The following is a 72089-nucleotide window of genomic DNA, read 5'->3' as shown; positions in this document are numbered from 1 at the left end:
TCTGGAGGAACAGAACACATAGTCATCACACGCACACATGTGTGTACACTGGACAAGTGTTTTTTGACAGTAAATATTTTATTTAAATTCCTACCTACTTATTGCATTTTTTTTAATTGACCCACAAGTTGTTGCAATTCTGACAGAAAATAAAATGTCTGACAAGTGACAACCCTACTCGTGCAAATACTTTGTTGTCGCCGCATTCTTCCTGTTAGCGATACATATCGCATTTCCACCACGCTGACACTAAACCTGATGCACTATTGCATAGAAAACCATAGATTAGTCTTCATGCATGCCTTCAAAAGGAGAAAAATATGATTGTGTATATAGTTTATGCTTTCATAAAGAAATAGTTGAAATAATGTCGAATACTCGAATGTGAAATTATTGTGTAGGTAAACAAACTCTTTATTTACATGAACATATTTACATAATTATATAAGAAACTAAGACTAATCACTAAACTTAAAAGCTAGCTAATGTCTAAAATAGGCCCTTGAGGCATTGTACCAAGGATACTGGCGACATTTCCTCGCTGTATCGCAATGCTGATACGTTGTGCGAGGAAGTCGCCAAATTCATAGTTTTACCTTTCATCACATCATTTCAATGACATCATTTTTCAAACCACAAGTTTGTAAGGCTCCACCATTAAATAAGGATCCCCAGCCAGGGGATACAAATAAAAATTGGGGATCAGAATCTTATGGATGTGTGATTACCTACTGATTACCTTTTAATATTGCAACAATTAATATAAACGAAACTACTAACTTATATGTACCTATACGAACGTTTAGTGTTTTGTATTTGGATTTATTTTTTATTTACTCTGTGTTTTAGTTACTCAGCGAGAAATGATGCAACGCTCATAAAACCTGAGATGCGGAAGACAGCAGAATGTCAACATCGTCAACAAAGTATGTATCATACTTTTGAGTGAGATGTACAGTGAGCTGCAAAAGTGCATGGCGAATTATCAATGAATTCATTCATTATTTCATGCATAAATAATAAATAAAATAATAATAATACGGTTACGTAACTTTTAAGATTCTTCGCAGGTTTTATTAAGTGCATCAATATTAATGTACTTACCTAGGTAGTAGTTAATGTTATAAGCACACACTTTGAGATATCAACACTGAGCCCTTTTTCTCTGATGATATCCACAGACTCATTTTCAATATTAGTGATCGCATTTGTCACAACGTTGTGTCATTTTGTAAGTCTTGTGCTTTTCTTTCACTGTTCCATATTATTCCGATAGACGGTTGTTTTCCTTCGCCACGCAGCGTCAAGCGATTATGCGACTTGAGATAAGTTTAAAATGCAATGAAATCAAATTTTATTGAAGTAAATGAAAAGTAAGTCTACTTATTTAGTCTTTTTTTTAATTAGTTTAATGAGTTAGTTTATTTTAAGATAGTTCATAATAATCAATGTATTTTTTCCTGTGGTAATAAATTTATATATAGTGAAACCCGTTCAATTTAAATATACATTCAAATTTAAATATTATTTTTGTTGATTACAATGTACACGTCTTTGTAAAGTTCAATTTAGTTGTCAGCTGTGTGCCGTCGATGGCGATAACCTTTTTCAATGAGCCCGCGAGTTGGGAGGTTTTTGCAATTTGTTCAAACAACTCCAGACCGAAACTAATTACTTTTGTAATTAAGCGAATGTCGTTGCGTTAATTGGAGTTCGCGGTGAAAAATTGAGTGTTAGCATGATGATAAATTAAACGCAAATAATATTAAATGCTGCTTGAGCCCGAACTACGGTGAATTTATGATGTCTGGGCCTTATTAACCTTGCTATTTATCAATATGGTGTTCAATTCAATTTTATTTATTTATCTGTTAATGTATAAAAAACTTCAGGAAATATAGGATGGTACCTGATAATTTCTTGCACAATACAGTGATCAATACGTTTTGGGACTTTTAGGTAAATAAAATTCGTGTTTTGAATCATGCGTACCTACCTACTTTCCATTCTGATATTTAATGCCCTAACTGCCAATGCTTTAATGAAGTATTTTTTTTTATAATTAGTCATGTTTTCTTTTCAGATGAATGGCAATGGGCACTTTACGTACTATTAATAAAAAGTTACGTACTATTAATAATTAAAGATCAACACTAACTTAAAAAACAAACTGCACGTTATTAAACCCCAAGAATCAAATCAAGTGGTTACCAAATTCATATTGAACCAAGGCGAGTTTAATTTCCAATTCGGTTTATAATATAGTCGTTATTCCACAGAGGGGGCAACAGATGGCGCCAAATTCGTCGTGAACCCTTCCCTCAATCGATATGAACTTTGCTAGATTATTTATAACTTCATCGTGAGGTTGAGGTTGGAACGGTTAATTGAAAATATGAGTGGATTTGGTGAAGATGTGACTTCTAACGAGAATTTAGGTACTGTAGACAATATTATGAGAAAAGTAGCAGTCCCTAATTTGCTATGCAGTTGAAAAGTAGACTAGTCTGTCAAACGTATAATAAATAATGTCAAATATTTTTCATCACACCAACTGGTAAAGTTGGTAAGTTAAAACTGGTAAGTTAAACAACAACTTTGCCCCCTTATAAAACAAATAACTATCAACTAGCCAAGCCTAAAGTTTCCCAATATTTTTAAATAAAATCATCGTTTCTTAACACTTAAAGTAAACATTAGGCGCTACAAGCTACGTCGTAGATGTAAAAAGTAGATTCGCAGTAAATATGTAGGTACACATTATTTACATTTTTCCAACTTGGCGTTAAAATATTTGACACTGATACAATCTCAACCTAAAATGTAATTTAGAACAGCATCGCTTACTCAACAATAGTAAAGTTCCGCGCCTGAATCAGCTCTGTTTGCGGTGATTCCTACTACAAATAGTTGCCATCTGAAACACTACACTATATCACCGCTAGTAAAGTCTGTTGCCGAAAATCCCACCATCCACTAAAATCAGAGGGTCTCGAGTGATTAGGGTATCATAAACGTGTAGTGTATTTTGAAATAGCGACACTGATGTACTTTATTGTACTCGCGTAGAACATCAAGGGTGATCTGCGCGTGTGTGCGTAGAGCTTTTTTCAAAAAGTGTCACACTCATGTTTTCAAAATATTGACTTTTTGGGCTCATTTTACTCAAAATCGTTTGTACTACTTTTACTCCATAGACATGCATGAACATGAATATATAATATGTGTCCAAAAATGAAGTACTAAAAAGGAACTTGACGCACGCTTAACAAGCTTAACAAGTAAATAAAAACTTCCGTACAAAAAGTAACGATTTGGAAGAAATAATCTGGACATTTTATGTATAAGGCCTGAAAGTTGAAACCAAACGATCCTGAGTCAAATGAGCTCAAAAAATCTATATCTTGAAGACATGATTGTAATGACAATTTTAAAAAAGTCTCAAGTGTTAACATACACATGTATGGTTGGGTGTGTGAGCTAAATCTCTCCGGAACAAGTAACAAGTGTAATTGTCGGTGTGGGTGCTTTTAATTGATTTATTCGGTCCCATAACTTGTCTCTATTGCCCGCCCTGTGATTATGCCAAGTTTGGGGGACGTAGGATGATTGTTAACGATTGATTTTTATTGCTTTCTAGGATTTTCTCTTGGTCTGGGTGATGTAATGGATTGGTAGTTATTGGCTTAAATTATTAATATTGGCTGTTATCATGCAAGCAGCTGAAAAAGGAGGGCCGGTCTTAGCTTGAATGTAGTGCTAGCAATAAAACTCGGGAGTGAAAGACAATAGTTATTTGTTATACAAGGGAGCAAAGTTGTATTTTAACCGAGTGTGGAATTGCAACACGAACTAGCGAATGGATTCTAGGGTTGAACTACGAGCTAGCGAATGGATTCTATGGTTGAACCATGAGCGAAGTGAGTGGTTGGAAAATAGAATCCTGAGCGAAGCGAGTAGTTCAAAAATAGAATTCTGAGCGTAGAGAGTGTTGCAATATACACAAGGTAAAATAACTTTGCATCCCGTGTGCAACACATAACTTTTCACCTCACTAAAGCGAGGAAACACGCAATAAAAACAACTGGAACATAATTGCACAGAAATAAGTCAATTTGCGTTTATTACAATTTCCACGATGCAGCGACCACGCAGCGACCGACACCACAAAAGTTTCAAATTAAGAATCAAGTCGAAAATTCTATTTGGGTGCGTTCCGTTTCACGCGTTTTGAGATTGCAATGTTACTTAAGGTGCGTTCTGAATAAGTACAAAAGAGTCAAAAATACAATTTCTTGTACGATTTCAAGTGTTTAAAATCATGTTATAAAATTGTTTGAATTTTATGTTTTTAGTCGGATACAATTCGATATTAAATTATTTTTACGTTCGCATCACATGATTTGTTAAGACAATTTAAGCACAGGGAGAAAATTGTCCTGTCTGGGACATACCTTTACAAGAAATCATATTTAAAAAATTAACTAATGACACGTTCGGATTTCAAATATTCTTTGCACTCTTGTGGATAAAATGTGATTTTGCTATCTGTTTTTAAAGAATAAAAAAGTCCTTTCCGAGCTAGTGAGGTTGTAATGGCATATTAGCCACTTTCCGTGTTTAGCAGTAACACAATGGTTTACTGCGACATAACGCATATTGCTTGGTCAGCGACAACCCAAACATGTATACATAGGCACACCTTTATACAATAAATGAAATTGATTGGATTCATTACGCTTTACCTACTACTCGTGTGTATCCTCCTCCGTAACGTGAAGCTGCCCCTCCTCATCTATCACAACATACCTTGTTATTTATTACAAGGTGAAAAATTATTAACATCCTTAAAACACGGTCCGATGTCATTCCCCTTATAAGAATGTATAAGTACCTATGTGACTTTGTTTATAATATCGATGACCGTAGGCTCAAAGGGCGTAAGGGACAAAACACGATTTTTCAGGAGAGCCAAAAAACTATTAATTTTTAAGAAAAAAAATCATAACTCTTTTATTTCTTTATGAATTTTGGTGCTTGTTTTTGATTTTTTCATGTATCTTTAAGTTCTTTTTTACTTAATAATAAGTATTGCGCTAAGTGGATTAATAACAGAGATAGATGTACGTTACGCCAAAAAAAATTTGAGTTTTTGAAAAGATTTGTACGTTACGCCAAAAACAGCTATATTCAGTTCATGAATATTTAGGCGTATCGGACACAAATACTTGTTTTATGAGGACAATTTGGCGTAAGTCGTACACTATTCTTAACAATAATTTTGTAAAATCTGCGATAAATTTCATGTAAATTGCTATTTTACTGCGTATTTTTTTTATTATTATGTAATTAAGAGGGAATCATAAGTTTATTTTGGAATTAATCAAATGAAAACTTCGCAATTAAATTACATTGTGCGCTAAAATTGTCGTATATAGCAATGAGTACTGTAGGCGGATCCATCAATGTATAAAAATACTTTTTTCGAGGTTTTCGTAAACGATCGGTGCGATTTAGATGCCTCTTGTGGAGGCCGTTCTTAAAAAATAATGAAAAAGTATCAATTATTGGTAAGTGCCTCCACAAAGCTATTTAAAGTAATAAAAAACACATTTAAAAAAGTGTTTTGGAACTTACTTATTTAGTACTATATTGGTCATAACTCATAATGGTCATGATGTATTTAATTGTTTACTCTTTTTCTTAGTTTTTCACTATGTTCAGCGGCAGTTTAATTCCTGTAGCGTTACTATAAATATCGACGAGGGTACATAGCAAAACATACAACGATAGATTTGTGGAGGCACTACCCATTATTATTATTATTTATATTTTTTACGTCATTTGCACCCTATAGAGCACTAAATTTGCACCCATCGTTAAAAGATTTCTTAAATTAGAAAAATGATCCGCCCTGTAACGTACATGAGATTAGGGAGTTACGCCAAAACGCCCCAAAAAATTTTTTTAGCTTGGTGGATACGACAAAATGCTCTTTCAAACTTGGTAGAAATGACGACTTTTTTTAGGGCGTATCGGACATTTTTTCAAAGGTATCGAGACGTTGAATATACCATTCGATAGAGAAAAAAAATCTGAGTATAACTGCATTCATAACTCATTTTCGCCATTTTGTCCCTTACGCCCTTTGAGCCTACGGTCATCGATATGTTCATGTCTTTGGAACGATTGGCCGAGCACCGCTGAAACTACATATTTGTTAATGTTCTATTGTCATATAGGATATAGGTAGGTAAGTTATATCCGTCTAATGAAATTTTTAGTACTTATTTGCCTCCGTCACCATAACTTCTGGAACATACGGTAACGTTTTACTTTCTTTCAGTAAACGCGTTTAGCACGTCCACCTTAGCAATAAAACGGGCGGGCGATGAAGCTAAAACGTAAAAACTTAGATATTCTCTCATCCAGGTCTATCGGAGGCGTTCGCCGATAACACTCGCAATATAAAGATCATAAATATTTAATAGTCATTTTCCCACAATGGGGTGGCTATTCACACCCGCTAACCCTCAGGAGCGCCGTAAAAGTGCGACCGATCGGTATCGAATAAATACCACCCTCGGCTTAGTAAGCTAAATTATTTGCTTGTTCATTGCTTGTCCCACTTATTGTGGGTTGCCAAATTGTTTCATCCCATTTGGATGACAGGTTCATCGTTGGTAAGTGGCGGTCGTGTGAATGATATGATCTATGTCGATGTAAAGATGATAGAAAACAAGTTACAAAAATTGTTACTACTTAATAAATAAGTACAGTGATTTTATAAAGTGCCCTAATCCAATACATCTTTCCAAATATCTGTTTGGGATGATCATGGGATGATCGAATCGTAGTTATGACTTATGTTATGACACAAAAGGCACTCTTCTTCATTAATCAAATATTAGTAGATGTATGTATAGTCTAATTAATAGGTATACCTACCTACATAATTGCATAATCTAGGCACAAATAAACGCCTATTTATGTCATAACTAGCTTTTGCCCGCGGTTTTGCTCGCGTTAGAAAGAGACAAAAAGTAGCCTATGTCACTCTCCTCTCCATCCCTTCAACTATCTCCACCTAAAAAATCACATCAATTCGTCGCTTAGTTTTGCCGCGAAAGACGAACAAACAAACAGACACATACACTTTCCCATTTATAATATTAGTATGGATTAGAAAAAATAAGAACAGTGATGCCTTATACTTGCCTTATTCTTATGACTCGATGTGTTTTACATTAGTCGCAAAATGCTTTTAGCTACAAAGGTATTTCATGTCCACTAACATACTTAGAGATCCGATACGCATAGTCCGCCTCTCAAGCATACTTAGAGATCCGATACGCATAGTCCGCCTCTCAAGCAGCTTCGAAATAGCAGCCATGTACGGCATGACCTCAATACAAATAGAAAACATTTATTTTTACATTTGTTCCATATGTCCGGAACTCCTGTCCGAGAGCTGACTAGCCAACGTCACAATCGCATACGCTTCATTAGCATACCTCTCCCTATCGTCACACCTCAGACAATGGCGATCAAATTACCTATGAAAGAGGTTCCTTTACCGTTCCTACTCGTAACACACACAGGCTAAGCTCGTGTAGGTAAACGCGTACCTTGCTTCAATAAAGCCTCCGCCACACATAAAGCGTTTTGATAGCGTAGCGTTAGCGGAGCGCAATGATTGCGGTGCGCCGGACGAACTCTGGCATTCCGCTCGCAATCCGCGCGCATTCCGCTCGCAATCCGCGCTCGTTAGTTCCTGCCGGCGTCCGCTGGGGCGCAACGCCAGCGTTCGTCCGGCGCACCGCTATCATTGCGCTCCGCTGACGCTCCGCTAACGCTCCGCCTATGCTCTCAAAACGCGCATGTGTGGCCGAGCTTTAAGTGAGATATGCCAGTCGACTGGTCGCGTTTTTGACAGGCGGTAACTGTGAGGTAACCAAGAGCAGGTGGGCAACACTTTTAACGGGAAGTGTGAGTGGCCATACTGTACGATAGTACTCTTTATTATACTGTGCTATCGTTCTCCTGTAGTGGCGTGACAGAGTCAGACTGCGTTTCGTTCGCCACGTGTCGTCAACGATTGTCACTTCGGCTAGGCCGACTGATCCGCCTCTAGCTTGTCGATGGCCGCCCACTCACCGAACTATTGGCTCTCTGTAATCTTTCACCTCCACAAAAGCCCCACCAACCAAGCAAAAATAACTCCTATCATAACCACTTTAAGTCCTTGACGAAGATCTTTTTATATTTTATGAGTTCCGGTCTCACTCACTACTGTCTTGTCAGTCGCAAATTCGCGGCAGACAGATCGACAGATCGACAGCTTCTACTTCGAAACCTGCTAATGCTGATCTGCCCACACACCTAGTGGTTTTGCGACACACTTACAAATGCATATAGGAATGTGAAAAGTGAAGTACATAGGTACGGATACGGATATTTAAATTTTAAATATGATATGTTTCAATTAAGCTTATGAACCACACGTGTGTTATACTTGCTTGCATGTTTGCCTTTGTAAAAGCGGTTAGATTAGAGTCGTTGGGTAGGAAAGAAAACGACGTTATTTCATGATTTTAATGTTCCTAATTTTATTTATGAAAAGCTAAATAAGGCAAAAGTACTAGTGTTCGACACGCTAATGCTTAATAGATGACACCATTGACACCTTTATGTCATATTTATTGAAAACGACTTAAAATTCAAAGTGGCATCTACTGGTAGGTACACTGTCGATTACTGGTACTTTTACCTTATTAACCGCCTTCCAAATCTCAAAGGAAGGGGTTCTCAATTCGTCTGTATTTTTTTTATTTTTTTTAATGTTTGTTCCTCGATATCTCCGTCGTTACTGGACCGATTTTGAAAATTTTTTTTTATTGAATGTATATGCATACAGATTGGTCCCATTTTTCTCAGAACTCAGTTCTGGTGATGGGATCCTGGAGAAATCGAGGGAACTCCTCAAATCTGAAAGGCATACATATGGTGATTTTTGTGTTTTTAAAGGAACAGCATGCATTTACGTACGGAACAGTGACATTTGGTGCAGTGGAACTCCTGATGATGGTCAGAATGGAACTCCTCAAATCTGAACGGCACACTTATAGTGACTTTGGTATTTTTATAAGAACAGCTTACACTTACGTCCAGAACAGTGACATTTGGTGCAGTGGAACTGCTGATGATGGTCAGAACGGAACTCCTCAAATCTGAACGGCACACTTATAGTGACTTTGGTATTTTTATAAGAACAGCATGCACTTACGTCCAGAACAGTGACATTTGGTGCAGTGGAACTGCTGATGAAGAGTGAGCCGCCCCTGGTTAGAGTTCCATTTTGATAATCATTATCATCTGTAAGTACTTCAGAATCATCCAAATTTCAAAATTGGTTCAGAAATGACGGAGATATCGAATAACAAACATTAAAAAATATACAGACGAATTGATAACATAATCTAACATTTGAAAGTATTTATCACCGAAACCCCAAAGGAAGGCGGTTTTTTTTTCTTAAAAATTATAGAACTGTCGTCTTCACTTTTAACTAGTTAACACTTCCAATCATATAAAGTAGGTAAATTTAAGCCATCGCTTTTGTCCAAATAGACATCAGTATTTTTACGTAACGTACTTGCATGTTATTTCGATTAGACACTATTTACGCCTTCGACTACCAATGGTACAATCGTAACATTAGACCCCCTTCCACAAGACAAAATATATCTTCTACGCCAGCAATACTGTAAGAATTCGTTCAAGATTTGTTCTTTTCAATTTTCCGCCAATCGAATTTGGCTGTAACATCAATCGAGTTCCCACATTTTCCGTGCGCACTTACACAATATCAATCAAGTTTTATTGGTGTTGTCGGGGTGGGGGGATGCGTGAGGGGGGACTATTTGTATCAATAACTTGTCAATGGACTCGCCCCGCAGGGACGGTGGGTCATGGACCGCAGAGATTTGATTAGAAAACTATTCAAACGAATTACGATAGTCGTGCGAAATTTGCAATATCATTACACCAGGGATTGAGTTATTGGTTCTGTGCGTAGTGTATAAAATATGGTGCACTGGGAGGTTTATATGTACACTAATAGTTTATTACACTAATTAAAATGGATTCGGTAGTTTATTATTTTGATTTTATGTTAAAACATAAGACGTGCAAAAGTAACTTTAGCGAGAGATCTGGATTTTCAGGGCTCCATTACAGTTACCATTTTCGTTCGGTTCGCCTTCTGATTTGATGATTGTTTACTTTATATGTACATGTACATAACGTCACATTTTCATATTTCATTCCAAGTAGCATACAGTTACACTGTAACTGCCAACAACATGTTGCTGTTACGTGATCTACCCAATTATGTACAACAGAAACTCTGAACGTAGTCCGTATTTATATTATAGATATACATATAGCCTACCTACCCACATTATCGTTCCCCATAACGCTACATTATGTGCTGTAAGCGACGGCCGACAAAAGTAAAATTGGGGACACCTTATTTCCCTGGCTGGCTTGCAAAACACGTTCACGCTTGCCACCTATCCCCACATCTCAACGCTTATAGATAGTATCTGTTACACCTATTAGATGCTAAGCCAGGAGTCGCTTTGCAAAGTAGCGCGCAGTACATTGAAGAGCTGAGTCGGTGCGCGATTCATGTTAACTATTAGAAAGCAGCAATGTGTCGGTAGCTAACTGGCGCAGTCGCTGTTTCAGGTGTCGTTAGGCGCTGTGATGTGAGGTCAGGTGAGGCGTCTTCACGCCGCCGCCGCCGATAACACGCTAATGCCCTCAACTTTGCACCGCAAGGGGGTGTTGGGAGTCAGGGAGACAGGGAGGCCATTCGTGGAGGAAAAACGAGAAAAGTCAGATCATTCGCGTTATTGAACGCAAATAACTGAGCTGAGTTGCCTCGACTGTATTAACCTTCCAAGGGGCTGATAAATACCTACTTACTGCTCTTTAGAATATTTATGTACTTTAACAGCAGGTAAAGTTAGTTAAGTACTTCCTTTATAAACTTTCTCAATACGAACGATGATAAAAGACAATACTTGGGTTTTCCTAGAGTTACCTACACCTAAGCTATATACTTTTAAAATCAGAGGTAGGTACCTACACGCTACAAGGATCGAACACCCTCATAAAATCTCTTCCTACATTGATTAACTTAATAAAATTTTGACATTTTATGAAATCTAACGTTGAATCACATCGGCTTAAAAAAAGAGTCGTATCATCTGCATTTTAAACGTGTCGTCAGGTTTACCATCAGGTTTATATTATTGTATTGTATTACGCTTATTTTATTGTATTATCAAAAAAAGTACAAAAGATAATCGCGCACAATACACGTGAATATTAAATAATTACGCGATCGAATATAAACCTATTGTTTTATGCATTGTTCCCGAAACGCCCGTAACGTTAATATTTCATAACACACGTTCGACAAGTTCCGCGTAAACGGCGGACCCCCGATTTGTTCCGGCGGCGGCTGCCAAGCCAAGGAGTACTTATATTTGCCGCAATAAACGTGAATTTATTACCCAGTTACGTTTGCTATAAGGGGTGTAGCACACTGTCGGAGCTTGCCGCTGCGAAGTGTGAAGCAACGAATTCGCCTGCAGCAACGATGCGCGACGGTACGATGTGGATTTCTCCGTCCGAAACTGAAACGGGTCTACGTCAAAATCCCCATCGGTTTTTCGTCTTTGTAGAGCGTTGTCTCTTTCTTACTTATGTGACGTTAATTGTCTCTTTCCAAAGACCGATGTGCGATGTGCATTCTTTGTCGCTGTTTACTGTACTTGGCATGGCATATCCTTCGGTTTGCGCGAATCGTCGTACGATAGTATATTCGCATGGAGAGACGGAATGTGAACACATGCGAGTTTTGCATACAAATCGAGATTCTACAATAATTTTACCGTATTACCAGTACCAGTGCTCGATTGGTTACCACCAGTATACCTATACCACTTTCAATCTTACGTCATTGTCAATAAATGTGACAGAAGGGTGGCATCTAATGGGAATTATCGTAGACAGCACCAGTACTTTTACCCAGTACCTTACAAAGTAAAATCGCAGCATCGGACGGCGTTCTTCAGTTCCGACTAGTATGTTAAGGCCCTTACTGAAATGTGGAGATGTGAGCGGAACGGTGCGTTAGCGCCAGCTGCCTCCCCGCGAGATACCTATCTGTAACTACCTATTATTGCTCATGTTTATTGTGACCTCATAATTTATCAACGTAATTAACGTGACGCGAAACCATTATCTTTGATTAGAAATTTCAGTTGTCTATCTACGCATGTCTGTAGCTCTAGAGGTAACATTTGAAAGGTACGTTACAACGTCGGTATTAAGCATTTATATTTACATGGGTAGGTATTAATTTGATGTTTTGCTTTTAGAAACAGTAAGCTTAAGTTTATTATGATTTAGAATAGTTTCCTAAACTTGAATTTGATAATATGGTAGGAAGATAAGAACCTACCTAATGTTACTCTCCTAATGAAAGCGCATCCTACTCCAATCAGCCTTCGTTAATCCGTTGAAAAACAAACTTCTGCATTTGCTTTATTATGTCATCTTGCGGAGCGGAGAGTTGGGCGCTCGGTTTAAAATCGCTTTTAACAGATCGAAAGTATTAAGTTGCTTAATGAATTCCCAGTTTATATCATGAATATATGCAAGTCGCTTTCAAAGCTACTCTTATTTCTATCTTCACTATTAATATCTTCGTTATTCTATCTTCATTAGCCGCATGATGGAATTGATGGGTAAAGAGACGTTATATGTAGGTAGTATTTAATCTTGTGAGTTGGTAAGTCTCATTGGTCGCTATCTTACAAATCAAATATTCCACAGTAGGTTGATGAATAAATAGGTACCTATGCATTGAATAGGTATATATACGACTTGTATGTTAGTTGCAAGTGGCACGCACGAATGGATCAAACGAATATGGTTGCAAAAAAACGGTTTTTTTCTGACTTGAAAAAAAAACATGAAAACGGTTTTTAGACTTAATGTTAACTATTGAACGAATTTAATCAAATAACTTTAATTTCTAGTCTTATAAAAAGTAACGTTTACGAAATCTGTAGTTGGTAGTTATCACTATTTAAAACTCTCCACGCTCCACGCCGCATCGGGGACCCAATAAACGTTTGTATACTGAATGTTAATCGAATCAAAATGTACGTTATTGTTATTGAAACACGTTACAACTCACGAAAAACCGTTATTGTCGAATTATTTGTTCATCTGAAAAAAAAACATATTTAGATTTTGAAAAAATAAAACATTTGTTTTTTTTTCTGTTTGCAACCCTAAACGATACACATTACACACATACCTAAAGCTATCTTCTGTCTTCAAACAAGGGCTTATGTAGTAAAGTCATCTTGCGGCGGCGCGTGTGATGGGCACCGCGCTCATAATCCCCTTTTAAAAAATCAATTGTTTTGTACACGACTGATAACATGAACTAACTTTCAAGTCACTCAGAACTAGAACTATTCCACTGACACCTACATCTACAATACCCATATATGTACCGCTATCTTCTGTCTTCAAACAAGGGCTCATGTAGTAAAGTCATCTTGCGGTGGCGCGTGTGATGGGCACCGCGCTCATAAACCCCTTTTAAAAAATCAATTGTTTTGTACACGACTGATAACATGAACTAACTTTCAAGTCACTCAGACCAGAACTAGAACTATTCCACTGACACCTACATCTACAATACCCATATATGTACCGCTATCTTCTGTCTTCAAACAAGGGCTCATGTAGTAAAGTCATCTTGCGGTGCCGCGTGTGATGGGCACCGCGCTCATAATCCCCTTTTAAAAAATCAATTGTTTTGTACACGACTGATAACATGAACTAACTTTCAAGTCACTCAGAACTAGAACTATTCCACTGACACCTACATCTACAATACCCATATATGTACCGCTATCTTCTGTCTTCAAACAAGGGCTCATGTAGTAAAGTCATCTTGCGGTGGCGCGTGTGATGGGCACCGCGCTCATAATCCCCTTTTAAAAAATCAATTGTTTTGTACACGACTGATAACATGAACTAACTTTCAAGTCACTCAGATCAGAACTAGAACTATTCCACTGACACCTACATCTACAATACCCATATATGTACCGCTATCTTCTGTCTTCAAACAAGGGCTCATGTAGTAAAGTCATCTTGCGGCGGCGCGTGTGATGGGCACCGCGCTCATAATCCCCTTTTAACAAATCAATTGTTTTGTACGCGACTGATAACATGAACCAACTTTCAAGTCACAGAACTAAAACTATTCCACTGACACCTACATCTACAATATCCATATGTACCGCTATATTCTGTCTTCAAACAAGGGCTTATGTAGTAAAGTCATCTTGCGGCGGCGCGTGTGATGGGCACCGCGCTCATAATCCCCTTTTAACAAATCAATTGTTTTGTACGCGACTGATAACATGAACCAACTTTCAAGTCACAGAACTAGAACTATTCCACTGACACCTACATCTACAATAGCCATATATGTACCGCTATCTTCTGTCTTCAAACAAGGGCTTATGTAGTAAAGTCATCTTGCGGCGGCGCGTGTGATGGGCACCGCGCTCATCTCATAATCCCCTTTTAACTGCGGCTCGCGGCGCGGACGTGTCGCGCATCGCAATGTTCGCGAACATTCGCACTTCAGTCTACGGTTAAAGAATTTGAGGCTTGAGGAAATGCGAGTAACATCGCTTACTGTATTAAGTTTAGGCTCTCCACAAGGAAATTATAGTGTTATGTGATGTATTTGGCAGAAACAGTGAGATCAACAGTCCTTATTTTCAGAGATAATGTTTACAGCTTATATGTAGTTATAATTATGATCTATATATATTCAGTATGTCCCCAAATAAAGTACAGTACAGTCGCAAGTCTGAATTTGTAGCCAAAAATGGTTTTACCAATTCAATGCCTTTGATAAAAAATTGATATAAAGTGAAAACTGAAAATGTAACTAAACGGAAAGTGTTCATACGCTTAATAATGTTAGGGCACCGATTGAAACGTTACCAACGTACCCAATAGGTATAGGGACATTACATTACGGAAAGAAATTAACAAGAATATCTAATGTGTCTAAGCACATTAATAACTTACAAGTTACATCCAAGTAAAATTTTCCCCATCATAATTACCGTAACACATCGCGTAATGAAAAATTCATTCGCACGACAAATTCAATCAGCGCAAAAGTGGCACCCGGCAATTTCTGCGATTGGAAACAGTTTTACAAGCAATAAATTGTTGCAACACCCGTCAGGGGGTATCTTGAACATTTATTAGCTACAACCCAGATTAGATTAGCGTTGCATCCCGGCCCGGAGGACCGTTAGAGGGGAAGGGTGCGTTCCGAAACGAGTACGACAGTGACCGTTCGGAAATTGGTTGAGTTAAGCTGTTTTTGTTTTTGGGTGGGACGGTATTGTTGTAGGTAATGCGGCCACGCGCCACACTAATTCGATGGAACCTCCGACCCTCGGGTATGTGACTCGAATGACTCGCCAGTGTCGCCATAATTGAATAGTGGGGTGTCGTTGTTTTGCTAAAGATAACTTTATAGTCGCTTTGCATAATTGCCGAGCGTGACGATCTAATTTGCTGCAATTTCGCAAGCTGTCGCGGGTTTGTTTGGACGATATATTTAATTGTTGTTTTTTTACCATAATTATTGTTTGTTAATAGTAAAAGTAGATTACTAACGTTAATAATGAATTATTTAAGGACAACTTTGTAGCTAACTTGAAACCTCGCATGATTTGCCTTGAGGAGTACCTAATTAAGTGAACAGAATAGGTAAACGTTTGCTAATTTACGTAGAATAGCTGCTTATCATGAGCAAAATCGTTTCTAAATACCTACATAGGCGTTAATTATGTAGTTAATTTCTGGTATCCAAACCAAAAAAAAATATTAACATTGTTACCTAATACAACACTTTGTACACCTCCTATACTTAACTGAATAGTTTGTTGGTACGGTATGTTTGTAGGTAACAAGATAATCAGGGTACTCAACATGTACGTAATCAAAGTGCCTAAAAATCTACCACCATATTTTATCAACTTACATTATTTCAAGAAAGCTACAATAACATGTCTACACATTAAACTCACTCAAATATTTTCATCGTTTATGTAACTTCGGACTGCCGCGAATTTCCCCATAGCAAGTTGCACAAAAGCTTTTCAACTCGCTGATCAGTTCCTTACGATACCCGTAGCGCCATCTACCGGTAGACGTACAAACGACAGCGCTGGGGTACACGGCCGCCCAACACGTTTCAGCCAAAACAAGTGACTAATTACCGCACTGACAACGAAAGAAGTTCAGCCTCGTCCTGTCCAATGTGCTGATTTTGTTTTTTTATGATTTCTGCTCAGGAATTCCATACACGGAAATAAAGTGTCTTTTCAATTAATATGTTTAATATGCTTGGCTCCTACTTCAGGAGGCTAGGAGGTCAGTAGGTGCTTTTCTTATATGCACATTGTTTTGTATGTCTACCGGCGGTCCGTTGTAAGATCCGGCAGATGTAAGTAGGTAGGTATATTGTATTGACGGTAATCATAATGTAAGTAGGTAGGTACTAAGTAAACCAACACGAAGGATATTAGGTTCGTTAGGTTGTTTCAGATACCTACAAACGTAAGTACATGGTCTTTTCTATCTGATCTTACGACCAACCGTTGACATGACTTTTACTCATTGTATTGTGTAAAATGATAGATTCATTTCTTTGCTTCATTCTTCAATGCTTAAGTTAAGTTCAAGCAGCATACTAGCAACATACCTTAGTCTCTATGACTTAGTAGTTCGAACTTTAATAGGTACTTATCTATTGCAGATGTAATCATTTAATTTTCCTAATTTATCTTCTTTGAATGCGTCGTCGGTGTTTTTTAGCCTGATTAACTATTATTGTTATTATTATTTGTTAATGCACAGGCAGCTTAAAGCTGATACGTGCACGTCAATGTCTTGGTGCACTTGTGTTTTGTCAATTCAATAAATATTTGTCGAGTCTGTTTTTAAAAGAGTTCACTGAAGGTGCACTGATTACGGTTTCGGGCAAACTGTTCCACACTCTCACTGTGCCAATCGTTCACGATCCATAGCCAATCGTGGTAACAGAACTAAATCTTGATTTGGTTCTGTGGTAACATCTCTCTCTATCGCTTTTCCGTAATAACGCATAGGGGTTAGGGGCAGTTGCGTTTCGCATCTTGTCTACGCAGCCAGTACACAACGTTCCAGACTTGAAACGTCGTTTGAGCTGTGGGTAGGTAAAATAAGCTTATAACAGCTTATGTTGAAGATAGGTAGGTAAGTAAGATCAATAACAAAGCACGTTTATGTTAACAAACATTTAATTTTTTTCCGTTTAGCAATATATTATTCATAGATAATAATAATTATAATTTAACTACAATGTATCTTCTCTCTAGGTACTTCTATGAGTCCGCTGCAAACGGTCCAGCTTTCGAAACATCCTCGCGCACTAAATATCATTTCTACAATTTATTTAATACATCTATTCTTACAATTAACACCTAGGCTTTCTAAAACAATTTAGTATTTTGATGTATTGCACATTTTACCTAATATGTGAAATCAGGTGCTCGAACAGCAAACATATTCCCCGAGGAAACAAACTTGTGAGAAATCGTACTAACTAAATCCAATTAGATCGAATACTGTCATTTAATGCATTTATTAAACCCTAATTGGCTATATCTATAACACGAAATTTTGCTGAAACCATCACTACGAGACGAAACTATTAGGAACATATCGTAACAATATTAAATACAACTATAAAATTAAATATTATTTTACAATATAATACAAAAGTTCGCAAAGAACGAAAGGGACATCGTTACAAATGTCAAAAAGTGAAGGATCCCGATGCTTCTATGATACGCAGATTTTCACAACACATGTAAAGCGCAAGTTCTATTCTTAAATGCATTCGCGATACAGTGGGCATGTTCACTCGAGTCGGCACAATGCTAATAACCCACGTCGTTAAAGTCAGTGGAACGTGCGCGCCTCCACCCGACACCGCCGCGCGGCCATCTCGGCGAGGACCCTACAACGATACCGCTTCTACAGAGATCTTGGAGATTTTACATTTATTGGCTTAGCACTAAGTGGGACTGTGCGGCGGATGCGGAGTGTGTGGCGGGTGCGGCGGCAGCGGCAGCGGGTGCGGGCTGGCGTCGCGCAGCGAGTCGGGCGAGGAGCCGGGCGAGGCGCGCCGCGGCGGGTACGGCGAGAACCGGTGCTGCGCCAGCGGCGAGGGCGCCGCCGCGCCGCCCGGGTACACGGGCCTCGGCAGCTGCAGCCCCGAGCCTGATGCCGCAAGGTGCTGCTGCGCCAGCAGTTGTGGCGCCAGGCAAGCCCACTGCCCCCACAGCGCCGCCGCTGGCACGCCGTATAGTGGGTATGCCGCCCGCAAGAAAGCTGCGAACGCGCCGCCAAAATAGCCTTCTCTTCTAGTGTCAGATTGTTGTTGTGTTGATCCAAATCGAAAGGTCGGAGCGGCGAGCGTAGATAGTGCTGCTCTGCTAGCATCGACTCCATTGTCTCTCTGAAAGAACACGAAACGGCAATTGAGTAAATTGCTTGCTATTTTACTATTTTATCGTAACTTTACCTTAATGCGAGTAGGTATAGGTAATATGATTGTGTGATCGTATCTACCTATGATTAGCGGCGTTGAAGCGCGCCTCATCGGGGAAGACTGATGTTCTTTCGTGCTCTCCCGTGATATAAAATCTCGACAAAGAAAAAAATTCAAAATAAAACATTTGCAAATATGAGTTGATCGAAAATGTCATACAATTATACTATTGTGGATGAAAACAGTGCAATGGTTGGGCCTTAATGAGCGAATGTATAGATATCGGAGAATTATAAATTTTACGGTTGCAGTCGGTTATAGATCCGTTTTAAAAGACCTATAATTAGACCAGTAGGGTAAGAATTTATAAAGATGGAAGTGTAATTTAACCCCTCAAGGCATCAATCAGTGTCGGTCATCGTGTTTGTTTCTGTGAGCGTCATCGTCCACGTTCAATACCTACACGATTAGAGACGGCCCGAATTCTGGCGTACACGTATGCGTACGTAATGAGACTAATAAGTGTTCGTAAATTAATGATACACGCCTGTCGTTTCAGATACCTGCCCAATCATTATCCGTCATTGCCGCATAACTATTTCAACGGCATGTTTCCGGGTCATTTCTTATTTTGATTGATAAATCAATCGAGTAAATATGTTAATAAGGCAACCTCAGCAGGTATCTAAGAATGATATTTACCTCTCGAATTCGGTGAGACGTGACGAGTCGCGGAACCCTTTCGCGAATGGATTACTGTCGATTTTCAGTTTCGTGATCTGAAACAAAAGAGACACGGTTATTTGAGCTGCACAATAGACTGAAAAAAATGCGAGAAAATTCAATCAATCACAATATGTATTGCTGGTTATGAGCTCATTGGTTACATTACAGAGAACGGTCTTCATGACCTGCCTCAGACATGCAGGCGTACAATATTGAAAGTATTAAAATAAATTAAAAAATATTTTCTGTAAATTGCGTATTAACAAAATTAGGTGATTATCATTTGTAGAAAGCAAACCATAAACAATCTGGTGATAAAATATTATTATAATAATGAATATTTGATTATTAATTAACGGAATACCAATTTTATGTCTTGGATCCAATTTCAATTAGATGCTGAGAAGAGGCTTATGTTATAACCCGCTGACATAAATTACCATAAGTAGAAGTTCATATTGGAAGCTTTTTATGAAGCATTTTTTTATCTTCCTAAGCAATGTGTTGGTTTAAAGTGTAGGTTATTACCTGTGTTGTGTATTACCTATAGTAGTAGGTAATACTGGCTTAAAATAGCTATAGATAGACGTACCTAAATTATTTGGCGGTAAGTGAAAGATTGTAAGCAACCTAAAGACTGTCGGACCAAGTGGATTATCCGTTTCCAATCCGCTAACCTAGTTTAATGTAAAAGCATGGAATTTGCAAATCAGTTTATATAATAGCGATCACGGGAAGAATCTATTAAAAAAAACCGCATCAAAATCCGTGACTGAAAATCGAGGACAGAGAAAGCGACTTTGTTTATAACAGTGATGTAGTAGATTTATATGAAGAACAACCGGTGACTGAAAATCGAGGCAGCCTTAGTTTATAACCTAGGTACTAGCTTATAACGGCTTCGCTCGCGTTCGATAATTGCAGAATGCTCCATACAAATTTCCACCCCTAATTTTAGGGAAGTGGGGGGTTAGAAAGAGACAAAAAGTAGCCTATGTCACTCTCTATCCCTTCAACTATCTCCACTTAAAAAAATCACGTAAATTCCTTGCGCCGTTTTGCCGTGAAAGCCGGACAAACAAACTGAAACACACACACTTTTCCATTTATAATATTAGTATGTATATGTATAGCTTGCAAAATTCATAGTACATATACAAGCAGAAGGGCCTGCTAGTGTCACAGTGTGAACGGGCTGCGCGGGCGCACACCGCCCGCGGCGCGCGCGCCGGCTAATAAGGTTAACTTATTGACGACATCCACCTCCGTTTATCACGACACTTCACGTGTCCTACTATTATTTTACAACCAACAGTAGGGTGTTTGCATTTAATTAAATAGAGGTACATTATTTTAAGGTGAGATACGACAACAAATCAATGCTGATCGATGTCATATTACTTATAGAGTCACATAGTGGCTGTAACAATATTTCGCTCATGTAATATGTAGGTAAGGCAAGATGCAATAAGGCAAACATTGGGATATCAACACTTAAAATTATAGGGAATCCTCATACTGTTCCTCTAGTCTCGAGTAAAATAAACTATTTTAGTGTTGTCGCGCATATCTAGGTACCCCTAGTGAGAACTATTCTATCTTTTAAAAGTGCATTAAGTATCAAAAATATCAAACAATATTTAATTATCCGAACGAACAAATCTTAAAATAAGTACATAACTAAATAATTTACAATGTGTCGATGGCATAACAAACATCATCGTTAAACAATTTGCAAAGGTAACCTGTTTAGAATCAAGTCGATGGACCCATAAAGCAAATATTTGATTTAAGGTAGGGCAAGGTGTTAAAAAATATGTTTGGCATCGCGGAGGCAGCGCGATGAGAAATCGCCCCGCTGGGCCCGGGCCGCTCCCGCTGCGGCCGCTGCCGTTTCGCGTTGATCGGACGACCACTGCGGTCGGAAAGATCAGAACGAATGGGACCGAATAGTGTCAAAATGATACGAATAGTCCACAGATAGTAACATTCCGGGCCCAAAGGTTGTAAGTAACCGAAGTTTAATATGAGAACTTGACGTTTTTTTGTTGCTCTGCTAATTAGCTCTCGCTCTCGGTCGGCGCAGTCACACACTCGTTCTCGATCCAAATCGCTCGCGCTCGCCGATCCTATACTGAACTAAATGAGCAAAGACCGAATCTCAGAGCCTGGAAAGATTCAGTTCATTTCGGTCATTGATGGGATTTTATTCCTAACAGTTCATAGTTCGTGAACGACACAAGCCTAGTTTGGAATAATATTTTAGGTTCCTTGGAAAGGAAACCTTAAACCACTCGAATCCTAACACCCGATCGAACTACCACTTTGACAATTATTGAAGTCATTTTTAGTGGTTAGAGGACGCTACAAAGATGCACTACAAACTTGCATTGACATTAGGGACACTTTTCTTCACTTTTGGCACAATAATTAATGCTCAACTGGCCCCGTAGCCGAATGGCATTTCTCCGACGCCAAACGAAAGCGATACGCCGCTGGCTCTGTCGCGCCAATACGCAAGCGCGATAGAGATAGATATCTACTAGCGCTTCGTTTCGTGAGCGTTTCGTGAGCGATTGTGCCATTCGGCTAGGCACCCTGGCATCAACCAACTTATAGGATTTCAGTGCGAATCTGCACAAAATGTAAAGGAGAAGTGAATAAAGAAATCTAAATTCAATTTGAAATGATTGTGTTGTTAAAAATTTCAGGAAATGCCAATTTGATTGAGATTTATTATATTCATTTGTTTGAACTGTGATGCCTGAGAGACGCGTTAATCTCCAAAGACTAGAAAAACATCCGGAGTCGCATTGTCACGGATCAAAGAAAAACAATAAACAATACAAAATATTGACTAGCTCGTGACAAATCTTTGGCCGCAAGTAACATCAGAACATCACACACAACACAACGTGTCGCCCGCTAATGATCACGAAAATAAATAAAAGTCGAACAAAGAATCGTGTAAGTTACTCATTCAGTGAATTGTTTTTTGAATATGGAATGGAATAAAAAAGTATCATAAAGTTGTCTGTTCGGGTATAGATAGCGCACTACAGAAAAAAAGACGATTTTGTAACATTTATGAGTTCTGTTTTGGAGCAAGTTCATGCTTACGTAATGACAATGCTTGCCTTATTAAGGTATGACTGTTGATCCATTTATTAACCGACTTCAAAAAAGGAGGAGGTTCTCAATTCGACTGAATGTTTTTTTTTTTTTTTTTGTATGTATGTTACTCGATATCTCCGAGAATCGTGGACCGATTTTCAAAATTTTTTTTTTGATCGAACGGGTATAACCCCGAGATGGTCCCATTGGCACCAAGTCAGGGTCTGATTATGGGATCTTGGAGAAAACGAGGGAACTCTTCAAATGTTATAGGCACATGTAATGTTTTTAGTGTATTTTTCAAAGGTACACCAGTATTTACGCCTGACGGTAGTAATTTTATGTGGCTGAGCTGATGATGGAAGGTCAACTCCTCAATGGTTAGGAGTTAAAGGATAATTCTTTCACTACTGTACATATATTCGGACTGATACATATAATATCACTAGGAACCACTAAAAATCAACAAATAAATTAACTTTTTAACAAAAAATAAAACCGCCTTCAAAAATAAGCGCGTTACAAAACACGGAGAAACTAAAAAGCAAAAAATAATAAACCTTTGAATTCAGATTTCTTATCGTATTGCAATAATCTAAACATCCAAATTATAAACAAATCAATTATTTTTGGAGTCGGTACCAGCCTGTGTATGGTTGGGTGGGTCAAACAGGCAATAGCAAGGCGACGAACAGGTCTGGTACCGACTACAAAAATAATTGATTTGTTTATAATTTGGATGTTTAGATTATTGCAATACGATAAGAAATCTTATTTTAAAGGTTTATTATTTTTTGCTTTTTAGTTTCTCCGTGTTTTGTAACGCGCTTATTTTTGAAGGCGGTTTTATTTTTTGTTAAAAAGTTATATACCTGCATAATAATGCAGGTGCCATTCCGTTGCAGGTCTTAATTTAAGGGCTGTACCTATTGTAAAATACGATGTGTCATTCAATACGTCCAAGTCCGAGACGGGCGACCGGCCGCGACCACGGGCAGGCAGGTCGCGGGTCACCGTGGCAGCTACTTACGCTTGCACACCCACCCGGCTCCATTGACTACAATGGCCGCTCGTCGCGCCTGCGCCTGACGTAATGAGTGCGCCTACAATGCTAGTAGCTGACAATATTGACGCATTATACATTATGTATGCCTGTCGAGCCGCCCGTAATTGTTTTCAATGGGTTGACACTGCTCGTTTCGTGATTTGCTTTTCCGTTAAAGAAGCCTCATTCACTTTTTATGAAGCTTTTCGTAATGGACAAGCGCCACGGAGTAATGAATGAAACTCTCTCTCGCTACTGACGTTTATTAGATTTACTACAAACATAAGAACAAGGCGTGTCAAAACATCCTAATTTAAGTATCAACAAACGTTCGCCTTGGGCGGCGGCTGCGCTCACTGACAACATTAAAGGCGCCATAATGACATTATTCCCGAGCGGGAAACAAAAAATCTCACAAAAAGGCGTCAAGGAGAAACGAACGTCGCCTGCGCTGCAAACGATGCTCTAATTATTGGGGTGGTGATGTATTGTATTGTATGGAACGAGATACAGATACATGTGCACTCGACAAACGAACATCTATTTTTGTGTAGCTAAAAACAGAATTAAACGTTTGTAAGTGTTTTAGACGAGAGTTGATTAATGCTCTATGGTCTAATTTTATAGATATTATTATTCATACTAATCAAAGATTGACTAGCATCATGATGCTATTTATCTCTTCAACCGCATATTTAAGAGACATGACGAATTAGCTTGTTCGGTTGTCATGTAAACACGCGAGAAGTCAGTCGACGCGACGCGAGAGTCGAAGGGACATTCCGAGGAGTAAATGTATTCGTTCCTGTGCGGCTAGGTATCTCACTGATGGATGTAAGGAGGGTATCGTCGACGGAGACGCTGTGATATACGTGTGTGCCCGGTTTAGGGTGAAAACGCCTTTCATTACCTAGTTGTAGGTTGACTCAGCTTTCAAATCGAGAATTAAATATACCAAACTGTTAATCGTAAATGTCTCCATAGTTATCACATGTCTAACTTTAACTGAAAATCAATCAGAACAACTTCTGCTAGAGACTTCGAGTTCAAAATCATATGAGCAATAATTGTTTGATTATAAAAGTCACACAAGATTCACGCGTTCTCATGGCGTCGGAACTTGAGCTCCAGCTGCCGGTTAACGACGTTTTCCAGAAAACCGATGGTTTATTGACAATAATTCGCGAGTGCTCCGATCCGCGCCACATGTGGCCCGACCGGTTCAGCATAATGTGCTCAATATCTCGAGATATCGAGACTCGTCAGTTCAGAATTTGGCATTCCTGATCATTGAATAATGGTTGTACTAGACGTGTGTTTACTACCTACTTCCTGAAGATGGACTTGCTAAGGTATTTCGGTTTTGACATATTCTCAGCTCCATAGCTGGGCACCATTAATCAAATAGTTAACTTCGATAATCGCTAATCCGTTACTAAAAAAGTTAACTTCGATAATCGTTAAAGCGATACATTTCAACAAGTTTAACGGAAGTTAAAATTAATCGATAATCCGTTAATCGCTATAAAAAAATATTTTTACTGTTGGTAGTTGAATCAGTTATCAACTATTTAGTATTTGCGTAAGTTTAACTATATGTTACTGTAAAAGCCCGAAGTTCGCCAAAATCTCTTAAAAAATCCTAGGTTTCGCCGTACTACGGGCTTTTACAGTAGCGGTCAGAGCAAGTTTTAGTCGGCGCGTGCGGAACTGGATTAACGATTAACGGACTCGAAGAAATTTAACGGAAGTTAACGAATCCGTTAACATTTTTAAAAGTAAACTTAAAAGTTAATCCGTTAACCAAAATGTTAACTTCGTTAATTAACGATTAACGGATTAACGAGTTAATGCCCAGCTATGCTCAGCTCATACTTTAGCCCGTCGTGAACACAACTCGCATGCACTGTGCTTGAAAATAAAGGATCTCTATAATGTCCCGCGTTTGACTAAACTTGTGTAAGTAATCCGTATTATATGACTAAAATTTTCGACATCATTTCGACATATTTAGCTATGAAATAAATAACGCAAGTTTTTTATTTGCTCTTTAATTTCTGACCAGCAATTTCAAGTAAGATTTCAGATTTCTTCCTCTTCCAACAACTCGAGGAGGCGAAGGCTGTCGCTGACACTTCCGATGGACAGTATGAGGGAGACATCGTGCAAGTTGTACAGGTTATCCGCGATCTCAGCTACTATTCTTATAAGCATTCTGCAGACCCACATTTCTTATTGACTTTTTACACACTGTATATAATGTTGACGCAGGTAACAATTCGAGCAGATCTTCAAATGGTTTTAGCTTCATCGCGAACATTTGACTAACTAAAATAAGGGCGGTCATTGGTTTCGTTAGTTTCCTGGGTCAGTTTGTTGATCAGATCCTTGAGCGGCCCCACGCTGAGAATCAGGTCCACTTTACATTCGTGTCCGCTGTTCTGACTGCAGACTCGGAAAATTAAAGAATAAGCAATTTGCCACATTTCAACTGAGACAAGCTTATTTTATTCACCGTATTTCTTTATTTATTCGGCATTTGATGTTGTTGATGCGAGCTTATGTAACGTCGCCTGTCATGGTGGCGATGACTTATTACTTTTTTTCAATACATCATCGGGCAATAACACTAGATTCAATGACATTTATTTACAACAGAGGTTATATTTTTTGTCTTTCTCGTAAATAATTCAGATTTTCATTTGCAATGACAAAGTTTGGTAATTATCGGATTTCTATGAAGTTTGTAACGACATTCCCTCACTTTCATTTCAATGTAAGTTTCTCATATTTTTTGTTAACTTAACGCTCAACTTGCAGTAGGAAAAAGTACGGGGCTGTTTCGCTTAGCTGTTACGACCAGTCTATTATCAGGAGCAATGGAGTAAAAATGGAGATATTTTTTTGCAGCTTTTTCCAGCAGTTACCACAAAACCAAATCAAACTGCGTTAAATGGTAACTATACCTGGATTTTTTTTTAGTAGTTGCCACCAAAATGTGAAACAACCCGAAACAGGCGTCACTTAACAAGTTGAAATTAATCGAAGTTCTTGTTCAGCAACATGTTCAGTTTCCCCGTACAGTGGCAGGGTGCGCAGACGCAATAAATCCCGCGCCCGCACACGACGGCCGCGTGACGTCACGTGATCGATGGCGGGCGAGCAGGACGGCAACATTTCATTCATTAAAAAGAAACCAGGTACGACTGAGATGCAAAACCTATAAATTTATTTAACATTTTATACACATTTATAGAAAGTACGTTGACTTCTTGTATTTTTGACTAATGTTTGCTTTTTATGAACTCGCCTTATTTAATATTAATAAGCTCGGTTATCAAAGTGCATCGCATCAGGATATATTTGAATCCGCCAATATCATTTAAAATTCAATTCAATTTTCATTTCATCAAGTGTCCGTTACGACGACCCTGCTGATGTGTCTTCAAAAGGCTTTTACTGACGCCTAATAGTTATTTGTTATACAAGGGGGCAAAGTTGTATTTTAACGCCGAGTGTGGAATTGAAAAACGAGCAAGTGAAAGGATTCTATAGTTGAACCACGAGCGAAGCGAGTGGTTCGAGAATAGAATCCTGAACTTGCGAGTTTTTTAACTTACGAGAAGTAAAATACATTTGCACCCGAGTGTAACACAAAACTTTTCCCCTCACTATAGCGAGGAAACTACAACGCAAAAGATGCGTTTATCACTGCTTCCAGTAGTTCCAGAGGTGGTAAATCATCTTTATTACTAGATTCACCTACTTTAACCAATTTTAAAGCAGTTAATTTGACTTTATTCAAGGTCAAATTACTTTACCCACTAGTGGATAAAATGCGTTTTACCCGCTGCTATTAAAGGACAAAACACGTGTTTCCGAGCTAGTGAGGGGAAAAATATAAAATAAAAATTCAGCTTCTCTCAATAAAAAAATAATTATTTTCATGATACGCATTTGAGTCCAAGCATGAAGTCAGTTCTCCAACATAATATTATATTATAAATTGTAGAGCACCGATACGAGTAGCTCATACCTATGTATGTATTAATTAATACAGACACTGGGGTCGATTTTTGAATGCCGACCATTCTATTTCGTGACTATCTACCCTACCCACTGAAACACTTTTTAACTAATTACAATAAATACCGAATTACCTACATACTATGTGATCCTCTGTAGTGCGAATTATACTAATGTAATAAAATAGTTAAAACCTGTTGTTTATCTGCACCACTTTTAAACTTTGTAACGTAAATACTTATAAAAGTATCCAAAGCTAACATGAATTAGTCAACGTTATACTTGTTAAATGTTGTCAAGCGTAAAAGGATCACAATAAAGAATGAATCGATTATCGGGAAAGAATTGCGGGAGGAGCGCAGGCGCAAGCGCGGGCGGCGTGACACCTGACCGCAGCCATTTTGGATGAAATATGTTTATTTGTCATGGCTGCCCTTTGTTATTTAAATTGTGTTTGCCTTTACTCCTTCATTATATTGTATGATTATGCTCGGGTAAAACTCGTTTGTAGACCCCAATGTGAGAATAGCTTTGAGATTTTAGAATATTGATTGTTGATATCTACTGAGAAATGAGAAATAAATTTCAATTAAGTGCCCTATTGAACATTGTGGTGTGTCCGGCTATAGCCAAAGTGACAATCGCTTGCGCTACAACGAAACGTTATGCCTCTCTATTATTCTTCCATGTTAGTGCGACAGTGACAGTTTCACTCGCTACGAAGTGTCAGCGAGTGGAATGTTGGCTACGCGCTACGCAGCCAGAGCAGTTATTTCCGTGATCATCTCTCTGAGCCGCGTAATGCGCTTTATAGCGTGACTAACAAAAATAAGTACACGGTTTCTTTAATCGTTTTATGATACATTTGTCTTGCGCTAAGCATCCAACTTATTCCTATTACTTTTGGCCCTGTTGACACCGATTTTTAATACGTTATTTCAAAGGATTACCATTTTTATAAAACTCCATTGAAAGAGTCAACACGGACGGTTGAAACAACTCTGCAGGTTACCATCCGCGAGTTTTTACTCCAGAATCCTCAGTGGAGCTATCAATCATAACAAATTCACAAGTCATCGGCTATTAAAAAGCACATTGTGTGCATTGGGGATGCGCGAACGCTAACAAACATTGTCACCTCGCAGCGAGTCGAATCCCGGACAAAGGTTTCTCACAAAACGAGCGAAGCGACAATGGCCCGGTGGGTGTAAAATGTATAAATATTGAAGCAGGTTGTGCGCGAGCGCCGGGTTCCCGGGAACCACCCCGCGGCGATGCGCCCGCGCCGGCCAGGCGACGCACAGTCTCACACCGCGACACACAAAAAACACTATTCACGTTTTTTGAGCAGTTTTATCTTGTCTTATATCAGCGTTCCAGTGTGATAAAGCACCAATAATGATGTTTCATTCCAAACCGATTTAACAACGTCTCGCATCGATATAAAATTGTGGTGACACTTTTTTCATACGGGCACCTATAAGGGACCCGGGTCTGCTGTAAAGCAACTATTCAAAATTAGGCTGGTGTTTCATCGTCTGCATAATGTTTTTAGGTTTTTTATACTCATCTATAACGACTAGGGCTTCCAATACCGGGATCCCGGTATCTCGGGATCCCGGGATCCCGCCTTTTTTTGGGCCCATTTCAATACCGGTATTTAATTTAGCAATACCGGGATCCCGGTATTTTTAAAAACTAACAAATTATGCCAAATTAACGTAAATTACTCATCAAAAACGTAAAATTTCTGCATCATGATGGTCACTACACGCGTAAATCTTGCTTGTTGCTCTCTTTTCTCGATTTGACACATTCTCTGTTTGGTGTTTTTGCAAGATTTGTATGAAAATGATAGTTTTTTCGATGATTACCCAGATAAAGAATTAAAGTTACGCGTCAAAAGCATTCATTGAGGAGGGTCTGCCGCGAACAGTTTTTGACACATTTGTCGCACTTGTGACTTCGCACGTAAGTGTGACAGAAAAGCAACACGTCAAACGTAGTTGTAATAGGCCATAGATCCTCTGTAAACAAATCGCCTTGATGCATCTATATTGGTTAATGCAAACGAACTAACGTATACCGTAGCTACTCTATTTTCACTGTTGTACGTGTGCGTTAGTGTGTTGAACTCTAGCTGAAAACTTTGCCGTAACATTCCCGATAGTAACGAAATAGGGAACTCACTACTCAACTATCAAAATGAGGAAAATTACTTTTCTTATACGTAAATGAAGTGTTCCTATTCCGCGAAGTAATCTTTTTGATTTTGATTATCATGGATTTCCGCAAAGTAATGTGTGATTCCATAGATTATTTCTTAATGTGATTTTTAATAATCTATGTCGGACAATTTAGCTTTTTTTTTATAAATGGGCTTACTCTTGGCCACAGACTAGCCAAAGCAGAGTCAAAGACGTGGCCTACGATGGAGTGAGCTCGCCCAGAAGATGCCTGTTCACTCTTGATTTGAAGGAAGGGTTATATGAGCTCGGAAATATAGCCGCCGGCAAGGAATTCCACTCCTTGGCAGTGCGCAAAAGAAAAGAAGAAGCAAAGCGCTTCGTGCGGATTCTTGGCTAATTATTCAATGATTTGGTGGATTTATTTTATTAGTGCTTTAGCGCCTCTAGCGCCACGAAAAACAAAAATACCACTAAATTGTACCATAGATATTGATTACAATGTGTTTAAAAAAATCATCTCATGTTCTAATTTCAAAAGTCAATGATGAAACTATAGAGTGTGTGTAATCGAGAAATGCTCTTAATGCTTGTTATTTAATAAAGTGATACTGATATTATAGTTAAATCTACAGTACAATTATACCATTAACACCGACTATAAAATGTAACACTGCATGAATGAGACACAGCTTCCTAGTATCATAGCCATATTAAAGAAGAGGCGACTGAGGTGGCTCGGGCATGTGTATCGAATGGAGCGGACTCGTTTGCCGCGTCAAATCCTGGAAGAGGTTGCAGATGCAAAGAGACCGGTCGGACGGCCAATGCTGCGCTTTAAAGATTGCGTGAAGCGTGACATAGTCACATTTGATATTCCATGCAACCAGTGGCAACGACTGGCCGAGAACCGACCCACGTGGCGCCGTGTTATCCATGACGGTCAATCCAAGCACGCCAATGCCTGGTTTTTCTCCTTGAATGATAAACGCATGAGGCGTCACGAGCAGGCCTCTAACCCCCGCCCATCTGGGGGAGCATATACCTGCCGTGTGTGTGGACGAGGGATCCTCTCTTGAATTGGGCTATACGGCCACGAATGTAAGTGTCGCAAGGATGCTGCTTGAATCGTCTGTTATAGATGCAAAGGCCTGTTATTATTAAAATGTAAAAGGTTCTATTCCGCACGAGCTTAAAGAGAACGATTTGGCAAAAAACATGGTTTGCTATGGCCGCGTCTTCTTGCAAAATGTCCGATCTGGAGGCGATATCTAACTTACAGAATCACCTGAGTACAGATCTGGCGCTCTTTCCCGCTTGATTTTATACTGCGTCCTCAGTCCCACTCACAACAAAAATAAAGAGCACAGGGCGTAGCCGTTTGAACTATGTAGGTATACTTAAAAACAATAAAAGTTGAGCCGACTTGGCCACATAAGTTTGAAAAACCGTTTTGGGTCAAAATCGAAACTTTTTAAGTTGGAAATGTAATCGATTTGACCCATTTGTAAGAATTGTAAGTCGGATTAGCAAGATTCTGCTGTAGTATAACACGCATGAAAATTAACAAACGAGATTTTGAATAAAATTTGTTATTTTAAGCAAATTACTTGGTTTTTATATTTTCCTGATTTCAATACCGGGATCCCGGGATCCCGGTATTGAAATCGCCAATACCGGAATGAATACCGGTATTGGAGAATGTCCGGTATTTGGAAGCCCTAATAACGACGTATTCATGCTCTTTTAAAAGCTTAAAGTTATGCGGGCTCAGCCATATCGATCTCTTGGCGCGCAGGTGCAAACATGCTAAGTGTATTCTTATTGTTGTAAGGGATTGGTTTATCAGTGACACTATCTCCGCTGTTCGACAAATGTTTTAGCTGTCAGAGATGTGACGTCAGCCAAATCGGGCCACGGTGCGCGCGCGGCGATCGACCCGCCGATATCGCGCTCTTTACTTTGTGAAGTGAGTAGACAGATATTTTAGATTTGCTACGAACGACTGATTATACAATTGCCGTGAATAAGCATTCCTTTATTTATTTCCAAAAAATACTTGGTCATCGCTACGCTACTGACTGTAGCGTTTAGATAATTCTATTATATCTAAAGTGCGAGTGCTCTCTGCTAAGGTCAGATTCTGGTAGTAAATCTAGACGTACATTAGAATCAATAGAAATCACTGTGCATCGACCCGAGGGAGTCATTTGTAGCTATCGTAGGCGGAGCTCCGATAACATTAACTACGACGTGTAGGCCGGTATTACTACCTACCGGAGCTAGTTAGGTGTAAGTAAAGTTTTATTATCAAGAATAATATGTAGGTATTTGTTTTACATTCATAATTTTCGTAAGTATATCTTTTGGAACAGTATACAAATAGAAAATAATTATAGAGGTAAATTGATGACAGATTATTTCATTATTGTGAGACAATGAGTATATTTATGTAAAAATACAATAAACTAAGCTTTCACTATGTTTCGTTTCAAGCTTACAAATGGCCCAGAGCAGCTAATTAGAGGGCGAATGAAGATTTATGTACCGCGTTGTCGATATAAAGTAGCTTCCTTTATGAACCTCAAAACGTCCTAATTATTTTACTACACGAGATACAAAACGAGGAGCGCGGAGACGCCCAAACGCTCTTGTGACAGAGGATTAATTGTGCATGGCGACATATGCGGCGTGCGGCCGCGACCAACAGCGGATAACCGTTTAATTATTACATTTTAAGACGGAGTTTATAATTTAACTTTGATGATTAGGTAGAAATATACGTTAGATGCTATTAAACATATAAATATGAGATAATAACATTAATAGAGCACGCGTCATTACCTAATCTTTGACAAGTTTTTTGCCTTTATAAATTAGGTACTCATAATTTCTATCTGTTCTATCAATATCAGCATTTTTTAAATATTGAAACTCAAATTCTTTCTACACTGCTGGATATTAATATTCTACATAGATTCCTATACATAGGTAAGTAATTACACGATCAACACATATTATTGATTCTTATCAAATGCTTAATCATTTCCAGAGATGAGTCCATTCAGCAGTTCGTGATTCCATTTCTTGCTTTGGATTGTTATTTTTACCAATTATGTTCTGTACAGTGTGGCACACCCATGAATATGAATCGGCATTGTTTCATGCTTGTTAACTGCATATGTATACTTATTTACAATGTAAGTCAACGCCGCGCAAAGATTTGAAACTAAGACTGAGTGGCTGAGGAAAATCAATAGCGGTTGAATAGACGCTTAAAGCTCTAACTGATGGCAATTGCCGAAGTGAATACTTATATGGAAACCGTTCAGTAATGTGACATGCATAGCTGGACATCGTTTAAGGATTATATTTAGCGCGCGTGAAAACTTTAGTCGTCGCCGTCAAGCACGCGTCAGCCGCGCTATCCGTCCGTCGTCGGCTCGCCCGCGTGTGGCCGCCTGATACACAAAAATTATGTGCCACCTCCCTTTGTTCCACTGGACATACCTTTCAGCGAGATGCAATTAGTGTCGCGGAAATAGAACCGTCGATACTCAGTCGACGCACAAACGTTTAGCTTCAGATCTATTTCGGGTATCAAATAGATAAGCTGGCCAGATCGATCAATCAGTCCTCTTAGCACGGTGACGTTTATCACGCGCATAAAACATTCGGAGTGTCGCTTTGAGGAGCGCTTGTGCTTTATGTCAGCTGTAAACCTAGTGCGCTCAGTAACAAACCAGCGTAAGATGGTATAATTCCAAGGTATAACTTTAGCTTGATTGTAAGCTATTAAATTTGCTAATCTACATAGATAGATATTCCCTCCTTCAAAGCTACACAGTCACTGTTTTCCCAAGTTGTATACCTAACTTACTTCTGGGTGGCAAATACCACCATAAAATTATCTTGTGGTGGTATTAATACCAATAAAAATCTATCTATCTATCTATCTATTTGCCACCCAGAGACCCAGAGATCTTTGTGATCATACATAATTGTACCTACTATAATTAAAATACTTACAAGTTGATTCTGGTAGGCGGTGACGGCGGTGAAGACACACTCGGGGAAGATAAAGGTCTTGAACTCCTCCTGCTCGAGGTCGGTGATAGGGGCGTTGATGGCTCCCTCACGCCGCAGCACCAGGTGGATCCGGGGCTGGTACTTGTGCATCGAGTTTAACACCAGCTGGACAACAAAGAACAAGAATTATTTTCAAAATTACTATCCGCTTGTTACTGTGTTCTAATAATATGAGGTTGTGTTCAGTTTAAGAACGGAAGAAGAGCTACATATTTTTTATATATGTACAAGAAAACCTGGATTGAATTTTCAACAAATAAATTGAAGACTTTATGTGATACGCTTTTGAAATATAGGGACACCAATTCATTCAAAGTCCATATTTTCAGCTTAGCTGTTTAGAATTGACAGCTAATGTGTGCTAAAGTTTAGATAAATTTCAAGGGACAACCCTAGATTCATATCCACTCTCTGGAACACAGTTGTATTACACCATCCACTCTCTGGAACACAGTTGTATTACACCACTCTAACAAAAACTATGGAGATATTATGATGACTGAACATACCTGTCCATTCTTGTCCATCTCGTTGTTGGTGAGTTTGACCTTCTCGAAGGAGACGACCTGCTTGCGCAGCTGGTCGCCGGAGAAGGGCGAGTCGGGGTGCGGGTAGAGGCGCGCGGGCGCGGGCGGGTCCGCCTTGCCCGCCACCAGCCACGAGGAGCGGTGGTAGGCGTAGCGGTAGCGCTTGCCGTCCACCGGCACCACGTCCAGCAGCACCGCGTACCGCGCCTCCGCGCGGCACCCCGCGAACGACACGCGCACCGTCGGGAACATACGTCTGGAACAAACAATAACCAAAGTTGTAGAACTTGAAGTAGTATTTGAACCAAACTAGGTAGATGGTGCAAGCTGAGATGACTGCGGGACAACTTCGATGCATTCTACTCGAATTGGTCAGGGAATACACACACCAGGGTGGAGCCGAAGGTTACGAAAGGGAGGCCCTTTCCTCAGTGGGAAACTGCAGAAAAATGCACTAATAAAAACAATAATTACAACAAAATTACAAAAATTAAAAGACCTAATAAGGCCTGCTGAACATTGTTTTTAAAATTTTAAGTTATAACGTAGAACACTGTACCGTCATCCAATTTTTAACTGCTGCTTTTGCCTAAATTAGCGTCGTAATATTTATTTTTCTTACCAAATAAGTAGCTTCCTACAATAAAGGGTTCGAATTAAAAGACATGTAATTAAAGAAAATATAGTGTTGTGTAATAACGTTGACAGTGTGACCTAAAACAGATGTTCTGAATAATCTGGCGATAAAACAGTAGGTAATTGTTCTACTTTATCATACACTTCCACAACAGTCTTAACTGTGGTTTAAAAATGTATGAGGTTCAGCGTGTCTCGTAAATCATAACAGTTGGTAACGTTTTGCAGCTTACGAAATATTATGCCATCAAAAACTCCATTGCTATCAACATTTCGCGACAAGAAGGGTGCATTAAGAGAGTAGGTTACAAAATATCATATATCCTACCTACGTACGTACGTACCATAACATAACGTATGTTTGTAAATAAAATATGTGTTTAGGTAAAATTTATACGAATCGGCAGATTTAGTATCACTTTCTTGTTTTTCTATATTGTTTAGATACCTATGTCGGCTTATTCCGAAAATTGATTTAGACTTGGTGAAATTGAGAGTTCCTTTGGGTTAATTCGGGAAATTTTACTCTATCTAAAAATGTGTACACGTTATGTGAATTCAATGTTTGAGTTGTACTTGTAATTTGATTCTGCAATAAAATAAATGACTAATGATAAGTGAATTTAACTTATGCTAAAACAAGTTAATTGTAAATAACACGTTTATACATAATTGTAAATACGACACTAATATTTTGAAACTTTTCGTCCTGTTTGCCCAACTTAAATAATATTCAGTACGTGTCAGGCCGGTACACGCAGTAAAGTGCAACACATGTGCAATTTATTTTTATTTAGTTTTGAAGCGTGGACTTCCTCGATCCATTGTTTTGTTAAAGCGTACATTTTCGCGTTAACGCAATTATTGGACAATTACTTGGCTGCGTAGCAATTATCGCTGGCCGAGAGCGCGGCCAATCGTCGCTGCTCATTACCGCTCGTATCGCGCATTATCGCGACTAATTAGTATATTGCAGTGCACCGGATAAGTGTTACATTACATGCGTTTCAACGCGTGTAATAAACTATTAAAAACGCACAGAGAAATCCGAAGAGTACGTGACGACGGCAACGCTACATCATTAAACTCGCAAGTTTTTACTCAGTTACACTGTCTTTATTGTTCCGTAACTCCTCTAAACATAACCGCAAGCATGTATCGTAACGACACCGTATATATTTATTCTCCCCTTATAGCTAAGACATCGTCAGCAATGATAAATATTTAGACATAAAAAGTAGAAATTGAACCACGGTAAAGACAAAAATCGTTTGGCAACAAGTTATGTCTTCAAATAAATTGTAAGCCGCGGTGCGAACCACTTCAGGCAACTTTGACTCTACGGGGCAGCCCCCTTCCCCTTCTTAACGGAGACATTTTTAATGTCACCCGTTGGAGAAAGATGAATGGGTACACATTTTGTAGAAGTGTATGTTTTTGTTGTTTATTGTAAGTAAAATTGTGGTTGGTCGACATAATAGCTCTTATTACACTCTTATACCGCTGCGGTTTCCTGTCACAGTGTTTTGAATAGGGAGGAAGGCGCAATCATACATCCGTAAGTTATACCACTTCATTACGAACAGTTAGCAGAGAGCTTTCAAAAGCGCTAAATTAGAAAACAAATACAACGAACAAACATCGATCGACGATAATAAACTCGTTATAGCAGAAAGGAGTGTCACAAAAAGTGGTGTCGGTAGCGGGCGCGTGAAACACTATCTCCTAATCGACATAAAATGGTAGTCATTGAGGCGGCGAGAGCGGAAACAACAAATCTTTAGCTGTAAGTTGATACGCCACTTGGAGCGGCTGCCTCTCACTTTTAGTAGACAGTGGCCCGGCGGGCGCGAGCCCCGAGCGAGCGGCGCGCGCTTGACAATTCGCTATCAAAGCTTGCGCAACGCAACGTGACTACGGAATGCGGCTTCTGACCCGCAAACTAGCATAAGAACATTCATAACACGGGATCAGCGCCCACCCAAGTCGTTTACTGATATTGTGCAGACATGCTTAATTTACAATATGATTTTGATTGGTTTGATTTTTACAGTAAATGTTATGCCCTCGGTCGAACGGCTACATCACGACGTATTTAACTAGCTATAGATACCTACATATTCATTCGGGCACTCTTAGTAAGTATACAAGCGTTCTAACGATTTTACAAGATCGAAGGACGGAAATAAGAAGAGCATTAATAAGATTTATGCGTTTGGATGTGGTCGCGCGCGTCGATTTGCAAGACGCTTCTTATAGCGTTCAGGGCAAAGCGCAGCGCGGGCGCACGCATCGCCGGCGCGCGCAATTGCGCCCAGCGTTAATGGCGACACTCGGCGCACCGCGATATATTACCGCAATGATATATGGCCACCGACGTCGTCCATCATTCTACCACCCAAAAGTTAGCGGAAAAGCTGTGAGACTAAAAAGAGGACGCGTATGAGCCGATTTAATGAGCAGATACCGCGGACAGAAATAAGGGGTGCTATTTACAACGCCTCGTTATTGTTATGACATTGTTAAAACGCATGTCTATGCCAGGAATTTCGAGTTGACACCATAATTGATACATGTGCGAGTATTGTACGCTTCATTGGGCTCGCTATGTTAATTATCATAATCCGAAATATATTAGGCACAGATGCCACGGATCTAGTAATTTTATTTTGCAATATAATTTACCCGGTGAAATAGGTGTAGAATATTTAGAAATTCATACTAAATACAATTACTTCATTCAACAAATTAAAAAGTATACTACAAATTAAATTGTGGCGTAGGCGAGAGGCTGGCAACCTGTCACTGCAATGTCACAGTTTCGGTTTCTTTCAACCCCTTACTTGCCAAGAGTGGCACTGAAGCTTTAGTGGTTTCATGTGCTCTGCCTACCCCTTTATGGGATACAGGCGTGATTGTATGTATGTATGTATGTACTACAAATTACAGATACATACCACACACACACACACACACACACACAAATACAGTTCATACTTAAATATGTGCACTGCATAAAGCATAAATGTGTGCTTTCCAAACACCAGCTGACGTTTTTTTTTTTCACATCCATTACAATACAATGTCACACCAATTTAGCTAACTCTAGTCAGTAACGCATCTAAGTACTCTGCCTGACACTACAAGGGTAAAATTAGTAGGCGCGCAACTAAGCGAGCGCGAAGCGTCGCAAGCGCATGTCGTCTTAATTAGAAAGCAGAGGTGCGAACTCGTCAATCATTGTTCCTCGCTCCTGCGCGTGTTATGGACTATTGGGAGCTTCTCGACCATGCATCCTTTTTATTTAAACTAATTACGTGGAGCAAAGTACTGGCGCCGTCTTGTATTATACCATTTTTAGGGTTCCGTAGTCAACTAGGAACCCTTATAGTTTCGCCATGTCTGTCTGTCCGTCCGTCCGTCCGTCCGCGGATAATCTCAGTAACCGTTAGCACTAGAAAGCTGAAATTTGGTAACAATATGTATATTAATCACGCCAACAAAGTGCAAAAATAAAAAAATAGAAAAAAATGTTTTATTAGGGTACCCCCCCTACATGTAAAGTGGGGGCTGATATTTTTTTTCATTCCAACCGCAACGTGTGATATATTGTTGGATAGATATTTAAAAATCAATAAGGGTTTACTAAGATCGTTTTTTGATAATATTAATATTTTCGGAAATAATCGCCCCTAAAAGAAAAAAAAGTGCGGGACCTTTAACTTTTGAACCATATGTTTAAAAAATATGAAAAAAATCACAAAAGTAGAACTTTATAAAGACTTTCTAGGAAAATTGTTTTGAACTTGATAGGTTCAGTAGTTTTTGAGAAAAATACGGAAAACTACGGAACCCTACACTGAGCGTGGCCCGACACGCTCTTGGCCGGTTTTTATAAGTGCATGACAGTCTAAAAATGAGCTCAAGACAGTAATTATGTTCTTTCGCAATGTGTAGGTGTGGAACAGGTGTTAGGCTAAGTGGTTCATGATTTTCATGAAATGTGGGTTTGTTGTCAAATTAGAACAGCGAGGTGATAATTCGCCAATTCGTCAGTCCTCGCTAGAATATCACCTGATTTTCGCTTCGTCCAAATATTGGCTTCTTTTCAACCTTATTATTTTAAAGCAAGCAATATAGGTAAGACACATATGCTACACACCACCCGTTTGTCTCAGTTATTACATACACAGTTAACCGTTAAACGAGTGCGTTTTAAATTATATACAACAAAGTATTTAAATTAATATTTCCCTAACCAGACTACCTATTTGACTTTTACTACCTTGTTTTACCTACGCCGATACGTTTATGCTAATACGTACTAAACGACGGCTGTTAGATAGAGCTAGCTTAATTCAAACCTAATTGGGCCATATAGTTTGTTTACATTCCAACGCCATATACGTTACGAGTGATGAATAAAGCAAATTATCAATTACTGCAGCACATAAAGATTGTGAATAGCAAAGATTTCAGAAGTAAGGATAAGACAATTCATATAATTTCGATCAATTCATAGATTCTCATTTCGTGGGCCTTGACCCATTCGCACAGTGGTGTTACTGTACATCCGGGTCTTTAGCTTACGCGGCTAAAGTCATAAATGTCTTAAACTAGATCACCTGACTAAAATTTCAACACCCGGGTTCGATTCCCGGCTGTGCCACCGGAATGCGGGCGAGTAAAGGTGCACCTAATTGATTTGTTCCCTAGTTTTCTTGCTGTAACTGACACCAGTTTTAGTGCCCGGCCGGGGCCCATTTCTCAAAACTGAAAGTCACAAGTTACGGAAGTCGCTCTCCAACATGTCGTTTTAGACATTGACCACCACTTGTAAATTGTAACTTGTAGCTTCGAGAAATGGGCCCCAGGTCCTTACGAACTAATATACATATGAATCAATGGTGAGTAGCCTGTGTATGTGGCCAGCATTATGCAATAGGAAGCCGTCATTAGCGCAGTGTTATCACGTCGTGCCGTGATTAGGGTCCACGCAGCCAATCCGCGCGCCGCGTCTAATTATACAGGAACGCTTTATTAATAGCAATTACGCCGCCATATTGCCGACGCGATTTCATTAACTGGATCCGTTGATTAGAGACAGATGGCGCGAGATTGCTGATCCGGAGCGCTCATTAGCGATTTTGGCGCTATATAATAAATAACAGTGCTATCGTACGGAATGAGCACTTCCTACAAAATTGAAGTTTGCCAGCAGTTCAGGGTGGGATAGGGCAGTTCTGTTTGAATATTTAGGGTTGTCAAAAATCAAATTATTTTATCTGTGGTAGCGCACGCAAAGGTACCTACATCAAGTAACCAACCCCAATAATTGCTACGTAGCAATGCGAGCCGAACATAGCCGGAATCGCTCGATCGGACAGTGTTCTATAATGGCTATAGCCAGTAGGTATAGCCACCTATAGTTGCCTACGCGTGATATGGTTATCTATACATCTGTATTATTATATCTTGTATGCTTAATCTATTATAGTGGTATTATGATTTTTAATTGACAGTAGAGATTGTAATCATTAGCGAATTCATTAGGTACCTGTATTAGATATGCCACCCACATTTCATTGACATTATAGTTTGCCTACTGCAAACTTGCAAACCTTTTAGCTACATTTTGATTAATTACACAAGTAGGTAGGCAGAGTACTCTAAAAATATTGTAAACTGTCAATTACTAAATAATAAATAAAGCGAAAGTTCATCTTGAATATAAATTCCTTTTGCGTCGAAATTCCTTCAGTGACCTCATGAAACCTGCGTTTTATTACGTAAATATTGCATTAACACTTTCGAAACCGGGCTCTACGCGGCGCTACGACATTTTCTCTACATACGGGGAAACCCATGTAATCGGCTACGCTTCTACGAGCGGTGTGCCCGACAGTCGGGTTCTTGGTAGCGAAAGTGTTGTGTTTTAATTTTATAGCTCCAGTGTAGTCAATTCCGAACAGCTCTATGAAGGCAACAAAATATTAAACGCCTTAGCACACGTTCTAACGAGTAATACGAGAAGATATAAATCTATGTAGGTGTTTACAGCTCAGGGTGGCTAGCCGAATGGCACAATCGCTCACGAAACGCTCACGAAACGAAGCGCTAGTAGATATCTATCTCTATCGCGCTTGCGTATTGGCGCGACAGAGCCAGCGGCGTATCGCTTTCGTTTGGCGTCGGAGAAATGCCATTCGGCTACGGGGCCAGGACCTATAGTCAAGAATACAATCGTTAACACTCAGTACCGTCTCGTAGCCTATATCGCTCCTTCGTATTGGTCCGACATGGACAGTTGCGTATCATTCACCACGGACCAAAAAAAAATCAAAAATATTTATTCAGCAAGTAGGCCACATGGGCTCTTTTAGATGTCAACAATTACAATAAATAGTATGAATTCAACTAAAGTACAAAGTTACTGTGATTAATAAGAGATGTAAAGGGTCTCTAAATGTCAAAGTACATCTTAAAAAAAAATTAAATATGAAAATAAATACAGACTGATATGTACAAATAAAAGATAACTTAAATAACTTTAGAGTTGTAAAAGACTAATCTACTTTTTTTCTTTGGAGATATACACGGTCTCCAAGAGTCAGAAAGAAAATATACAAACAAGGACCGAGCAAAGTGCCTCAATGTAATCTTACTAAAAATTAATGTTACCATCAAATATTGTATTCTTGGCTATAGGTCGAGGTAACTACTGTCAGTGGTTGCACCTATAAGCGTGTGCGCAGAGCCGCATAGCCATGTACGGTCATTACTGCGAATTTAAATGAATTAGCGGTAATACTGGCTAAGTACCGCCTAAGTGATTCCTGCCCGGTGACAACAATCTACCAAGGTGGCCTATGAATATTTCATCACTTGCAGATTATATTTTATTAGATGACATTATACTGCTGATAAGCCGTTAGTAATATTATTCAGAACGGTATTAATATCATACATATATACAATCACGCCTGTATCTCATAATAGGGTAGACAGAGCACATGAAAGTACTCAAGTTTCAGTGCCACTCTTGGCAAATAGTAACAGGTTTTTTTTTGTTTTATACTACGTCGGTGGCAAACAAGCATACGGCCCGCCTGATGGAAAGCGGTCACCTTAACCACACCTCGGACACTGGCGATCAAATATATGAAAGAGCGTGTTCCTAGCACACAGTCAAAGCTAGTGAAATATACAGGTCGACTGTTCGCATTTTTGACAGGCGGTAACTATGAGGTAACCGAGAGGGGGTGGGTGGCACTTTCAGCGGGGAGCCGGAGTGGCCATAATGTACGATAATACTCTTTATTATACTGTGCCGTAACCTATGGACGCCTGCAACTTAAGGGGTGTCACATGCGCGTTGCCAACCCATCAGAAACTATTACACTCCCTTTTGCCAGGTGCCAGGGCCAGACTCTCACCTACGCTACAATTTAACCCGTATCCCACAGCCGTCAGTCGACTTTCAAGAGACGAAAGGGGGTGGTGAAATTCTTCACCCGTCACCACACGGGTAAATTACCGGGCTTAATATCAAGATTATTTAAAGTGAAAATATATGACAGTTTCCTAATTAGCTCATATACCGCTGAAGCTGAAAGAGTTTTGTAACAAATCTATGTCAAAGGGTCATGTTTCAAAGAGGCGCCTGTCATACAACAGTTGAAACGCGCGTCTCCCGCAGGCGCCGATCTGTAACGAGTCAGATCCGTCGGATCCCGACACTTGAGCATCCGTCACGAGGTGACGTGACGCCATTGGATGCTGAAACGCGAGCTCTTGGCAGACTTGATGATTTGCAATGTTCGTGGGCCGGAGTCACATGCCGCGGGTTTCCTGTCAAATGTAACGGAACCTTTGAAGAGATCATTTGTCATTGCTGTCATAGGAGAATGTCAGGAATGTAACAAAATTACATGTGCAGTGCGAGCAAAAACAGCATTACATATGGGAAAAAAACAAAAAAAAACACTGAATGATTTTCAGTGGACGGATCGTAGATCGTTGATGGACGGAATTGTGATCATTGAGCTTTATTGCAAATTGCATTAATTTCGCAAGAAGTGGTAAATAAAATGTTTTAATAATCAATAATTACATATTTAAGTGTTTTTGCATCCTGTATAAATAAATCTAGTACCTATAAAAGATAGTTGTCAAGATTTATTTATGTTTAAGTGGCGGGCATACAACATTTATTATGTCGGTTGTAATTATGACGGAAAAGGGCGTACCGTGGCGCTGGTGGCGTGACGTTTCGATGACAAACGACTGTGAACCGAGATTGCCATTGAGTTTGTGACCGCTAGGTAGATAGTTCGCTAATTTATTAATTAAGATACAGTCATGACACTACATGACATCACTCTGTACTGACATGATGATCAATAATTATAGATAGGACTTCCGGTTGGGACGCCATCATAGCGGTTTCGTGTCGTGAATAATTTATTTTTCTTTTACTCATTAATGTTGTTTAAAGTGTAATATTGATAGCGTATTATGCAGTAAACTAATGGTGTAGTGAGAAGCTGATGAAGAATTGTTCTCGAAACGCGTTTAGCCTCTTTTTTGTCGTAAACGGCCGGTAGTCCACGTGCTCTTGTAAAATCTAGCTATCAATTTACAAGTGCTAAGTCACCGTACAATGTCGTACTTACCGTACAAAAATTACTAATATTAGCTCATATCACCTTGACACTGGCGAAATAGTCCCAATGGACTGAAGCCATTTAATTTTAAAAACTGAACTGAATTATAGATAGGTACCTACTCTACTCGTAATGCGGCGGTTAACTTTTTAGATACCTACATCAAGGATTATTTATATAGGATTTACATACTTCGTACTAAGGATCGTACCTCGATTTTTTAGCGCTATCTATTAAATACAATCATAACTACACTGATGATGCCTACAATTTTTTTTTCAACATGTGTATTGACGTAATATCAATATCATGATTTTAAAATAAAGAAATATGTCATTTGTTCTTATAAAACAGAAAAACACGCAAAAATATTTGGGGAAAATATGATTTTGGCCACTACCAGGCTGCAAACAGCGCCATCTGGTTTTAAGCCTAAAAAGCACATACATTTCAGGGGTACGCTTTTTTGTAAGGGCTTTGTCAGTCCCGTATTATATCGTTCTTATTTAATGTAGGCATACATTAAACTATTGAGGTTAGATTGCACTCGGCCGACTGAACAAATGCCGCATTGTATTGTAAATCGCATGAGATACCCAGTATAGTATGAATTTTCTGAGATGAATTTTTGCGTTGTGCCGTAATTTGTTAAACAAAAGCCTTTGTTTCTATTATTCACAGCGACTAGCTCCCGTTTCCACAGCACGTGCTAAAGTCTCAGTGTAGTTAAAAAGCAACTATCATGATAACAATAAGGTTCAAATCCATAAAAAGCCCTTTCGGAGATAACACGTTTTATCATCTTCAAAAAAAGTTAACTGCATACTGTAAACTATTTCATAAATTTGAACCTTATTGTTATCATGATAGTTGCTTTTTAACTACACTGAGACTTTTGCACGTGCTGTGGAAACGGGAGCTAGCCGCTGTGAATAATAGAAACAAAGGCTTTTGTTTAACAGATTACGGCAAAACCAAAAAATTCATCTTAGAAAATTCATACTATACCTACTGTAAAAAAAGCCTATTTACACGGTGCCAGAACTTGCGTGCGATTTTAGTTACATTGCGGACTGTTGACCTTTGACTGTCATTCAAAATGCAGCTCACTGATGGAATATACTACTTTATGATGTTTAACAAGTAGGTATCGAACAGCTTTTTATTCACCTATTTCAATTAAAATAATCTTCTAACCATACCTAAGTATCAATTCTGTTACAACCAAAAAACTAAGACCTTGTCGATTTTTTACCACGACTCAGGCATGACGGCCGCCTCGATCGGTAAGCTATCTGCGATCTCCGTACTGACAGAGATATTAATCAGTGGGATTGACAAAATCGTGCGAGTGTCGAAAATTTGACGCCCGCGCCCGGACCTCCCAAGATGAGCGATATTTCACCCGCGGCGGACCCGCCCCTAACCTCATTATTAGCTCTAATATAGATTTCTACTGTTTTTTCTTTAAGTTGAGGAAGAAAATAGTTTGCTTCATTTGTACCTAATGAGGGTAAATAATATAATATCATAATTAGTAAATTCTTACAGTTACAGAATACCTCGACGGACAATGAAAATCGACCACGATTAAAAGTATTAGGTATTCCTAAAAAGACAACTTTTTCATTATTTTAATACATGAATACAGGATAATTTTACTTTACGTGATGTGCTCATATTAACGGAGCTGACAACTCCACGGTGTCAACTCATAATAGTAGAAAAAAATATTAAAAATTATAAAAAAAAATATATAGGTCCTCACGCTTTGTGATGAAAAGGATTCCTTCCAAAATGCCACCAGATTTTATAATAAAATTGTCGTTATTGCACATGAGGCATAAAGGGTCCCCTTTACGCAACATATTTACAATATCTAATACATTTACAGCTAAAAAACCATGTTCGCGCAAAATTATAAGTTGCGTGCGCGCCGCAAGTACTAACTACGAGTATAGAATACGATCGCAGATGGCGTATAACTACGTAAACTACGTATTAGCGGCGACTTAATGAGTGAATTTAAACAAATAACGCTCAAAGCGAGCGATTTTAATTGTTGAGTGCAGTCAGTAATAAATGTTACCCCTTATTAGCAGTCGTTTGGCGGAAGCTTTTTTGTTTGGGGTAATTATATTGTTTACTATATTTTTTATTTATAGAAATTGCAATGAGAAATTGAAATTTTGGTTGGTTACGTCTTAGGTATAATGATACTATACGATTATATTTATATACTACCATTTTAAAAAGTCAATCTAAAACAATGTTTTATGTCATGTTATACATATTTGGTTAAAAGTATTGTATATTTTTTTCACAAACATTATGAATAAAAAGTATAGTATATTAACAATTTTAAGCGTAAGTACATGAAATGATACCGATACAATAACTAGAGTACCTCATTCCTAAAAAAGCCTATTTTTCAGCGAAGTTGTCTAACATCGCGCATGGAACCCATTACTAAATGTACCAACAAAACGGCAAAAAAGCTAATTCAATTCCAACATAACATGAGTAAAAAACCGGGAAATAATGTGGCCGAATGGTTCTTTACATTCCCTACTATGAATACATCTGTAGTGCACTGGGAGCATAAACTTCAAAAGTAAGGATAAGGCAATCCTTATAATTTCGGTTAAAGGTACTCGTTTGATGCTCCTTTGTTTACATTACACGTGCGATTGGTCACAATAGACTGCACGCTTGACTTTTATTTATACATAGTGGTGTTTCTGTTATTACAGTGCTCATTTTTGGTACCCATGTGTCAAGTCTATTAGAAATAATATATAAATCAATGACCGGGAATGAGAGGCGGGGCAAGGAATCCGACGAATGTCTCGAGGAGGAGACTCATCAGTTACAATTTCAAGACAACGCTCGATCAAGTGTTTTCAGTACCACACACGTTCTGTTTTTAAAACAATCTTCTTCTTCTTCAGGTGCCATATCCTCTTCGGATGTCGGCTACCACAGACCGGAACTCCTCTCTATTTGCAGTTTTTCTGCCTAGCATGGCAGCGTCTATTCCCGTCCAGCTCCTAAGGTTATCCATCCAGGTTATTTTTCTTTTTCCTCTGCCCCTTTTGCCTTCGATTTTTCCTTCTATTATGCCTTTAACAATTTTGTATTTGTCATGTCTATATACATGTCCAAAATAAGCTGTTTTCCTTTTCATTATTGTAAGTACTAATTCTTGTTTCTTTTTCATTCTTTTTAGTACTTCTTGATTAGTAACTTTATCTTGCCAGGTTATCTTAAGCATGCGTCTATATATCCACATTTCGAAGGCATCAAGTTTTTTAACATTTGTTTGGACAGAGTCCAACACTCCGATCCATACAGAAGTACTGACAATACATAGCATTTAACCATTCGCCATCTTAATTTTAAATTTATATCTTTGTTTAAGAAAAAAGACTTCATTTTCATAAATGTGCTTCGGGCAATTTCTATTCTAATTTTAATTTCTTTGCTTGGGTCCCATTCTTGGTTAACCCAGCAGCCTAGGTATTTATATTTTTCTACTCTTTCTATGTCCTCACCGTCAATTCTGACTGGTTCACACTGTTTCTTTTTCTTGCTAACCAACATAAATTTTGTTTTTGAAATATTCATCTTCAAGCCGTATTCTTTTACTTTGATGTTTAAGAGATTTAGTATGTGTTCAAGGTCTTCCTTTGATTCCGCCAAGATAGCTGTATCGTCGGCATATCTTATGTTATTTATTATGGTTCCATTTGATTTCACGCCAATGTTGATGTTATCTAAAGCTTCTCGAAAAATGAATTCTGAGTATAGATTGAACAGAGCTGGAGATAAAATGCATCCTTGCCTGACTCCTTTTAGTATATTGAGCTCTTCTGTGCAACATTGGCCAACTTTTATATGTGCAGTTTGCTTCCAATACAGGTTTTTCAGTACATAGAGGTCTTTGCTGTCTATCTCAGTTCTATTCAGTATCTCCATTAATTTATCATGTCTTACATTATCAAATGCTTTTTCGAAGTCTATGAAGCATATGAATACGTCTTTTTTAAATTCTAAACAATTTTGTACCAGTACCTGAACGGAAAGTAGAGCCTCTCTGGTTCCCAGTCCATTTCTGAATCCAAATTGTGTTTCACTGATGTGCTGGTCAATTTTGTTGTATATTCTATAATGAATTATCTTTAAAAATATCTTGAGAACATGACTCATTAGACTTATCAGCCTATGTTCACCGCATGATTTGGCGTTAAGTTTTTTGGGCAGGGGCAGGAAGGTGGATACTAGCCAGTCCTTAGGTAGGTTTCCGGTGTCATAAATTTTATTAAATAAGTTAGTTAAATTACGCATGCTATCCCTATTCAAAAGTTTAAGTATTTCAACATGAATTCCATCGGGGCCCACCGCTTTTCCATTCTTCATAGATCTAATTGCTCTTTCAACCTCTTCCACCAAGATTGGAGGACCTTCCAGGTCTTCCATTTCTTCTGTATTTTCATTCATTAGGGATCTGTCATCGTTGAAAAGATCTTGTATATATGTTGCCCAAATCTTACATTGCTTCTCTTTTTGTATAATGGGCTTATTACTATTGTCGACTAATTTTGAAGCCATTTTCTTTCTGTCCTTATTTGTGAACTCTTTAATTTTCTTGTGTAAGTTAAAGCTGTCATAACATCTATCTAACTTTTCTATTTCTATACATTTTTGTTGGAGATAGGTATCTCTTTCCTTGCGGATTTTATTCCGTATTAATATATTTATTTGCTTATACTGGTTTTTATTATTCACGATTTTAAATTTCCTACGTTCTTCCATTAATACCAATATTTCATCTGTTATCCACTCTAAGTTTGTACTTTTATTTTTACTTCCTACACATTTTTTCGTTGCGTTTATAGATACAGTTTTTATACAATCCCATAGCTCCTCGATGTGCTCATTGTTGCTTGCAGATTCCAGATGTTCCTTTATGTGATGGTTGATGAACTTTTCTGTTGTCTGTTTAACGTGTGGTTGTTTCAGTTTACGTATATCAATTCTAGTGCTATTTTTGTCACTTAATTGTATTTTCTTTAACCTTATCTTAAACTTCGCCACCAGAGGGTTATGATCCGATCCTATGTCGGCCCCAGGATATGTTTTAACATTAAGAATAGCGTTTCTGTATCTGGATTTTATCATTATATAGTCTATTTGATTTCTCACTATCTTATCTGGTTTGTCCTGTGGCGATATCCATGTATACAATCTTCTTGGTGGATGTTGAAAAAATGTGTTGGTTACTATCATGTTATGTTCAATACAAAATTGTAGCATACGTTCTCCTCTATCATTTCGTTTGCCAAGACCAAAGGCTCCGATTGTTTTTTCGACTGCACCTTTGCCAATTTTAGCATTCATGTCTCCTATTACCATTGTTATCTCTTGGGAGTTGATACTGCTGATGATATCTTCTAGTTCTTTGTAGAATTTTTCTATTTCCTTATCATTACTTTGTGCTGTAGGAGCGTAGACTTGTATTAAGTTAAGTTTAAATGGAGCAGCATTTAATTGAAGAAGCATACACCTTTCGGAATATGGGATGAAATTAGTTACGTATTTCGCAAGTTCTTTTCTGACTAGAATACCCACACCTTGATAGTGATTTTTCTCAGCTGATGATTTCCCCGAATAGAATAAAGTTGTGTCGTTACTATTATGGATTCCATTATCGACCCATCTTATCTCACTAAGTCCCATAATATCTACTTTGAGCCTTTTCATTTCTTTAATGGCATTTTCTAGCTTACCTTCTCTTATCAGGCTTCTTACATTCCATGTAGCAATCTTCATAGTTTCGTTTTTCTTCTGTTTAAGTTTGATAGCATGATCTTCTCCAGTTACATATTTGTCATCATTCGGCCTGGATACCGAGTAACGCCGGGTGCTATCCGGATTGCATAGCTTCTCTTTATCTGCATGATCGAGTTCCATTATGTGGTTTTACTAGGAGCAAGGTTGATGCAGTGGGGCCCCACTTCCTTCTGCACCGTAGGGCTTTTTAGGAGATATTTGGTCCCCAAGGCCGCCTACTGTACCTCCTCTGTCCGGTTTCCCGGCCAGGGTTATGGGTATACCGCCATTGCTCGGTCGCCAGAGCCCCGTCCGTTGTCTAGCAGGGAGCACCGCGACGTCCTTAAGGACGCCGCCGTCAACAATCCAGATAGACTGTTGACGCGGGCAGGTGGGGTTGACAGTTGGGTCGGATAGATGTTAGTTCCGTTCTCCCCTTACCCCCCTAAAACAATCACTTAAATATAAATGTGGATAGATCTCAGGGATACATAATAATGTAAACCGAATTTTGGTGTGGGCATTATTATTGCCTCTATAATATATGCAGTTTTAAGTTGAGACGGATTTAGCTTTGTGGAAATGATGCTTAATATACATACATAAATTACATAATTTGTGATATACCTACAGTGTTGTGTGTACGAAAACAGTATGCCTCGCGCCGAAAAAAATGCCATAAAAATGTCATATATAATTCATTTACTTTCAAATTACAAATATTTTCCAGATTTTTTGGCACATTCAGGAAAATATAAGCACTTAGAAGTAACCTACAACAGACTAATACGAGCAGTTACAAACATCGCCTATCATAAATTAACTTAATTAGCAACGTATCAGTAAAGCCTAGACGAAAATAGTACTAGTATCAATAAGAAGGATTACAAAATAGCATTTCAGCAGTCGCTGAAGTGCCAGGGGCGTTACAACGCATCAGCCGTCGGTCGCGAAATTCCTCCTCTCTCTGCTCCTATTGTCGCCTGGTAATGGTGTCACATTGCGTAGCGACGGCCGAGCTCTTCTTGTTTCGTGTATTTCGGTCGCTTGTAAATTTTACGAGGTGTTGCTGTTGCGTGGATGACTAAGTTATTTGAACATTGAATATGGCACTTCGATGCACCTTGTTGACTAAGCCATAAATATATTCAAAAAGCTTTCAAACTTCAAATTTTAGACACGTAGGAGTGCCTACATACATAGCTCACATAGGTATGTGCAAATTCAATTTGTTTAAATGCTGCTTGTTTACATGTTGAAAATTACACAAAGATTAGAAAGTTTACAGAACAGTTACAAATTACAAATCATTTATTCAGCAAATAGGCCACAGGGGCACTTTTACACGTCAATATACAAGTTGAACTGAAATTACAATTGATAATACTAATTCTAAGTTCTAACTAAGTGGCATTGCGATCCAAAGGGCGAACGCAGCTAGCCTTATGGGAACCCTACCGGCGGGTTCAGACCTCGGTGACCTTGCCTAGTTGGTTTAAATTTATTTTTATTTTATTTTTAGGTAAGTATTAGTTTTAGTTTTGTACTTCGTTCTAGGTTAATTTTTATTCTAAGTTTTGTTTTAATACTAATAACACATGTATTATTATGTAAGACTCAATTTGTACTTTGCAATAAACTAAGTATTACGCTACTACAATGATTAGAGATGTATAAGGTCTCTAAATGTCGATATTCAACTAAAAACTACACACTAATATATAAAAGTACAAATACAAAAAAAGAAGTCTAACAGTGTATTCGGGCTACAATGTAAACAAGTCTGGGTAACTTTGTTACTAAACATTTTTAACTTGACACCACAAACATCTATTAAAACGTGGTTTAAAAAAAATTATGGATTTCCCAGAAATTTTCGTTGAAAATAATTATGTCAGTACCGTAAGTTAAATAAATATGGAAAAATCATTTACCTAAGTAATTGACTTACTAAATATTTAAGTAGGTAAGTATACATCTAGGTCTATATCTTTAGGTACTAAGTTACAAATAGGTAGTACTCAAAAATTACAAAGTCCGTCGGAAAATTAAGTAAAATCATGTCTCCCCACTCCTTTTTGTGCCCCAGACACACCTGTGTACTTCCGTTCACAACACCGTCGACGAGTTTCGCAACTCGACACCGAAATTGGTAACTTTGGCGACAATATTGCGAAAACTGTCGCCTGCACCCCCCACGCTACCTAATTTACCACGCACACCACCTTTCCTTTGATTAGGGCCCATTTACATGGTGCGAGAACTCTCAAGAGAGTGGTATTACAATGCGGCATTTGATTGGTGTGCTGAATGAAACTTCAATAGTCCTCAATGTAACCAAAATCGCATGTGAATTTGCGCCGTTGAAATAGGCCTTTACTCTAATAACAGACGTGTGGTCTCATACAAATTTGTATGCAGAGGGGTTTACTTTTCTCTGCAGCTGACTGTACGTAAACGTATCTATAGTTCTTTTAAACCGGAAAATATTAATATCGTCATACTTTCTTATTACAAATGTGAATAGGAAACAAACATGTTTTTTTCAGTAACTGAAGATGACAGCTGCTATTTAAATCTTAAGAAGGGTGTCAAATATGGTAATGATGACAATGTATAAACGCTAATGCTCTTAGTTATGTGTTTACTGTTTATATAAACAAGAGCGAGAGTGAAATATTGCAATTGAGGTTCAGGTGCCGTAGCCGAATGGCATTTCTGTGATGCGAGACAAAAACGAAACTCCGCGAATGGTAGTCTGGTTCTGTCGCGCCAATACGCAAGAGCGATAGAGATAGATATCTACGAACATTTCGTTTCTTTAGCGTTTCGTGAGCGTTTGTACCATTCGGCTACGTACCCAAGTGGAAAAATACCAACGTGTTTGCATATGATTACGCTGAAACTGTAAAAGCTTGGTTTTGCCGTCTCATTTTCATAAAGAAAACGGTTATCGTGGCTTTTAAAATACGTCTAATGTGTTGTGGAACGTACTACAGGAAACAATGCCCATGGTTAAAAAAACTGCTTATGCTACCTGATATGAATTATTTAAGGCGTATTAGAATAGTCTGTAAGATGAGCCTATTGAACACAGCAGTTCATTGAAAAAAGTAGGCGTTAACAGCACCTATTGAGACAGTGTAAACCCGTGGATAATAGATATTATGCTAATATATTTTTGTATGTTTAAGAAATCTAACAAGCCATTGTGTAGGAAAACTATGAATAATGTACGTAATAAAGTAAGTACGCTCAGACATGCGAGATTGATGACTGGGTACGCTTGACAAGTTGAAACCATGCGACGCAAATCTCGAGAAAACGAGGTATAAAGTAGAGATGGCACGAATATTCGGCAACTAAACGGTATTCGGCCTATTCATCATAAAAATATACAAGATAATTTTGCGCAAACATTACTATTTCAAAAATATTATTTTCAAAATTGTGAAACATGACGATTGACAACCCTTTTTTAACCCTCGACGCAAAAACGAAGGGGTGTTAAAAGTTTGACGTGTCTTTGTCTGTCTGTGTGTGTGTGTGTCTGTCTGTGGCATCGTAGCTCCCGAACGGATAAACCAATTTAGATTTAGTTTTTTTTTTTTTTGTTTGAAAGCTGAATTAGTCGGGAGTCTTCTTAGCCATGTTTCTCGGTCCACTATGTCGTGAATTTTTTTCAAAATTTTAATTTTGTAGTTAGGTTGTTAAGCCATTTGATAAGGTTTGATTTGATTGACTTTAACTAGGTACGTTCTCTACTAGTAGTTCTGAGCAACAAAATTGAAATCTCATCAATCGCTGTGCTTTGTTGGCTCACAGTTTCATAATAAATGTGACTAAAAAGCTACAAATCGTCACTACTTTTAAAAAAACTTGTATCTTCGACATCTTCGTCTGTCAATGAAAAGAAAATTGTAATAAGTATGTATGGAATACATATAGACTTACTGCGTTTTAACTTTGAGGAGCAGCGTGAGATACAAGATTTTTCAAAGTAGTGACGAAATGTCATGTCGCGTGGTATTCCGGCGACAGGAGCCGAATATCCAGCATTCAGCCAAAACCAGTCGCGACATCCCTAGTACATTATGTGCACGTCTCAAGAATGCTAAGTGTAGATATAGCGTTGTATGTCAGCGTCTGGCTAGAGACGTGCCCTATGTCTGCGGCTGCTAATGTCGTCAGTTCCAGGGGAGGCTGGGGGGTGAGGCGAGATGGGGGGGGAGGCACGTACTGACTGTTAAAACGCTACATGTCAACGGGGAGTCTCCCGGACAGGGTTACCAGATAGTACGGCTTTTCAGGAATGATTACATGTTTTTCAGAACTGGGTAAAAGAGGAAATAGCTCACGGTTCTTTGCGAGGCTGTATGTATAATGTAATGTCACACTTTCTACGTAGGGGTATTGTTATGTAATTTTATTAAACATTATCATGTTCCTATCTACTGGTCCGACTGTCAAACTCCTAGCTAACTTTTAGGGACATATAAAAAAGGATACCTACCTTATATGTAGGTACCTATTCTTAAATAAAGGCCAGTTGGAAAACATCCCTTTATGTGATAAATTCGCCTTTGTATTGCCTACCCTGCTTCATATTTGTATTATTGTATAACAATAACCTAACCACGTCATATTTGTGTACCGACTAATTGCTATAACACAAAAGAATCACTCCTCGTTTCTCCCCTTTATTAATTGGCCAGATTTTTTTCAGAATCGGGGAGAATTCCAGGACTATGTACATAATTCGTAAAGTTATATGGTAACCCTACCCCCGGCTGTAATCGCAGCGATGGAGGTCCGTTGATAATGTCGTGACCTCTCGCTAGATTATTGGGGTTGGGCCAAACTACCGCGCGATTATTTGCATACTCTTGCATTGCTCGATTAACGAGTTTCCTAACTTCAACTTACAGATGTCTCTCAAATTGTATTTATTGAATCGTTGAAATGATTAAATTTGAGTTCCCGTTATATAAATGCTAGCTTAGTTTGTGTCCAGACGGATAGTATGTATGTATGTATAAGCTTTATAGTTAGTACATAAAAGAAAAAAGAGACACAGTTACAGTGTCAGTAATTAATATACAATGTAGGCGGACTTAAAGTTTACTCTGACAAGTAAAATAAAGTAGTAGTAGGTAGTAGTAGTAAAACACTTTATTGTACCAGAAAATAATACAACACACAAATAAAGAGCTTATCACTAGTACAAAATCGAACTTTTCCATTTAAGGGATCTCTTCCAGTTAACCTTTGAGCAATAAAATTTGGTAGATGTAACTACTTATTACATATTGTTATCATTGAGCTTTTTTCCAACTTCAGTAACATATTTAGGACTGGATTTAGTAACTTCTTATTTAAGAAGTAAAGTAGAATTAAACTAGAGATGTTCTTATAAAAGCGATATCTGTTTCTGTTTATGTCACGGGTACTTAAGCATCCATACTAATATAATATTATAAACGGGAAAGTGTGTGTGTCTGTTTGTTTGTCCGTCTTTCACGGCCAAACGGAGCGACGAATTGACATGATTTTTTAAGTGGAGATAGTTGAAGGGATGGAGAGTGATTAGGCTACGTTTTATCTCTTTCTAACGCGTGCGAAGCCGCGGGCAAAAGCTAGTTTTATAATATTCTCTTTTTACAAAAGAACGTGAAGCTATTTATCATTAGGTATTATTTAACCGAAACGCAGTCGAGGTACCTACATACATCGAGGATACTATGGGATGGGAATTTCCCGGCGTAAATCGATAGTGTCATAGCACTCATGGCATCAAGAATACCTATTCCAAATCGGAGTGATCATTACCACTTTACGAGTCTTTTAACGGCCGGTGGGCCAACAAATTGGCATCGGACAGCAGGCGACAGCCCACACGGCCAGTGCAGCTGTCCGTCAACACGACGAGATCAAACGCTGCACCCGCGCCTCTTGAATGATGGCTATACTTGTCTAGGCCGTGCTTTATGACGCTAAACAGTAATGATTGTGTACGGTTCTGTGAATTACTTTTATAGTGCCTAGTACGCGGTTGGTGGTGGAGGTTACTACTAATTCTGACTACATTCTGCGCGTTGGGCGTGATAATTTTAAAATAATTTCAGGTATGTACACTACTTAATGTCTTATGTTGTAGATAGTACTAATCCGCCGTAGTTACAGTTTAAAACATTTGTAATATGTTTAAATCTTTACTCGTGCCGTGTTTGGTATGTCATTTACTGTTATTAATAGCACTGACAATTACTCGTAATTATTTCCCCTTTTTTAGTTTGTAACATTCAATTACGTTCCTAATTAAGTAGAAATGTTCTACTTTGCTTCTTTATGTACTGACCTATTTTTACAAAATAAGTAATATCAGCATAGTTTGCTCATTATTAAGCATACTTTAGCAAAAGTAAATAAGGAGGTACCGGATGTCTACAAGCAAACGCGAAAGGGCTAAAGTCTTTACATAAACATTTTCCGCGTACTTACTTCCATAAATTAGTTCCCGTGAAGGCACGGTATAAATACCCGCGAAACGCCACAGTTCACTCGCTCATTACTAACGTACACTAATAGTTTTACTTATTGGCTTCCTGCGCGCTCCACAACAACCGCGCCACTCGATACCAAATTATTGCTTCCACAGCGGAATACTCCTACACGGCCCACGAAACCCTTTTCACCCTCATTAATAGTCAATATCGGCCGCGAACCAAATATACACGTATGCCACCCGAGGACAAAACAGTCATCAATATAATAAGCACCTTCCCGTTTTGTCAGGCAACAACCAGTAACACCTACAGCTAAAAGGTGTTATTAGGAAGTGATGTAAACGTTTATATCACCATTTTATAGAGCCGCTATAGGCCTGGTGTATAACAGGATCAAATATGACTACTATAGAACAATATTATTATATAATGGTGTTAGAAATCACTGTTATGCAATCAATTTGCGCTATTAAGGTTCCCGACAAGCCGCTATAGTTGTTGTGTTATACAGCTAAAAGGTGTTATTAGGAAGTGATGTAAACGTTTATATCACCATTTTATAGAGCTGCTATAGGCCTGGTCTATAACAGGATCAAATAACCTACTAAAGAACAATATTATTGTATAATAGTGTTAGGAATCACTGTTATGCTATCAATTTGCGCTATTAAGGTTCCCAACAAGCCGCTTATAGTATTTTTAGTAGTCGTATTTTAACAGAAATTAAAACCTAACTATACCACTATTTTGGGATATAGTGGCTTTGGAAAACACTGCTACAGTATTTAATACTGTAGTAGTGATATGAATACCATTATAGAGCTATTTTGCTGTATAATGAAGTTTTCGGGATACGTTTATATAGCTTTGAAAAGCGTTAATAGTCGTTTTCTAATGCCTTTTATATCTCATCGCCGTATACGTCACAATGACTCTTTTATATCACAGAACTGTGGAATAATGGTTTCGGTATCTCTTTTAAAACACAATAGCGTTATAGCTGAGTTTACTATATGTTTTATAAAAAAAAAACTGTTTAGAAGATCTTTCTATAGTAAAACATTGAAAACAAGTATTGTTTTCTATATAAAGAACTTATAAGTTAAACTGGATCATAGTTAAAGTCTCATGCAACCCTAATTGAATCCTCAATGGCGGGCTTATGGCAGTGAATGCGTATGATAAGTGACATAGTCGAACTATAAAAGCGTATGTTTTACTTCTTGGATCCATAGTAGAAACTATGGTGCCAATAATTTTATTGTATTAAATTATATTTATTTATTTTATTCAAAACAGGTATAAATCGAGGGCGCACTTAAAATACTCCATTAAACTAATATTCTTTTAACGGTAAAATTTCCATCGCATACCTTTTTGCAGTAATGATGGAATTATACGAAATCCAAGTTATTTTGATTGACACTAAACTTCACAAGTTCACACGCCACTTTTCATTAAGTTCCTCGTTTAGAACAGTTTTTGTTAAATATTACACACATTAAATTATTTTAGAAATTTCATTCATTCGCATTAAAAGGAACGGCAACTGCTATTACAGAACAAAAAACCTGTATAACGGAATCTCAAATGCTACTATAGCATAAATTGATACTATAATAGCGTTACTGTGTCCTCTATGTCAACAAATTAGCACAATAGTCATCATCACATCACCATTATAGACCTTAAACGTCACGGATGATACTGCTATAGCCCTATTATATCACTAAATGGCTGCATAATTGCGCCAAATCGGCTCTACAGTACCAATATAGACTATTTATAGGACCATTTAATGTGATTTAATTTGGTGCTCTCGACCACTATAGGACCAGAAATTGTTACTTGGGCGCCGCCGCGCGTCTCAGCAAAAATTACAAATTACACCTCACAAACTTTCCCAAACGTTTATCCGAAAAAACTTATTCGATAATCACCTATCATTACTGGCGGGAGGCGTCAGACGACGCACACAAAGGGCGTCGGTGGCACCGGAAGAAAACGACGAAAATTAAAAGTTTCCACCAAACAAACCAACAGCTGTCATATTAAACCGTCAAAGTAAAGATTACAAATGAAATATTCACGGTGAAAGCGGGGTTCAGCCCGTGGTTATGTAAATAAGTGGCTACGAAAATGTACATAATTAGTTTACACGTTTTCTCCGAGACACCCTTAGCCCAGGACTCCCAGGAGCCTCCGGACGGCGGGGCCCGCGGCATATGCGGGGCGCGGGGCGCGATCAGCCGATACACATGCTAAGGGTGCATTTACATGAATCACACATCTATTACACGCTGTATTCTAATACCCTGCATGTATTCTCTTTACATAACCTAGATAATAGTTGATACTATCTTGATAGGGTTGCGTGCTTGAATTACCTACTAATGCATTGAAAATTAAAAATAGATGTCGTTCTTTTTATAGCGAGTTTTATGTAAGGTCAAAACTTGTCCACACCACTAAAGGTAAATAATTGCTTTACTTATCAATAATCTTATTTTACCTTACCAATTTTGTCTAATTTCTAAACTAATGTGATCAAAAGTAGTTCCCCGTCAAGTGTTTATATTTTAAGCAATTTTAATTAATTAGTTCCGGTACACATCCTATTCGGATAATCATTATATAGCGAGCTTTTCATAAAATATAGTCCCTAAAGATCCCTGTCACACGAGCGACAGCTAATCACGTAATAAGACACAAAAGCAAAGTGAATTCGCGGTGCGACGGACGGGACGGGGCGCGCGTCGCCGCGTCAACGTCGCGCGTTCTTCCTCCTTCATTCTTTTGTCGTTTTCAGTTCCGTCAAATAACGCATACCCGTTTGCATACATTTTCACCGCGCCTCCCCGGTGCGGTGAAAATTCACCCGCTCTCCCCCCGACGCCGTCTTTCACGAATAAAATTAGTGTCGGCAGCGTGACACCAACTGAATTTAAGGTAATTAGATATTTATAAAGAAATTTCCGATTCAGCAGCAAAGTTCAAAATTTGACTTCGGCCCCGCAAAGAGTTTGGTGGCGTTTTCAATTTAAACTTGGAACAAGTTAAATAATGCGCGAGTTGCGGCCAACTCGATTCATCTGAAGGTTTTAGTAGGTTTTAGTGAAATTAGCTTTTGAATTCAAATGACTTCGGAATATCCGTTGCGTTTCATCTTAACTTTTAGGAGACAATATTAATCCGAGTATTTACTCAAAAGGAACTCGAGCTTATTGCGGCGCTTGATAGGAATTAAAGTCATAAAGAAAGGGAGGGTGGGTGTGGTGTGGGGGTAGTAGTAAAATAGTGAGGTAGGGTATGAGTGTTGAGACATGTAATGCGTGGCAATGGTCGCGGCTCGTGTGCAGTTCGCGCGTTCGCCCACCTCGCGCCTAATGTCCGGGCATAAATCAGAGGTAACAGCCCCCCTCCCCGCGCGGTAAGGCACCGCCGATAAAATTCCAAATTGTTTTCTCGCCCCCGGTGGGCGCCGCCCTCGGTTCGCTCTTAAACGCCGTTTCAAGTTGCACTTGTGAATCGCACTTTTTACTGTTCTTGAAATTGGCGTTGCGAATTGCTTTTCGACTTCGCCCGTTCAGCGTTTATATAGCGACGGTGGATTTATGTTTTACGAATGTAACCGAAATCGCGGATGAATTTTTCGCATGAGTTTACTATTGGCACATCGATATGGAGGCGACACGCTGGCATGTTAAATGCGATCCAATTAGAAGATTAAGCGTTGACAATTACGGTGTCGGGTCGCGATCGTATATCAACAATTATCGTGCGAGCGCGACAAATGGCGAGCGGGCCACGCCGCGCCGACGCCGACGCGCACCTGTAAGCGCGGGGAGCGCACCGCAGCCTCGCTACTCGACCGACACCCACACACACTTAAATACACATTACTATTCTCATATAAGGCATCAAAGATAACATGAACCCCTAGTTACAATGTAAATGTTCTAGTGGTTAATATGGAAAAACACAGGATGATTCGAACGAGTTCACAGAGCGCTGCCGCCATCCTGAAGGGTCAACACTGTCAACAGGAACCCTTCGTAGCAATTATTGGAAAGCCGTGTCTGATGAAGTTTTGGACAACTTAGTTAACAACATTTGAAGGCAACGCAAGCTGTGACAAACTACCAGTTTCCTGATAGTAGGTACACATGCTAGTAGAGACACGTGGGACGCGCAGCACGGTATCGCTCTATAAATTGTCCGCTAGTTCTGCGACTGGACACGCGAGCTCTGTGCTGCGAGTTCGTAAATAAAACACCGGCAAATACATTATTTGTACAACCTGATGTTTATGTGATGCTTGTTTATAGTTTTAAAAACAGAGATTAAACCTATCTCAAACGCATTCAACCATTAAACGTGTCTTCCAGTTTTGCTACCGTCGCGAGGACATACATTACATGTGGTATTTCAAAAGAAAGTATAAGTAATGCTAATGATCTTCTTCAGTTGTTTTATTATACTAGTAAATATTATTTGAGTATCTCGGCTGTGACAGCGCATGAAGTATTAGTGATTAGTGTTTTAATTATGAACATCTTCAAACGCAGGCGTGATAAAATACGTAAGAAATGTCTTCATTATCAAACCTGTCTTTAAAGAGAAAAGAATAAAGCAATATTTTAACCGGTTATTACTCACTGCTCGAACGTTTTATTTTAGAGAAACGCTTTAAATTAAATAGTTTTACACGAAAATATCGCGGCCACATCAGTCGCGGCGAAAAGCTATTCATTTTATTGTGCAAATAAATACGTATATCTCTATATTAACAGAATGGTGTTGAGAAGTAAATCAAAGAGCGCGTTGTCTGCCAAGTCCGTGCGCCGATTAAAGCGTTGGCAGCCTTCCGGCAGACATCTTCACCGCTGGCTCGCCCGCAACTCCTGCGCCTCAAAACCAATACGTCTCAACTACAACACATAATACAGTACATTCGACATATAGCTTTTGGAGCAGCTGTTTGAAGTATTGTTCTCCCATTCGCACTGCTCATTTTTAGATAAAGACGGCTTTCGTGTTAGTTTGGGTTTGACAAATGAGCCTAATGATGGGGGCATGGCTGGTTCGACACCTTCCAATCAGGCCGCTCATTAGATAAGAGGGCTTACATGTAGTACATAGTATCTACTGAACAACTCGTGCTTAGGAAAACCTTACTGTTACCTGTATAACTAAATTAAGAGAGTAGCCGAAATTTCTCTCAAATTACAATTTAACATTTAAATAGATATTTAACGAACACTAAAGATCAGCTTAAACACATCTACGTCTATCTAAAGCAATGTCTGACCATAAATTCTATCAATAACGAGTAACCGATAGTGTGTCACTAAAACTAAACCCGCCAGCATCAGTTGTGCGCGTAATCGGGAAGCTGACAAACATCAAAATATTTGCACACGGATGAAAAATAGCCCCCAGTTGAATAAAGTTCGAAGCCACACAATGAGACAGGTTTTAAAACGCAGCTTACCGCCCCGACGCGATTAGCATACCAACTACTGGATATTTACATTATTCTATTACGGCTGTTATGATAATCTCTCGGGGTGAACCGAGCTAATGTGCGCGGATTAAGCCCTTCCATTCAATTGGTGATGCACTTGTCATAAATAACAGACTGTGCTGTGGCAGTGCTCCCAATTATGGTAGGTATTATTTGGCTTATTTGGTGGTGATTCCTAAAAGTTTCGATTTTCTTTTCTGAAAAATGTTTGTTTAGAACTAAATCTAAACAAATTGCCAGGTCAGGTAGATCGAATTGCTTTGGTTTGAATGGCACGGAATTCGCATCACATTCGTATCATCTCATCTCATTTTATTTGTCACAAATTGTTGAACACCGAATGTCATCCGACGTCCTCGGTATGACCCGACAACTCGGCAGATCTCCGCGGGGCAATTCAATTACAGTGAAAGATCCCTCATAAGCGAATCGTTTTTCCGAGTCATTAATTTTTTCGAACGACACGGGGCCGCGTGATATGGCGGGGTGGGTCCGGCGGGTATCTCGCGAGATAATGCTGATTTATGTGGCCGGGCGACGGCCGTGATTCGTCGCGCATCGTCGCAGCGACATGCGAGCGACACGTCCCGAGACTTCGCCTCCGGTATGCCTGCTCGATGCTCCCGCGCCTCGCGCTCGCGTCGTCCGACACACATTCGTGACGGTTAGTTGGCGAGATTTATGCTAATCGACGGGGCCGACTCAGATAAGCTCCCGTGACGGTGTGTGGCAAATTGTCTCCCATTGCGACTTCCCAAAGTCCTTTGTAGCATTCGCTATCGCGTTTAATCTTTTATTAACTCGCACGACCGTAACGAACATATCGCTAATGCAGAAAAAGAGATATCGTGGGCGAATCATCATTATACATCGTAGTGCAATAAGACAGGTGATGTTACAGAAGTCAGCGTTTTCGCATTCTTAAATTTTCTTTAACAGGCAAGAAGAACTATGCTAAATCATATTAACGCATAAAAATTGCGTTAGTTAGGATTAAGCATAAAAATATTGTGTACGTTGAATGCGTTTCCAGATGTCGTGTTTTATGGTGCGAGGTAGAAAAAACTCAATGCCTGAGGCGTCGTTAACTCGAGAACATTATAAGGAATAAATAAGTAAGGTATTAATACTGCTTTATAGTCCGTGAAAGAGCGGGCATTGTTTAGTGCTCCGTACTCGGTTTTGTGCCCGTTTATATTTCGTTTAGTGGTGACGTAGTTATTTTAAACTTGAACTCTTCGCATAAAGAGCCGTCTCATAAATAAACAATATTTTTATCATTACGTATATTTAAAAAAAACCTGGAGATTAACTTATTTCAAGAACTAAAAAAAACCATCAGAAAATATAGTTGTACAATAAAATAAAATCGACATCGAATTTTTCAATCGATGATCAACATTTACCCTTTAATTATGGATATTCATCTTCCGTTATCAAATTATCGATTAAGCATTAAGGGTTGTCAAATGAGAAAAATCGGAAAAAGAGAAAAGTGCTGCGTCGCTATCGATAGATTAGGTCGCGAATTTGTCACGATCGGCGGGCTGTCGCGGTGATTTAGTGCCGCCGATAACGGCGCCGGCGCACTGATAACGGACTCCTGCTTCAAATGGTGTGAATATTGCTAAATATATTAACTTAGGGAGACTTGTTTCTAAGAAGTAAACTTAAAATATAATTAATGTTGATAAGCTTTGGTAAACAAAAATATTGCTTGACAGACAAACATCGTTAAAAAACGTGATTTATATGATTGTATAACTTTACACATATTTTAATAAATAAGTAATTACCTAATTATAAATTCGCTATACAGTTTTAAAAGACATCAAAATATTTTTCAGTTAATGTCAATCATAAAATAACAATAAATATATATCATGTACGGTGTGTTGTTTTTTAATGAGCACTGGAGGCTTATTCTACAATGCTACGCCAAAGTGACAAGATTTACATAAGATCGTATTTTGAAAAAAAGTCTGTTTGAAATTTCAACCTATATGTTATACATACATATATTTATATGATTATAAATATGTAGTTCAAAATCTTGCTGTAGGTACTTCTTATAGTCTAGTAGGTACCTACAGATTTATGTAGAGACAACAGTTTTTCCAATCTTCAATCTGATATTAGCCCTAAGGTCTATTTTCACCTGGCGAGTAAAAAAGCTTTTACTAGACCTGTATCAAAACCTCAAGTTATAGTTCGATTGACGACTTGATGTCGGGTAGTCGGCCACCGCGGGCGCTGCGGCGGCGGCCGATTGCCCATTGTGCGCGATCGCGGCGCGACCGACACGCCACGCTCGACCGCCACTGTGCCACCTACCTTATCGCCATCGACTCCGATCGACGATTTCGCCTTGATCTCGTTAACCAACAATCGATTCGATTACCTACCACCGAGTTTTTAATTTCGCTGTAAAGCTTAATGGCGTACCTACAAGTCGCTGACTAAATGTACTCAATCAAGCGCGGTGAGCGGCGATGCGGTAGGTGCTATTGTGGTCTAATGTGCCATTCAAGTTTTAGATACCTACTAGAAGATTTGCATGTTATGAATGTTATGATGACCATGAAGTAACGGTTAAGTAGCGAATTATCGTATACCTAATACTAACCTTGTAATCGAAAATAAGCGGCCTGGGCTTTCAAATAGATCAATAAGCAATAATCATGCAAATGATTGTTTGGTTTAAGAAATTGTTGTTATGTATTTATAGGAATACCCGATTTATAGTCCGCTATCTATTTTTTAAAAAGTCCAAATTTTCTTATCCGTTATTTTTTTTTCACTCAGTCTGTTGAATGGTGACGAGTTAGGTCTTAAATATTTCAAGTTTTTGAGGTTAAATGTACATTAATTACATTTTTGGTGGGTTGACCAGTGATGGGCTCACCAGGCCCACTTCATACCTAATCTAAAAAGTAGACATAACTTTTTTCGCACTAACCTGCCAGTTTTCGTAATAATCATCTCCGTGCCCAGCTCATTGAACTTGTCCCACAGCTCCTTGGTCTCCAGATGGCACTGTATATGCCTCATCTCCTCGCTGGACCACCGCTCGGCGAGCTGGGGGTTGCGCGGCGGCGGCGACATGGCGCGCGAGCCGCCGGGCGCGCCGGACGCCGATCCCGCCTCGGACGTGGACGAGACGTCGACGGGCGAGTCTCGCTCGTACTCAGCGAGAGGCGGCGACGGCGATCCGGAGCCAGACGCCGCCGCGTCTACGAATTTTTCTGGAAGGAAAATTGGGATAAGTTAGTAAATAGACAATATCCGTTATCAGCCCCTCTAGCACAACTTGCCTTGTCTCGAGCGAGTCCATACTTGAAGTCACGCTTGATGTATGAACTCGTGCGCGACAAGCCAAGTTGTGCAAAAGGGTCAGGTCAGGTAATATTAGGCAAACAATTTTTTTTATTAATAGGTATTATATTACAATGCCATTTTAAAAAAACGGTAGAAGGGAGTGATTTAAGTCGACACGAAATAAAATGTACCTATGGTGTTGTCGCTTAAACCTTTGCTTAATTATGCACACTGCTTTCCGTACTAGGCCAGTAAAGTAATGCAAGTAAAAACTCTATTACCAATAGTAGAAGGTTGAATTTACTTAGTAATGTAAATTGATGTTGGCAGACTAGAAATATTTATTTTTATTTTATTTAATAAGAAACGAACAGTCTCATATGTACATATTGACATAGTTTGAAGCACTTATATTGCACACAGTACAGTTTCCTTAATAAGAAATGTTAGGTACTTACACATCAAAAAAGCTATAAGTAGAAATATGTGTGTATAATAATTAAACATTTTATTTTTAAAATTTTGATAATGCTCATTCTCATTATACTTTAATTAGGTACTAAAAGAAAACCTCAATTTTCCAAAAAACTCAAACCAAACGTTTTAGCAATTAGAATTCCTAATGAGATTCACCGTCTATTGATGATGTTGAATTGTTGATGTAATTAGAGTATTAAAAAAACTTATGTTGTTAAAAAATCTTAACTTTTTCCGATATCAATTCAAAGTCCGTAAGTAAATGAAATAACTATAAACATAAATATTTCCATCAGTGGCGTGGCATTTGTACTAACTGAATTACCCAATAAAATGATTAAAACAGTTGACCTATAAACACTTACGATAATCACCTACTTATCCTAATTACACAAATAATGCATTTTTTATAATTTCCCCCGCCCTATTAGCACATTACTCGTAAACAAAGGAAAACACAAATGTGGAATACCAGCGAACAGCTTTAAATATGCAGGCGTGAAGTTTCAGGCAGCCGTGGCAGCTGCATTATTTACCACCTTAATATGAAGAAAATGGCTTCCTGCTACCGTAATACCTATGTAAGTGCTTTCGCTTTTGATTAGATGGAAATTCCGATTAAGTTTTAGTGGTATTGATTTCAATAATCGTGCAGTTGATAGCAATTTATTTATTTTTAATATTTTTAGTTGAATTTAAACTGTTGTGAGACACATAAATAATATTAAGATAATTTTTAATGTTAAAACAATTTTAGTTGTTATTAAACTTTTTGGTACCAAATTGTAGATGGTTGTGCACCAGAAAAAGAACCTTATGCCCATAGAAATATCCTTATTTACCTTATTATCCTTATTTCCCTTAGGCGTAAAACTCCACATAAGGTTCTCGAACGACTGTTAAATACTTGAAGAAAGCTTTGACATTACATCACAAAAAAATAATTGTGAATTATAAAATACCTACTTATGTACGATTTCAGAATGATTTCGTTGTACACAATAAGGTGCAGCGAGGCAAATCCCGACTGGGGGGGCAAATGTAACTGATCCATTTTTTCCATGTTTTACAATGTTTGCATTATTAAATAGAGTGTCCGAGTTTTATATATGGTAGGCGTGTTCAGTGGATACATGATACATGTATAACTCAACATCATATGTAGTTTAATAATGGAAAAAATGGATCAGTTACAATTGCCCCTAGTCGAGATTTGCCCCGCTGTATCTTAATGGTTATTCTATTTTTCTTTTGTGTAGTAGTAGTTTAGCAAACTCTTTATTATACAAATAATAGTACATTGTGCAACAAGGGGAGGAAGTTGAATATTACTAACGAGAGTAAGTTAAATCGCGACGGCTTTCCGGAGCGATTTAAAGACTCGAGTTAGTAATATTCGTACTCCCCGAGTTACACACAATGTTTTTCATCACACTCGCAATGTAAAAAATATGTAAATAGATGTAAAAAAGTTAAGTACGGTACAAGAAATTTTATTATTCCCTTGGGAGAACAATTTGCTTTTTTGCACATTTAAAGTGCGGGTGTGATGAAAAAAATAAAACACATACATAGTAAGAACAATCAAACTTAAGAACAGTAATTATTAAGTTATAGTTTTTTTATATTAAGTGTAGGTACCTAATAAAAGAGACAAAATCGAATCAATATGTTCCATATTTGGAAAAAAAAAACTAGATCTAATAATATCCTTATTTGTTTACGGTGTACATAAAGTCTAGAAACTGTCGATGTAAAGTAAATTTTACATTAGTTAATAACTACGTAGTATTTATTATAATTATAATTAATCGTTCTTTTTAACCAAAGTTTCAAGTAAGTACTCATTTTAATAAATACATGATCAAATTTAATTTACCTACTATTTTCCAGAGTATGTTATTGACTTTGAAATATTATATGTATACCTGCACAGGAAACATGGTCGCGCGATAGACGATAAAATATCAGGCCGTCCCTATCGCACTTACAAATAGTGCGATAGGGACGGCCTGCTATTTTATCACTTATCGCGCGACCATATAATTGCCTGCCTGGATATTTTTCTGTCACGAACGTCAAGTTGTTAGTGCTTAACAAAATAAAAACATCGACAATTCTTTTATCGATAAATAATAAATGGTCTTAAATTATCCCTAATAATAATCTCTAAAATCTTGAATTTATAATCATGTTAGAAATTATATAAACTATTAAAATATGGTTCGTTCTATTATTATTGTCCACTTATTTCCAAACATATGACATTTGTATAAAACATTAATGTTATATACGCATTAATTCAAGCCTATATTTCCTAAACGGGGTAGGCAGAGCACATGAAACTACTCAAGATTCAGTGCCACGGAAATAATTAATGACATAATTATAATACTTAATGACATATTATAATGGAAGTTATCGATTAATTATTTAAATATCGGAAGTTACTAATGTCACTTTGTTCATGCCAGAAAAATATCTAGGTATAATTCATGTGTCTAATTGTCTACCTTGTTATTCACTTTTGGTAATTGTAGCTACTATTATTCTATTGCTAAAATATTTCGACTGGGTGAAATGTAAAATGGGGTTTTTTTACAGTTGCAATGTGAATTCTAAAATCAAAGTGGTTTCAAAATTTTCATGGATAATAAATATTAAAACAACTATAATTGTGAGTGTGTTTAGTAAAACGTCCCACTTTGTCGGTTACCATAAAGGTGAGATTTACTTGTATCTTTATAATATGAAGATACAAAACGTCCCATTTTTTAGCAATACCAGTCTTTTATAGCAATCGACAAAGTGGACGTTTTCCCGTGCACACACAATTCTCCTTTTTTCATTATGTGCCACAAAATAAAATTAATATGTTATAATATTTTGTTGGGTTAAGTGACAATCATTGATAAAAGCTATGTTGGAACCCTCCGTGATTGGCAGGTTGGTTACATTAAACAATATAATAGGCACGATTACATATTAATATTAGTAAATTTTAGCATCTAATAAGAGTTATGCTTATTAGAAAAACAACTGGTAGACAACTAGGTACAATAAGATTTTATTTTATAAGTGTTGTAAGATGTTATAAGTGTTGTAATCAAATTTTGACTTTTAAAAATTGTACAAAATATATAGCTTCAATGTACGCCATTAGTCATTACGTTGTTAACTTTAGATTTCGCAATACATTACCTCTTAGAAAAAACTTTCAAGGGTGATAAAAATTAAATTTTTTCGCCGAACAAATGCAATAAATTCAGTTCAAACTGTATATTGTAGATATTTAATTGTTTCGTATCTACTTATATAAAATTCTACAATAAATTCTAACGATGTTTATTAATGGTTGTATTTATTTAGTATTACAATTTTCTATTGAAATTTATATTATTACTGTAGTCCTTCTTATTATTGTGAAGTACTTATGTATAACCACATATAACGAAAGGATGTAATTTTTCTTAGAACAAATTAAATTATTCTCATGAAAATATTTTATTTGTATTTTTTGTAACACTACAAATTATAAAATTTTCGTCCGAGTCTACTTTGTATATGACATTTATTTAATGGATAATCAACACAGTGTTGATGTTGGTAACCCATAGTGGATTACAACATTTGAATTCAACATTTCAATATTTGGTATTTGACTGATGTTGATTCTTCATTGATGAATTTTGTACCTAATTATACAGTGTAAATTCTTCAATATTGTTTGATTGAAGGTGTTTTTGTAGCCCCTAAGCAGCAATTACTGTATGTATGTAAATTGCTTTGTTTGATGAAATTGTACGTTAATTGTTTTTTATTATATTGGAATTAAATTTTAGTATTTTATGGCACCTATTTGAGAACAATCGTATTACCATTATACGTTTCGATTATTGTATTTTACACACGTGTAATATTTACCAACTATTTTTTTAATATCAGGTAGATGACATTGTTTAGGTACTTCTCGATTTTAGGCATTGAATGTCAATGAATGAATCCATGTTCATGCTCCAAAAATATTTAGGTACAAGCATGTACAGGCAAATAAGTGTCAATGACTTTTTTGTTGAAGTTTGAGATCAACAAGCAAAAAATGCGTTTATGTTTACTGTTAATTTTTATATATTTATTTATTATTAATTAATTTTATACTAATAAACTTATAATTACTATATGATAAAAATACTTTAATTATTTAGAAACCTTTAATGTTTTCAACATATATATCATTGGTTTATAAAATAATATTTATCATATGCATGAATAATGCATGATCTAGATAGGTTCCAGGTGGACTTAAAGTACCTATATTCTGTCTGATTAGGAAACTGATCAATACAGTCATGTCATTCATTAATAAGTGTATAACTGTATAGGTATGGTATGTCTTGCTAAACAAATGAATAAATAAAAGTTAAAAAATCCCTCAAGTTATAAAGTTACCTTGTTTCGCCCCGGAACTTGAGGAATTTGTTAGCGGAAAAATTACCACGATAATTCAACCATCGCTTACTTTTGACCTCCTTATATAATGCCGGGATAATGCAAGGAGGATGATGACTATACAATGTCAAGACGAAATGCTAAATTACTGTTTTAATTGAAGTAATTAGCTCTAACAAGTATTTAAATTAATAAATTGCAACGAAGACAATAAATACATAAAATAAGATGTTTTGTTGTTGTTGCAAAACTTTTCTCCAAAGTTGTAATCTGAGTATGGTTGTTGATATTTTCTTTCACGGATTATGTGTGTTTACAATAATATTAGAATTGGCATATCTACGATTCTAATATGACCATGATAGCTAAACATGTTTTCAGGTCAGGAAAGAAAGCAGTGGCTATTAATTTCAACTACTACAGCTAAAGAAGATAACTAAAAGGAAGTGGAATGGATTGCAGCAAACTTCCCCACTGAAGGTTATTTGGATGAGGAATTTGTATTTTTGTATGAGGGATGATAGTCACCTAAGGGCGTCAAGGTGTCCTCCCTGGGGTCTCGGTGCCTCCTGCGCTCGCGGCGCTCCTGGCGGTCGCGGGCCATGATGGCGGCGATGGAGAAGTCCGTGGCGCACGGCCGCGCCGAGCATTCCTCCTCCATGGCGGCCCGCGCGCGCTCGCGCTGAAGCAGCATCAAGTCGGCCCCACCAGCCACCAGGCCCACCCCGCGACCACTGCTCAACACCACGTCACCGTCCGCGCATCCCATTGATGCAGAACATAGTCCAGATACCACCCGAGGATTAATACTTTTTCAGCGCTCAAAGTTTATCAGTGTTTACAGCGACCAAGTTGTTTACAAAATAAAAAACACCAACAAATTAATCACAAACTATGTATCCAGCTCTATCAACCCAGTAAACAATGTTCGTCAATATAATTCAGGCGCGTATTCGTCGCGTTAGAAGTTTCAGAGCGAGGAAACTTTTTACGCGATTGCGACTAGGCGGCTCTTGCGGACCGGTGCGGCGCGGCGCGCTGTGGACTCGACTGAGGCGGCGGCGGAGCGCCAGGCGGCGGGCCGTAGGGAGGGGCCTGCATCGCCGCCCTATGCCACCACGCTCCGACCACGCACACACTACTGATTTTTTTATTACATCTTTCTTATAACGTCCGTCCCGCTCGGCCCGCTCGCTCCTCGCACTCGTCTTCGGAGCGGCGAGTTTTTCTCCGCGCGATAACTATTGAAATTCGCTAAATGGCTCACCGCGGCGCGGAAAAGGCTCTCGTTAAACGGTGAGTCGATCGTATCGCGGTATTTATTCGCTGCGCCGACGCCTCGCATCACTATTTATGCCGCACCGCCTCGCCGCCGATTACTTCAATGAGAATATTCGCGCTTATATTAATATGAATAAATAAATAAGCTCTTGCTTTATTACATGACGCAAATGGCCCCGAGCGGATAGGCTATTACCGTTCTTATAAGATATTAATAAATTGTGATTAACTGCGATCGATAGCTTACATCCTTGCGCTCTATGTATCTAGACTAAATACGCTATAAAATGAATATCAGCTTTCTTTACATAGAACTCTTTGAACGGGCAACTTATTAACTCACTAGTTTCATTACGCGCACAAGCACTATTGTTTGTTCACTTTTCTCTACAGTTGCTCGTTTAAAGCATTTAATTAGAATGACTTTATAAAGTTGATTAGTTCGAGCCCGGCAGAATAAACAAGTGGTCGCAATCAGCGTCCGCGCCACGTGATTGGCGAACGGAACTTTATGGCGTGGGATCAAATTTGCGGAAAATTGCACTTAGACTTTCTCGTAGATTTGTATAAAATAATTTATTACGTGCGAGGGACTCAAACTAACCATGCAGGAGTGCAGTAAACCTTATCGCGGGCCGGTAATGGCCGCTCAATGGCCACGATCGGCTTGTGACGGATTGGAATAATTATTTTGCCAACTGATATCAATAATTGCGTGCGTAAGACTTAACGCACTATAGTTCATGTGACTATGTAGCCAGGAAGGCGTTTTCCGCAAATTGTGTTTACTTTACCTGGTTCAGTTAGTAATTTGACCGAAGCCACATTAAAATTACCTATATTTAACACTGATTTAAATACGGGACTTAATCGCGTGTATGTATGTAAATCCATACTTTAATATTATAAATGGAAAAGTGTGTGTGTCTGTTTGTTTGTCCGTCTTTTACG

At 38.4% G+C, this 72089-nt stretch overlaps 1 protein-coding gene across 1 annotated transcript; it reads right to left on the bottom strand.

The window, feature by feature from the left end:
• Nucleotides 1-17465: 17465 nt before the first annotated feature.
• On the bottom strand, nt 17466-71156 carry LOC125227434 (T-box transcription factor TBX20-like). Its single transcript, XM_048131753.1, is given in 8 exon segments — nt 17466-18573; nt 18576-18700; nt 18814-18888; nt 19436-19512; nt 33860-34024; nt 34429-34702; nt 64573-64858; nt 70386-71156. Coding segments are annotated over 8 exon segments (1560 nt in total). The 5' UTR covers nt 70627-71156; the 3' UTR covers nt 17466-18256.
• Between the last annotated feature and the right edge of the window lie 933 nt (nt 71157-72089).

The sequence above is a fragment of the Leguminivora glycinivorella genome, chromosome 6 (genome assembly GCF_023078275.1).
Source record: "Leguminivora glycinivorella isolate SPB_JAAS2020 chromosome 6, LegGlyc_1.1, whole genome shotgun sequence".
Lineage (NCBI taxonomy): Eukaryota > Metazoa > Arthropoda > Insecta > Lepidoptera > Tortricidae > Leguminivora > Leguminivora glycinivorella.
The sequence above is the reverse complement of the archived record's forward strand: the minus strand, read 5'-3'. Positions and strand labels throughout refer to the sequence as shown.